This window comes from Arachis duranensis, chromosome 2 (assembly GCF_000817695.3).
Source record: "Arachis duranensis cultivar V14167 chromosome 2, aradu.V14167.gnm2.J7QH, whole genome shotgun sequence".
Lineage (NCBI taxonomy): Eukaryota > Viridiplantae > Streptophyta > Magnoliopsida > Fabales > Fabaceae > Arachis > Arachis duranensis.
In genome coordinates, this window is record NC_029773.3 from 55,522,109 (window position 1) to 55,593,438 (window position 71,330).

General features: G+C 36.1%; 1 protein-coding gene and 1 non-coding gene across 2 annotated transcripts; both read right to left on the reverse strand.

Moving 5' to 3' along the window:
• Nucleotides 1-4,816: 4,816 nt before the first annotated feature.
• LOC107474462 (protein BLISTER) lies at nt 4,817-15,928 on the reverse strand. Its single transcript, XM_021135390.2, has 12 exons — nt 15,177-15,928; nt 14,576-15,063; nt 13,444-13,563; nt 12,431-12,496; nt 11,418-11,528; nt 10,192-10,268; nt 9,191-9,258; nt 8,383-8,487; nt 7,792-7,955; nt 7,563-7,631; nt 5,948-6,103; nt 4,817-5,532 (listed from the first exon to the last, which is right to left on the reverse strand). The coding sequence occupies exons 2-12, from the start codon at nt 14,981-14,983 to the stop codon at nt 5,452-5,454; spliced, it is 1,425 nt and encodes a 474-aa protein (XP_020991049.1). The 5' UTR covers nt 14,984-15,063; nt 15,177-15,928; the 3' UTR covers nt 4,817-5,451.
• Nucleotides 15,929-24,945: 9,017 nt separating this feature from the next.
• Nucleotides 24,946-25,054, reverse strand: LOC127745279 (small nucleolar RNA R71). The gene has a single exon (XR_008006476.1). It is a non-coding gene; the product is annotated as a small nucleolar RNA R71 (small nucleolar RNA).
• Between the last annotated feature and the right edge of the window lie 46,276 nt (nt 25,055-71,330).

A 71,330-nucleotide genomic window follows, 5' to 3' on the forward strand; every position in this document is an offset into this window, starting at 1 on the left:
GATACCGATCTCCGTGGGTTAGTACTTTCTTTTCAATACCAATAATCTTATTTTCTTTATATGTTCATTGTTGCATCTGCATATTTGATTGCATATTTATTTGATGATTTTGTGCATTTAGTTACTACTTGGTTAAAATAATAAATTTCTTTTAAAATCCTATTTTTGAAAAATTTCACTAATTTAAATTAAAAATTTTTATGTTAAAAAAAAATTTGTTTGAAGTTGTAATTGGAACATGAGTTATAGCTAAAGAACACACAACCTGTGAGACTTTGAGCTTATTTACATGGTTACATTATTTAACCATAATTATTTTTGTGTGTTTCCTTCTCTAGAATTGCAATCTTTGCTTTGTTCCATTCTGTATGTCCATATTTAATATATCTACATGCTTGCATATGATTGAGGCCATTGTTTGATTCTAACTTACTTATCCCAAAATTAGCTTACCTTTTACATCACTCTTGTTAGCCCCCTTGAGCCTTTAATTCCCTCTTATTCTATAAATCACAACACTAGCCTTAAGCAGAAAAACAAATTTAAAATCCCAAGTTGAATCCTTGGTTAGCTTAAGATAGAAGTTGTGTAATTGTTTAAGTGTGGAAAACCTATTGGGAACATGGATGATAAAAACAAAGGGTAGGAAGTTGAAAAGAATGAAATAATTCAAAATAAAAGTTTTGGGAAGCATGCTCATGTGAAGTCAAAATAATTAAATTACCATGTGCATTGAAAAAAAAATATATTAAATAAGGGGATACAACAAAAAAAAAGTAATATTACCCCCAACGCAAAATAAAAAGGATCAATGCACATGGGACGAAATTCAAAATTAAATTTGATACATGAGCATGTAATACAAAAGTAGGAAAAATTATGGGAAGCTAAGTATAATTTTAAATTTTTTATATAGTATGTATATGTTAGGTGAGATCTTAGACTACTCAAGGATTCACTTCACTAGCTCACTTAGCCTTATATATATACCCTCACCCTTACCTTGGCCCCATTACAACCTTGAAAAGACCTCATGATGTTTATTTAGCATGTAGTTGCATTTCATACATTTCACCATTCCTCTTCATCTCTTTATAGTTTCTCTTGAGCTTAGCATGAGGACATGCTATTGTTTAAGTGTGGGGAGGTTGATAAACCACTATTTTATGGTTTATCTTGTGCTCAATTGAGTGGTTTTTATCAACTCTTTACTCACTTATTCATACAATTCGCATGTTTTACATTTTCATTCCTGATTTTATGCTATGATTGAAAACATGCTTCTTTGATCTTATATTTGCTTATTATTATTCCTCTCTTATTACCATTAGATGCCTTGATATGTGTGTTAAGTGTTTTCAGATATTATAAAGGCAGGAATGGCTCAGAGGATGGAAAGGAAGCATGCAAAAGTGAAAGGAATGCAAGAAGTTGGAGAAACTGCTAAGCTGTCCAGCCTGACCTCTTTGCACTCAAATGACTATAACTTTAGCTACAGAGGTCCAAACTATGCGGTTCCAGTTGCGTTGGAAAGCTAACGTCTGGGGCTTCGATTTGATATATAATTTACCATAGTTTCCTCGACGCTAGGCAACGCGAACGCGTGGGTCACGCGGACGCATGACCTGGCCAACACCCAATCCGCGCGGTCGCGTGAACGACGCGGCTGCGTCACTTTTTCGCGACCTGTACGAACCAGAAAACGCTGGAAGTGATTTCTGGGCTGTTTCTGACCCAATTTTTGACCCAGAGAACACAGATTAGAGGCTATAAAGTGGGGAAAATGCATCCATTCATAATCATGCCTCTCATAATTTACTTTTCATGTTTTAGATGTAGTTTTGGAGAGAGAGGTTCTCTCCTCTCTCTCTCTCTCTCTCTTAGGATTTAGGTAGTGTTTTTAGAAATTAGGATTTAGGACTTCTCTTAGCTTTCTAGAGTGACTCTCGATCCCAGGTTTAATATTCCTTTTTACTATTTAATTTCTCTTTTATATTTTGATTACTCTGAAGCCTTTCTTATGTTTGATTGATGTTGCCCAATTGGCTGTTGATGACATTTTTATTTAATGATAATTGAGGTATTTTCAGTTTATAATTATTCTCTTTGAATTAAATTTCCATTGCTTCCCATCTAAGGATATTTTTATTATTCCAGCAATTTTACTTTTTTTCCTTTTGGTTCTGATTAAGAATTTAGTAAACCAACAGTTATTAAACTCAACGTAATTAATAATCGTTATCTTGCTAATTGAGCTGAACCTGAATAATCCCAACCTTTTCTTAGGAAATAATTAGGATTCAAAGGTCAGTTTAATTAGTCCCTTGACTTTCCTTTGCCCTGGCAAAGGTTGACCAAGTGGAGTTTAGATTCAACTTTTATTATAGTTGAGAGAGATAACTAAGTTAGACCTCTAAATTCCCTTATCTTGCCAAAAGTTGATCTTGAGCCAAGATCAGTTGAAGAATGTCGACAAAGAAATGATTGGCCAAAATGGGAAGCAGTCATGAAGGCTGAGTTAGACTCACTTGCAAAACGTGAAGTCTTTGGACCTATAGTCCGTATACCAGAAGATGTAAAACCTGTTGGATATAAGTGAGTATTTGTGAGAAAACGAAATGAGAAAAATGAAGTTGTGCGCTATAAAGCCCGACTTGTGGCACAAGGTTTTTCACAAAGGCCCGGTATAGATTATGCAGAAACATATTCCCCTGTAGTGGATTCGATAACATTGCGTTATTTGGTCAGTTTATCTGCATATCATACACTGCATATGCATTTAATGGATGTGGTAACAGCCTACTTATACGGCTCATTAGATTGGGATATCTATATGAAAGTCCCTGAAGGACTAAAGATATCTAAACCATCCAATGAATATTCGCAAGGGTTATACTCAGTCAAATTGCAAAGATCTTTATATGGTCTAAAGCAATCTGGACGAATATGATATAATCGTCTTACTGAGTATCTGGCTAAAAATGGATTCAAGAATGACGATATATGTCCATGTGTTTTCATAAAGAAAATTGCATCTGGATTCATTATAATTGTTGTGTACGTTGATGATTTAAATATCATTGGAACTCCTGAGGAGATTCCAACAATTATAAAAACTCTAAAAGAAGAGTTTGAGATAAAGATCTTGGAAAGACTAAATTTTGTCTCGGCCTGCAGATCGAGCATACAAAAAATGGGATCTTTATTCATCAAACAACATACACAGAAAAGATCTTGAAGAGATTTTATATGGATAAGTCACATCCCTTAAGTACCCCAATGATCGTAAGATCTTTGGATGTGGAGGAGGATCAATTCCGTCCTAAAGAAGAAAATGAAGATATCCTTGGTCCAGAAGTACCATATCTTAGTGCCATTGAAGCGCTAATGTATCTTGCTAATAATACGCGACCTGACATATTATTCGCGGTGAATTTACTTGCAAGGTATAGTTCCTCTCCAACCAGAAGACATTGGAGTGAAATCAAGCAAATCTTTCGATATCTTCATGGAACGGTTGATATGGGATTGTTTTATCCCTATGGATCCAAGTCACAACTAGTTGGCTATGTAGATGCTGGCTACTTGTCTGATCCACATAAAGGAAAATCTCAAACAGGATACCTGTTTACATATGATGGTACAGCTATATCATGGAGGTCCATGAAACAAACGATTGCTGCAACATCCTCTAATTATGCCGAAATACTAGCGATTCATGAAACAACTCGCGAGTGTTTTTGGCTCCGGAGTTTGATCCAATATATTCTGTCATCATGTGGACTGATTGATCATAATATAGCTCTAACTGTCCTGTTTGAAGATAATACAGCATGCATTGCTCAACTTAAAGGCGGATACATCAAAGGTGATAGATCAAAGCATATTTCTCCCAAATTCTTCTTCACTCATGATCTTCAAAATCATGAGACAATTGATATCCAACAGATCCGCTCAAGTGACAATCTGGCATATTTATTTACAAAGTCACTCCCAAAATCCTCCTTTGAAAGATTGGTACATGAGATTGGGATGCGCCGATTTCGAGACATAAAATGATGTCGACAAGAGGGGGAACTGTACTCTTTTTTCCTTGGTCAGGTTTTTTCTCTTTGGATTTTTCTTGACAAGATTTTTAATTAGGCAGTCTTCATCACTAAAGGATTTTGTACTCTTTTTCCTTCACTAAGGTTTTTTTTCCATTGGGTTTTCCTTAGTAAGGTTTTAATAAGGCATAATCCTAAATAGTCATCCAAGGAGAAGTGTTGTGATAAGATTGCCTGAGGTGGATGCCCATTTTCCACAAGTCTCAAGTTTTCAAGGGGAATCAATGTTTAAAAATGATGCTCATGTGTATGCCTATAAATAAGAACTTATATGAAATAATACATACAGTTAAAAGTAATAAACAAGTCAATACTCTCTCTCTTTACGAATACTTCTTTCTTTTATATATATACTACAGCATATAATATTAATAATATATTAATCATTCTTATATTGAAATCATGGTAAATATTATTACTAAATTTATCTAATTATATTTCTTATTTTATATTACTTCTTCCTTATTTATTTTATATTTATTTTACAACACTTTTATTAGCGATTTAATTATTCGAGCATTTTTGTAGTTTACTCTTTATAAACTATAGTAAATCATTGTATTTTAACAGCAGTTCAAACAAGAAATAACGAATCGAAGAGTACAAAGACTTCGGGGGTGTCAATGTAACAGGTATCTGACAACCTTTTGATAGCAACGTGCATTTACTACTATGGAAAATAGATCACATACCCACTCATTAGCAAAATGTTCAAATGCTAAAGGTTTCATCAACTGGGGAATGCTGTTTTCACTGTATATACTAAGCTTCAGGGCATAATGTCCATAAGCGATATAATGTTAGTGCAAACTTAAAAGATATATCTGTGACTGAAAAATACAAACTTCCATTATATATCATGTTTTGCACTAGTACATTCAATACATTCGCATTACCACTTCTAAGTCTTTTTGTTGACCAGATGGTTCCACCATCCCCCACCAAGCTTCTGGTTGGGCAGTCTTTCATATCCAGATACTATTAGCACAAAAATTTGGAACTCAGTCAAGAGATTAAACCGCATAACAGATTTTATTGCCATCTTCCAAAATAATTGCAGCCGGATTTGACAATCAATAAGCAGCTCCGAAAAGCAGCTCATTTCTTTTTCAAGAATTTGCTGTGGTTCACTCAAAATATACAGATCACGGCCTCCAGTGTTGAGGAGGTGAAAAGCAACAAAAAAGCAAATTGGTATAAACTCTGTCGACACGTTACTTGTGGATCTGGGTTGAAATTTGATGTTCTTTTTCCTTGGTGGCATTACTGGGAAATGGTATAACAATCCATCCCGGTTGCTTTGTAGAGTTTGATCACAACAATTAAAAATTCAATGTATATCCAATCAACGAAGTTTGCTAGTTCTTCGCTTCGAAGGCCCACCAGGAAACAGCTGCATAATCCATCCTAACACTCTCTCCACCACCTAGTAAGAAAAAACAGAAATCAATTCCTATTTTCTTTTCTTTAGATTTCTAGTTTTCCAACTGTTGTTCTCAAGTCTTAATAACCACTAACGGTTACAGGTCAACTATCTTCACTCCTAATAATATAATCAAGGTTTCAATTTTCAACCAACACCCATGGAATCCTTACAAATCCAATAAAGATACATAAATTTGATAGTGGTACTGTGAAACACATATATTCTAGACAAAGGAGTGTTCGAAATACATTGATTTTTTAGTCACTATGCCGAAATTGACAGATATTTTGAGATGGGGATATTGTAAACAAGAGGCAAGGATTCAAAGAAGTATAAAGGATATGCTCTAGTCATAACTCAAGATAATATGAAGTTCATATAACCCAATAAAGCAAATTGAACACATAAAAGTTACCTCATCACCCTCATCTGCATATGGGGTGTTCTCGTACATAGAAGTAAATTCTGGTTGTTTTCCTGAAATATTCTCATTGACCATGCTTTGAGAAGTCAACAGCTCTAATCTTTGAGTCTGGAGCTCAAGTTTCCATGATAATTCCTTGTTTATCTCCTTCAAACAGGAAAGCAAACAGAAGAAATAGCACAGTTAAGACTAACAGTGAACTGGAATGGAACTATAGACCAGAATTATAAAACAGTTTATAAGATCTGACAGAATGCTTTTCTACAAATTGCATACCAACACATTAATTGGGCATTAGTTAGACATACTACAGTGTCTAGTTAATTTGGGTACAATATATTATTAGCTAAAGGAGAAAAGAAAAGATCAGAGATCAAAGCAATCTAATCTAAACATGTGGATGTTTGTATCAAGGATCAACTATGCTAAAAGCAAAATCGCCTAGATGAAGACGACTTGTGAATGGCTTCAATGTTTCCTAAACACACCATCTGATATAAGAGCTCTTTGCCTCTTTTATTAAGCTACGTATGGTACACTGTCAACCAAGAATACCTGGAAATATCCATTCACGGAATCGCTTCCCTATAGTAAGGACTACAAATATGCAACAAGTTATTTGTATTAACCCTATCTAGTATCATTGTCCAAAACAATATTGAACTTAGGCTGAGCTTTCCAATTCCAATTGAGTTGATCAAGGAGGAACCTAGATGGACTCGGAGAGTGAGTTGAAAAGTGATGAAATGGTTTATATGAAAACACACAAGAAAAATCTGTGGTCTGCATCCTCCAACTAAAATTAACAGATAAACGGGTACAATAATGATAAGAAAACAGATTGAATTTTGCTCCAAAACCAAAAGTGTTTCTTTCCCTTCTTAAAAGAAGCACCAATTGCTTCTCTTCAATAGCACTTTTTTTTTTGCTTCCAAAGTCACCTTATAAGAATTCAATACCTTGGACAAACACCATAAACAATCCAAACTTTTCTTTTGGTTTATATTTTGGGCAGTATTTGTTTTTCAGTGGCGCCTTCATCGGAGGTCTTTCATTTGAAAAAATAAATATCAGAAAACTGCACAAACTTCAACCAAAGCAAGGACTATTACAGGTGTAACAGTATAAGAAAATGTCTGATGAATGCAAACACCTAAATTCTTATCATTCGAATATTGGACAGTGAAATAACATTTAGGGAATGCAATGCGGAGAAAGTTATAGTAGCATTTATTAAGGGAAAAATGGTAGAGATGGAGAGTAGCCTAATAAATAGAGATAGAGGGAGACCCAACAATCTGCTTAACCATTCTTAAAAGATTCAGATTTCAATAGTTTAAATATTCACATAATTCATGACATAACACTGGCATTATATAATCCATGAAGTTAACTCAACTAAGTAGAACAAAGCTTGGCTGTTATTGTTTTGTCATAATTAATTCATCCCCTAATAGCAAACACATCAAACTTGCTTTCAATGAAGTGCTCTCTTCCATGGTAGAAACAATAGTAAGTTATGCCAAAATGATTAAGAACAAAAACAAAAATAAAAAAAAAGCTCCTCGTTCAAACATAAAAAAAAAAAAGGCCCTGACTGACTTACCCTCATCCTAGAACATTCAGATGACTCAAGTGTCAAGGCTTTCATCAAATCTTCTTTCTCCTGTGCCAACTACATAAGAAAGGTAGACACATGAATATGCCAAGCCTATTTAATTACAAGAATACTTGGAACAAACATATGGCGCAGGACAGGGAAAAAAAAAAACCAATAAATAAAAACAGTAATGAGCAATGAGAGGTGGCACTGAGTTTCCAATAGACCAAGCTACCTCAGAAATAAGCGCATTAATGTTCTCTATCACTCTCATCTGATCACGAGGAATATTCACAGGAGAAACTCCAGAAGTTGAGTGTGGAGTATCAGGAACTGTGGATAAACTAGATGCTTCAGCATCATGAGCACCCCTGTTTTCTGCATCACCATCTTCGCTTGCTGCACAGCATAATATAAAAAAATAAGCAGAGATATTAAACTAGTAAAAAACTTGGATTAAGAAAACAATGTATGATCATCTATTCATTTTTTTGTAGTATATGCAAGGAGAGACAAACTGAAATAGGATAAATGATGTTCTATCAAAAGAGAAAAAGGGCAAATGGAAAAAATTTTCTTTGCCAAAACAAGTCCTTCTCCCTCTCATTTTTGAATAATTGAATTCTCATTTTCATGTTAAGAATTTTTTTATTAAACCAATTACTTCTGTTATTCCTTAAAAAAAAAAACTACAGAACCATGAAAACAGGCTTAATTTGACTTGAAATTAGCATGAACACTTGCTTGATTGGACATCCACATATAAACCAACCATTATGGTTATTTAGAATATACAAAGTAACAACCACAACCGAGGCATACATACCTAAATCCTGGGTGGATGTAGAAATATCCTTTTTTAAAACATGACTCTCAATGGACTTTCCAATGCCTGACGCCTTTCGCAGCTTAGAAAGCAACACTTTCTTCTCTGTATCAATGAATGGAAGAGAATGAACATCAACTGAGTTCATATATGACTAAATTCACATAAAATTTGTCATCAAATTTGAAAGATCAGTACTTTTTTGTCATCTCAACATATATATATTCAAAAGTTAGTGGACAAAATTATCAGTTGGTTAGCATTTTTTTAAGCATGTCTTAACATTGTTCTTGTGAAGGCATAAATCCATTGATTTGCCTCCATCAATAGCTTAAACATTTGGAAGGTATGGTTCTTGACGTGGTTCAATGGTTTCCGTTCCAGTGACATTCTTATGAATACAAATGAAAGAATTTCAAAGGGTGTGCTAGAATATACATTCATTTATTAGCTTCTAACTAACACCTTAAACTATTGGGAATAATTAAAGGTTGTGTTCCAAGCCATTCCCCATCTATGCATACACCTATATGCATATTCATTCGCAAGGTAGCATTCCAAATAGGAATTAGTTTGAGAAATCACCAAAAAAGATACATTCAGATGAAAAATGACCCTAACGAATATACAGCTTGTTTTGCCAATTTTCGTTATAACCATTGCACATCAATATTCCTTCTTAATGCTTGTTCCTTCCTCTTATAAGCGTCAAATAAGTGAAAGCACCAGCCTTACAAAAGTATTACACAGATGCAAGCAAATAGAAAATTACATGAGTAGGGATAATTTACAGTTAAAATCTGTTTACCCTCTTGAAGTGCTTCAATGGTCGTCCGCATATCATGGCAGTCTTTGTCTAGGCTTGACATTTTCTTTCTGCAACATTTATTAAGAAAATCCTTATATAAACAAATTAAGCAAAATGAACAATGAAAAGAAACATGAAATAACCTTTCATCATTGGGGAGCTAAAGTATTAAATTTAAAAATTAAAAAGAAAAGACGGCAATAACATTTGGTGTAGATCTCATGATCTTTATAGAGGACTTTCCCTCTTAAACATGTTGAGACTTGAGAGATTGGAAAGCTATGCTTTCTTAGATAGATCTTTTGGTTGTTTTGCTCTTGTATAGAGGAACTCTTATCTTCTATCTTGTATTATTCTTATCTTCATCTTAATGAATTTCTTCTTTTATTAAAAAATAAAATAAAATTAAAATACCTTCTCTATATCAATCATGGAAGTTATTTGAATATTGTGAAAAATTAAGTGCCATTTATTCAAAAGCAGATTGAAGTTTGATAATTTTTTCTCAGACAATAATAAATACTTTCATTAGGGAAAATAAGGTATGTTCCACCAGAAGAAAATAAAGTTGGGGAGAGGAAAGCAGCCATCTACTTCCTTTTAGATTAAGGAGGAATTTTACTGAGGAAGTTAAGTACTTCAATTTAAACTCCTAATATAACAAACAAATGTATAGGACTAGTAGTGCATGAAAGATTCCCTATTTAATTTCGCTTTTTCTTTTCACTTTTTAGGTTAAAATGTCAAATCCAGGGATTTGCAGTGTTTGATGCTTTAGAATAGTATACAAAACAATATCCAAAGGAGAAATGATTTCAGTAAAGATAGAACTTTTATCAAATCCATCTACAATGTGAAATCGAGGCTAAAGCAGACATTTGAAAATGGATTATCTTCACAGGAACGCCAACAATTCAGGCAGCACTATCATCAAATATTTAACAAATTTCAATCATTGAATATGTGGTTCTTTTGCTTGAAATTTAAAACCTCAAGAATACCTGTATGAAGAAATCTCTGCTTCCGCATTTTCCAACTGCTTCTCAAGCTTCAGCTCATTAGATCTCAATCTGAGTGCCTAAAAAGGTTATTCAACACAAGAAATTAACTTTGGAATCTAATTGATATCCCAAATCCGTACACAATAGCTTAGAAAGTACCAAATGAAAGTGGGAAATCACAATTTAAAGGATAGCTATTAAAGGGGAAGAACCACTCTCCTTCGTAACATCAAGGACCCCAATGTGTCAGTTACATTGTCAAGTACGTAAGGGAAGTGGGGAACCACGCCTTAAAAGCTAGTTGATAAGGGGGGAAACCACTCACCTTAAATACAACATCAAACATCCAATACTACTCAATGTGGGACTTTGAACACCCCATAGTTACCCAAGTCACTAACAATTCACTTGTAAGAGAACAGCAGTAGCAGAATATATACAAGAAATAGGTGGAACAAGAGAATACAGTAGAGAAATAAAAGAGAAGAATGAATGTAGAAGCAGAAGAGCATAATGAAATCAGTATGATATCATTCTCTCCTTGTGAAGGTGTTATTGAATATAGAAAATGCAGAAACGAGCATAGAGGTGGCAGTCAAGAGGCCACCACTCTCCTAAGGGTCCTGTTCTATCCAAATCCTCAATAGATCTCCTCATTCCCCTGCTATCACTTATAAACACTTTCAATCCTCTCTTTCTTCTAACAGAATTCCTCACTTTGCATGAATCCTCCCTTCCCTTATGCCAGCTATCCTATTTGTTACACTGCTGATCCCACTTGATTCTCTCCCTTGGTTCTCTTTTTCTTATCTTTCCAGCTGTAGATAAAAGATAGTGGATGTCTTTTATCACCTTTCCCACTCCCTTCTTCAACGAACTTAACTCCTTTGGCCATTAGGCATCAAGAATGGAAATTCCCCAGGTCGACTTTACCTATAACAGCGCAGGTGATTTTTCTATTTCAACATTTTCTAAGAAAAGGATTGTAAGAGTTAATTATATCCTCTTTATTATCTTAAATTTTTCCGTTTATTTAAAATACTCACTGTAATTGTAACCTAATTGGAGAGAGATGTAGAGTAGTTACATGCTCAAAAACATGTTGTCATCTTGAATGACAGTTCAAAAGTAATTTCAGTTGAAAGACTTAACTAAAAAAACGGGAAAATATTTTTTATTCTTCAAAGTAAATAACAATCACACAACATATCAAGAAAGTTTAGTACCTTCTCCTCTAAGCCAATAACTTCAGATGCCAATAACTTTGCACGCTCATCAGCAGCATTACACTCCAGTTGTGCGTTTGCGTAGTCACTCTTGACAGACTCAAGCTCAACCTGTTGCATGAAGGGTCACACAGTGGCACCAATACCAGAAAGAAGAATGCAGCACCAGAAAGCATTTACAGAGATATGAAAAAATCAGTCCATTCCAATCAAGGAGAGAATTCAGAATCAAATATATAGAATGTCTAACTTATTCAAAAGTCATCTAATTACACCAATATTTTGAACTCAAAAACATGACCATGACAATCTAAGTTACCATTGGAAACATGAGAACTTGGGCAGGTTCCCAAATAGTAAACCACAATGATGATGGGATGATCACAAACAAAAAAAGATTATGTGGATTTCAAGAAAGATACAAGTTTTTTAGATTATCACAAACAAAATAACAAATTGCGTTGGTTTCACACCTTCCCTAAGAATTCTGGTAAGTATATAATGCCCTTAGTTATACATTTCAAATCAATGGTATCAAACATCAGTTGATTTAAAAGGCAATGACTAAATCAGATGTAAACTGTAAAACCACTTCCAGAATGCCAGAATAAGATATCTTGACAAAAAGATATTAAGATGCATCCCATGTATATAACCAAAATCTTTTTACATTCTACTTTGATGTTCAATGTAACAAGTTCAATAGGCTTGGCTACGTCAAGTTTGATACAAAATCCAATTATATAGTTGGAGGTCAGCTCAAACACCGTGCTATCAGATCAAAATTGTAATCCACCTTGATCAATCATTTAGGACATTTGCAACACAACAATGTTAAAATTTGTAAATTTGCAAATCTAAACGAAAATTTAAAATTAATTTTCATTATGAGATTAAGTATCATAAATGACATATGTGCGCATGAACATGCAAAACAAGACTATGAATGCATATAATAGAACACGAGCACAGCCAATACAATTACACATTTAGGTATGGAATCTTATACAAACCAGGTGCACTTTGATATCTTCTTGTAACTTCTCCATGTCCAATTTTAATTGATTGACAACACTTCGCTACAAAAACATGAATGAAATTCATTAAAACAAATTAGAAGATATTATTACTTATTCTCATGGACAACTATTCTACGTCTAAAGTAGAGGCAATATAGCAATTTTAGTTGAAATTCAGATTCTTAGTAATGACCCAAACAGTATGGAACAAAGTAGTGCTATCAAAAGCAATAACCCAGGAGTAAACTAATCTGCTACTTGAGACATTTGCACAATTGCTATCACTTTAAAACATGTTCAGGTCCTTTTCTACACCCACACAACAGAGTTCAACAATATTCTAAATGCAGATCTCTTGCCAAGGGAGCACAAGCAGACCCAAAATCAAGTGACATACATCAAACATACTAAAAAATAGGGGAAAACAAAGCGTCCAAAGCATCTCGTGTTACCCAAGTTTGGGGAAGGGTCACACTCTAACCTAATGCATGCATCAGTGGCTAATTCCATGGCTTCAACCTATGACCTTGAGGTCGCACAAAAGACAATTCAACTGTTGATAAAAGGCTGCCCTTCATATCACATAAGCTAAATATGCATTCTATTACAATGCAAAAACAACTGTGATATTGGTTCAGAATTCAACCACACAGAACACACACATCCTAAGAAATAACCATATGTGGCCTTCTAACCTGCAAAATGTTACTATTTTACAAAGTATTTGACCTTAGTGTCATAACAAGCGTTGATTTTACAATCACAGAAATGATAGTCTTCAAATTAACTATTGAAGATCTCAACATCAGCCAACATAACATGCTGAATGGAATTGGATACTGAATTCTGAAACACTTAAACATGTATTAAAAATATTTGGTAAGAACTATAATTAGGACATCTAGTTGACCACGAAACATTATATATAAGTGTGCAACTAAAATAAAAAACTACAACAGTTCCCAAGATTGATATCTGAAAATGACACTAATACTCCACAAGCTAACCTGCTGATTATAATTATCAGTCAAAGATGAATTTTCTGCAGCTAGTGATTCTGCTAACACTTGAGAAGCCTCAAGAGCACGTTGCAAAGAAAACTTTTCTTGTGTCAAATCTTCAATATGCTGCAGAGAAATAACAAGGAAACGGGGGGAAATGAAAATATAAATAATAACTTCTCATAGAAAATTTTATAGGCAGAGATTGAGAGAAAAGGAAATCAAAGGAGCATAATGCACAACACAGAGAAACCACAATGAACAACTAAATACTAAATACTAAGTGGATAAACCATTCAATAAAGCATGCCATTCAGATTATATGATAGATAAAGAAATACCAATAATAGATCATGAGCATACAAAAAAAGGGATGCCAAAACATGTATTAAAGATAAGGTGCATCGCTCATCACATCACAAGCGCACTGATAGTCCTCCCCGTCATTTTTATGGAAAAATAAAAAAATATAAATAATTAATAGAAGAAAATAAACTGCTACACCCACAAATTTAAAACCTTTTCAAGTTGAAAGTATAACTTAAATTGGGTATCATTTTCACTACTAAACATATGGGCAATATTTTTGGACTCCTGCAAATTCAGAGAAAGAATCTCCTTTGATAATTGACAAACGGAAGAAATGTATTATATACTAGAAAAAGATCAATATTTTTTGCCCTAAATAATAACATTACATTCTTTGTGCATAACATATGCTAATCTTCTGTGCCTAGAACTGGCAAAAGAATACCATGAACAATTTTCATTGGATTAAACTAAAACAAGCATAATAAAATGTATAATCAAGTTGAGATCATTCCATTCGATTGATCTTACTGTATAATAAATGCACAAAATGATGCTGTCAAAAAGGTCCCCATAACTACAAATACATCTCAGCATTAGCTTTATATTTGGTATATCATAGATTAGATACTCCCAATAATCAAATCAAATGCTTTCGTTAGTTATAAACCCTAATCTACCAAATAAGTCAAGCACAAGACAGTAGCATCAAATACATCATTTTCTGATGCCAATTCATCAAAAGAACAGGCAATAAAGCACTTTAACAACAGCCAACACTCATTAGGAGGGAAAAAGAAATGCCAAGATCAAGACCAGCATAAAACACCTGTTCTAAAGCAGCAAAGTCCTCATTTTTTGAAGGAGGTGCATAATAATCATGCTTCTTCTCCATACCATTTTCACTATCACTTATCATCAATGCATTTTGACTACTATTATCGAAACCTGCAGTTGTAAAATTTGGGAGAGGTGCCACAGTTTTGGTCTCTTCGGGTGGCTTGCCCAAATAGGTAGATCCTGACACATTATTGCTGGTTGATTCTAAATCATTGAACAATGAGGAATCTTGCTCGGGCTGCCGAAATGGAGAACCCAAAGAATTTCTATTGACATTAAGAGAATCAAGAAAAGATGGACGAGTCCTCCTAGAACTAGATTCCACTGAAACTGAATGTATTGGAGTATGGTTAAAGGAGTTGCTGCCAACATAACTTGTCGAATCGAATTTTGGCATTGATTCATGAAGACTGGACAAATTTTTATCAATGTTAGTATGGGTCTCTGGAAACTTAGAACTGAAAGAATCACCGAAGCCTGCATATTAAGAAAAAATTCAGCAAATAGTACTACATCGAGATGTATGAAAATGGAAGAAAAAGATATTATAAAAATCTCAGAGTACAGATGCGGAAAAAATAACACATTACCACCAGAAAATGAGCCATGGGAGTAATCACTGTTTAAATTGCTGGAATTTGTTGAGTTATTTTGCAGTAGTGTATTAACAGAGTTTTGAGGTGAGATTTTTGAAGAAAAATAAGAAGAGCCATGATCAGTGACCACATAATCCTTCGATGGACCATTACTCTTATTTGAATAGTTTTCGTTAATATCTTGAAGACTAGATTGAGTAATATTGCTATCAAAATCTTGACTTCCTTGCGAGTGTAGAAGAATGCTTTGGTTGTTTGTTGACCCATAAGGGAATCCAACAGGACCACTGGTATGAATTCCAAAGGTATCTTTCACCTTATCTGCCTCGTTGCATTGACTTACAGCAGCAGATGCAGTAATAGCAGAAGCATTGTATCTCTTAGCTTCAGCAATATCAGAATATGTCTCAACCAGGCTGGTGGACTTTGTATTGAGATCATTCCTCGCAAAACCTTTTATATCAGGCAGGGATTCTTGCTTACTACTAGTACTTTGGCTAATTAAACTTGTACTTTTATCATTACTTGTCCCTGAAGTTGATGGCTCAATGACATCTCTTCCAATACCATCAGATGTGGTAACTCCATCTGACTGATCAACTCGTACATTCTCAATTTCAGAAGCTCGGTTTTGTTTCAAGCTAGCATCAGAGCTCTGAGCATTGCTAGAGGATACAGCCTTCTTGGCTCGCTCTGCGGCTTTCTTTTTACGAAACTCCTCAAGCTGCAAACAAAAATAAAATTATTTTTAGTTTAACAAAAGCAAGGAAAAGACTAATGATTTGTACTTTGAAAAGAAGTGCAGCACATAATAGTGCAATACGTAAGATTGCATTGAAAATTTACGAAATCAATTTCTTATAAGCAGCCAATGTTTCATTGAAACAACTTACTAAATTATTGTCAGCACTATGATATTTTACACATGATGAATAACAAAAGCTCTGGATTGTGCAAAAAGCATACAGCCTTTAACTATAAAGAATGAGAAACACCATTCTTTTCTTATTTAAAAGAGACTCCCTCATCTCTGATGGTAATATAACTAAGAATTCTAAGAGGTGAAAGAGACATAACCGACACCCATCTGTCTTCTTGACTAACACTCTTCAAACCCATAATCCCCGTCATCAATAAATATGAAGGGGCATATGCTATAAAACCTGGCATGTCTAATCTATTCAGACAAAGTGACCAAAACTGGAAAACCAAATGAGGGTAACATATGCAAGAAGCATCTCATAGTCACAAAGGGAGTATAACTTCCAAATATTCAGCACTTGGTTCTGTACAAACATGCCTCATCACATATAATGGACTGAAATAAAGTAATTCATTGAATAATTTCGGTTGACATCAGAATTTCACAAATTTTGCAGTAATTGAAACAGATTTGTAAGGGCATGAAATTATGTTTTTCAGGCATTACTGAGTCTACTTTTAATCATCGTGTCTTAATTATGGGCTTAGTAGCAGTTTGATTCATATTTCTTATTGACATAGGAATTCAATGCTTGTGATATAAGCTGCAAATATTTGTTCAACAGGTTATTGTCTTCCTCAATCGTATGATGTAAGTCGCAAATGGTGTGCCAAATAGATAACGGGTAAGGGGACATAACAGGAAATTATCAGAGCAGCAAATGCATGTTGTTGGGTAATGAAATCCAACATAATGGCAACTAGAAAAACGATTTAGCAGAGACGAATGCTGAAATATATAGGTGGGAATAGAAAAAAAAAAGAGATTAAGAAGAATTGCATGGCATCCAGAAGAAAGTTGGAGACTTGGAGTAAAACTTATTTAGGGAATGATGATGAAAACAAAGCTTAAGCTATATAGTCATGTAAGAAGAAAACCAATTAAGCCTTTAATAAGAAATGTAAACCAAAGGAATCCATGTCTGATAAAACCATAGGGAATAACGTAAGAAAACTAACTGGTTTTATGATGCAGAAAACAAAATTAAAAAAAAAAAAAACTTTTACATAGATAAACATAAATGAGATTAACTAATTCATGCAACTAACCCGCCTTGGTGGATATAAAACTTGATTGCTTGTGCCTTCTCAGAATTTAGCACATCAGATACCAAGCTCATAAACATAAACAATCCATCAAAATTTAAACTTATACCAGACGTGTTCATTAGGAAATGAAGTGAACAAGGAAAACAACAGATAGATTTCTCTTTAAATAAAGAACCTGACCCTCATGCAAATACCAACTCAATGACCTAACTCCTTCCAACAACAGATAGATTTCTCTTGATTTCTTAGAAAGCAGAATCCCAATTTTACCCCCAGATCTTCAATCATAAATGATTAAACACAACTACGGGATGAAAATCTGCAAATTTTTTCTTCTAGAAAAATATGAAAATTGCAGAATTCTCTCCCTTCAAATTACCTTCCATTTACACTTTCCCATTTTCCTTTCAAGTTTACCCAACCCAAAATCCGAATCAATTCAAGGATAATAACATGGTAATGTTTTGAAAAAAAAAAAATAGCAAACACATATATACACAAAATTTAATCTCTATCCCATCACCATCACATTTTTCCGGGAAAACAATGAGCACATTAGCATCACAGTGACAAACGCACAGCAATAACATAACTTCCACAAAACCCAAAATCAATAGAAATAGAATAAAATAAAACAAGCTGAAGATAGTTTTAAAAAAAAAGGCAAAAGAAAAAACAATTTAAAAAAATACATATAAATAGCCGACGCAGATCACAGCAAATGGGTAGGAAAACGACACGATGCCGAATTCAAATTAGCAACAGGATCGAATTCTGAATATTTTTAAAAAATAGGGAATTTTGAACATTTGAGACGTTGGGAGGTACAAAGGGGTCGAATTCGGGAGTTTTTCAGACAGAGGGCGCCCGATCTGATCAGAGAGAGAGAGAGAGAGATTTGTTGGGGCAAATCAAATCAAATTATAAAAGGGCACTTCCTTTTCTCTCTCTCTTGCTGCTGTTATGTGTTCTCGGTTTTCTTTTTTAACAACAACGATATTATTATTATTATTATTATTATTATTATTATTATTATTATTATTATTATTGTGATAAGATCAAAATGGATGCCCATATTAATATCGGCAGTTGATTTCATAATTATCAAAATGGAACCGGCAATCAACTCGGTGAAATTATTGGGTTATTGGGTTAGTGATTCAACTGATAGGTCAATGATCAAACCGTTTAATCCATTAATAATTAAATAAATATATAAAATTATATACAACTTCAATTGACCATATATCGAGCTTCAGTACTTCGATTAGCGTGTCGTTAGTGGCTATACGAAACTCTCGCCGAACCTGTTACTCTCATTTAACTTTTGTAGGTAAGATTTTGAAATTTTTTCTCTTTCCTGTAGCCCTAAGAAATTCAAAATTTTAGGTGTTGGTTTTGAGTGAATTTTTGTGTTTTGATTGATTAGGTAGTCTCTAAGGTTGGGTTATTGGTGGTTTGTACCCCAAACATCATCGAAAAAGGTAAGAAAACTCTTTACCTTGTGAAATTGTGATTATGATGAACGCTAGGTTGATTGGTTATAAATTACGTGTATATATAACTTGAAGATTGTTGGCATTTATTTGGAGCTTAGGATTGATTGTTGGTGATTAGAGGCTTGAGTTGGACTCAATTTTGGGATTTTGGCATATTAGAAATCGGCTAAGATATGATTTCGATTTTTTCTATGTAATATATAATATTTTTGGATACTTAGGCTAGTGACCCACAAGATAGATTGGATTGAATTGATTGTTGGATTTGATAATGCATGATGATGTTGTTAAATTGATAGTGTGTGATGATGTTAATACTTGTGATGGTTTTGATGTGTTGAGATGAAGATTATGATGAGGTGTGATAAAGGAAGCTTATGAGTAGTGAGATTTGATGCGAGTTGTTAATATTGAACATTGATGTGCAAATTTTAGAATTTGTTGGGTTATAAAGGTGGAATTGATTTATATAGGTGTTGAAATAGTTGAAATGTGATGGAAAGGTAAAGTATAATATTTGGTAGTGTTTCATGATGAGATGTAATGGGCTTTTATTTGATTTGGTTGTGAACTTTAAGGTGTTGCGAACTTGTGAACTTTGGTGAAAACTAGCTTTTGGGTGAACTATGACGGATCATATCCTTTGCTATGGTTTTTGAAATTGAATGAATTTTATATCAAATTAAAGATAATTTAAAGAGCTTTAAAATGATATAGATTTTGCAGAAATATGAATTTTATAGAGGAAGATATGATGGTTGAAAATTGGTGTCAAAAATCTAATTTCTGTTATGGTTGCAGAAATTATGAGTTTTGATTTGTGTGCGCACGCCCACTACTGTGCGCGTGCTCGGAGTAGGGGCAATGTCATGACATGTGCGCACGCACACACAGGGACAAGTATTCTGTTGAGGGCGATCGCACACTCTGGTGTGCACACACCCTGCAAAATTTGCAAGCTGCGCGTACGTGATGGCGGGAAACGCATCCGCACAAACTATCGGCAAGTATATCGGGTCGCATCAAGTAGTAAAATTCACGAGAGTGAGGTGGATCCCAGAGGGATTGATGGATCAAGCAATTTTAGTTGGGTGATGAGTCTAGTAAAGCTAATATTTGGAAGAGTTTAGTGAAATTAAATGAGCAGAAAGTAAATTCACAATGAAAGTAAAGCAACAAAATGTAAAGTGCTGAAGTATAAATACTGGAAAGGAAAGGATAAAGACTTGAATGTAAAGTACTTAAACTTAAATGCTGAAAAGTAAAAGGGCAGAAGCTTAAAGTGCAAGAAATGTAAATGCGTTGAATCTTAAAATGCAAGAAAATAAAGGCACAAATGTAAATGGCAACAAAATTTAAATTGCATGAAACGTAAATTGGGATTTGGGTGTTGGGAATCAAGAAAGCAGTAAACAATTGCAATTAAAGTGAATTTAGGGAAATCTAAATTGAAGAAAATAAAAGAGAAAGATTCATTAGGGATTGGAGATATCATAATCCACTATGAATTAAATGGGCCTCAATTTCCTTCTCTATCATATGAGTAGATCTATGGCAGATTGTAATTGATTGGATCCCAATTCCTTGGCAATCCAATCTCTCTAATCACAATCATCACCTTAATTCCATTCGATGCCTTGATATATTTATTGAGTTATTTCAGGTTCATAAGGCAAGGATTGGATGGAAGAAGTGAAGAGAAAAGCATGGAAAGTGGAGAATTCATGAAGAAATGAGGATTTGCAGAATTCATGGCGACACATATATGTGGCACACGCGTGCGCGTGGAAAGAAAATCTGCCAGGCGACGCGTACGCGTCACCCACACATACGCGTGACAAGTGTCACGTGACCTCATTAAAGTGAATATGCTGGGGTGATTTCTAAGCCATAAAGGCCCAAGTCCAACTCATTTCTGATGCTATTAGAGGCCAAGATCAAGGAGAAAAAGGAGAGAGTGATGAGCAGATATTTTATACGCTTTTTGGCATTGTTTTCATATAGTTTTTAGTATGTCTTATTTAAGTTTTACTAAGTTTTCATAGGTTTTAGTGTTAAATTCACATTTTTTGTTTCTACTATGAGTTTGTGTATTTTTTATGCAATTTCAGGTATTTTCTGGCTGAAATTGAGGAGCTGGAGCAAAAGTCTGATCCAGAGGCAGAGGAAGCACTGCAGATGCTGTCCGGATCTGACCTCCTTACACTCGAAAGAGCTTTTTTGGAGCTATAGACAACCAAATGGAGCGTTCTCAACAGCTACAGAAAGCTAACATCCAGATCTTTCCAGAAAATATATAATAATTTATACTTTACTTCAGAAAAAAGGCCCAAAACTGGCGTTCAACGCCAGCCATCTACCCCAGTCCAGGCGTCCAACGCCCACCAAAGGGAGACCAGCATCCAAACATCCAAAGAGGTGCCCCTAGCCAGTGTTCAACGCCCTAGAGCCCTTCTATCTCGTGGATCTCATCAAAACTCAGCCCAAACACTTACCAAGTGGGCCCAAGAAGTGGATTTTAACACTAAAAGACTGTTTTACCCTTCTTATATAATCCTTAGTCATTAGTTTAGTATTTAAGGGATATTTTACATAATCTTCCAAGGACTTTTATAGCATTTTTTGTTTATCATTGTATTTCCTATCAGTATGAGTTCCTAAACCTCCTAGTTTGAGGGGAGGAGCCCTGCTGAGTTTTATGGATTAATAAAAGTTTTACTATTTCTCTTCAATCCGTGTTTGATTCAATTCTAAGATGTATCTTCGTTTTTCAACCTGATGAATGAGATGACCCGTGACAATAATCTTCATTTTTCAATCTAAGACCGCGTGCTTGACAACCACCCGTGTTCTTCTTGGGTTCGTGTGAATACGTGACTGAAAAGTAATGTGAAAGTGGGGTTGGATAGACCAAATGAAACAACATAATAATACAGTCGAAAATAGCGGCAAGAAAAGCATCCTCTACTTTTTATATTCATTTATTTTTTTATAAAAGAAAAAGAAAACACTCACATATTCCTCGTGCTTCAATTTTCCACCTCCAACACCAAATATATTTATTTTTTATTGGGCCAATGAAAATTTCTCATAATATTTTCTCATTTATATTATAATTTTTATAATTAAAATTTTAAATTATGATCTAATTAGATAGATTTAAATTTAAAAAATAAAAATAACTATTTCCAATTGTTAGATTGATGAAATAGTAGGGAGAGAATTGAAACGGTTATCTCTCATGTGGATAGTGGGAAATAACGTGAGAGATAACTATTTCCATTCTCTTACTAATATTCCATCCATCTCTTATAGGCAAACGGTTATTTTTATTTTTCAAATTGAAATTAATCCAATTGGATCATTATTTAAACTAAAATTTTGTATGTACTCTTTTTTAGTATTAATTGATCAAACATATCAATTTTAAAAAATTTTAAATTAAATTATGATCCAATTGGATTTATTTAAATTTGAAAAATAAAAATAATCGTTTGCCAATTGTTAGAAGAGATTGATGGGATAGTCAGTGGATAGTGGGAGATAACGTGAGAGATAACCGTTTCAATTCTCTTCTACTGTCCCATCAACCTTTTTTAATACTAATTGATCAAACATATTCATTTTAATCTCTTCTACCAACCTTTTTATGTACTAATTGCATGCTAAAAATTTGGATTATTGATAATATTAATATTTTTATTATTTTTATTTTTTTAAAAAAATACATGTATCTCGTTTACACTGTAAACGAGATATACGCAATTCACGTCCACCCGTATTATCTCGTTTACATATACGCAATTTGCGTCCACCCGTCTTATCTCGTTTACACTGTAAACGAGATACATGTAAAATTATCTCGTTTACAGTGTAAACGAGATAAGAGAGGGATATTTATTTCAGTAAATATTTTTTAAATTATTTATTTTGGTAATTATTATAATTATTTTATTTATTAAAATAAAAAATCCAATGAACTGCAGGAGCTTCACCCTCAATTAGAATGGATCCACACTAACCCTGGAGTTCAGATCTGGAGGAGCATTGGCGACTTCTCAACCGGTGTCAATCACATACAGCCTGCCATAGAAGAAATCATTCACAGTTGAAGAAGACAGTAAGACTGGATTAATCCAGAAGGATAAAGCATCTCCAAGCCTTAACCATCTTCTTATCATTGCAAACAGGTCAACCTAGTTTAGATCTCTTTATTCTTTTTATGCATTTAAACAAATCCAACTTCTCTTCTATCCGCCTGATTAAGATCTACAAGATAACCATATCTTGATTCAAACTACAATTTTTGTGGGATCAACCCTGACTCACTCAGGTATTACTTGGACGACCCAATGCACTTGCTGGTTCAGTTATACGAAGTGTGGAAATTCGTGCACTAAGTTTTTGGCACCGTTGCCGAGGATTGGTCGAGTTTGGACAACTGACGGATTATCTTGTTGCTTAGATTAGGTATTGTCTTTAATTTTATTTGAGTCTTTTTATTTTCTTTTTCTTTTTCAAAAAAATTCAAAATTTTTTCAAAAACCTTTTCTTTTCTTTATTTAATCTTTATTTTTGGTTTGAGTCTTTTGTTTTTATTCTTGTGTTTTTCTTTTAAAGTTTTTCGAAAATTGTCTCTTTGGTTTTCAAAAATTTTAAGTTTGGTGTCTTTTGCATGTTCTTGTTTTCTTTGAATTCTTTGAGTTTTGTTCTTGGTGTTCTTCTTGATCTTCAAAGTGTTCTTATTTTTCTTCTTGTTTTCATCTTAAAATGTTTATGTTTGGTGTCTCTTTGTGTTTTTCTTCTTAATTTTTGCACACTAGGTGTCTTAGATCTAAAATTTTTAAGTTTGGTGTCTTTTTGTTGTTTTTCTCTTTCTTCATTAAATTCAGAAATAAAAAAATAATATCTTTTCTATCTTTTCACTTCGATTTTTGAAATTCTCAACAAATTTTTCAAATTTCAATTTCAAAATCATATCTTATCTTTTCTTAGTTTTAAATTTTCAAAATTCAAATCTTTTCAAAATTAAACATTTTCAAAAATCATATCTTTTTCAAAGTATTATCTTATCTTGTTTTGAATTCAAATTTTAAAATTCAATTTCAAAATTTAAAATTTAAAATTTCAAAATTTAAATTTTAAAATCAAATCTTTTTCGAAAAATCAAATTTTAAATCTTATCTTTTTCAAATCTTTTCAAATTCTTATCTTATCTTTACTAATTTCAAATTTTACAATCAAATCTTTTTCAAATCTTTTTAGTTTCTTATCTTATCTTTTCTAATTTCAAATTTTAAATTCAAATCTTCTCTAATTTTCTATCTTATCTTAAATTCAAATCTTTCTTAATTAGTTAGTTATTTTCTCTTTTTTCTTTTTCAAAACTTCCTAACTAATTCCTCTCTCTTCTAATTTTCAAAAATCCTTCTTTTATTTCTCCCTCCTCTTTTTCGAAATTCATTAATTAATTTTCAAAACTTTTTAGTTAATTAACTTTAATTTTCAAATTTAATTAATAAATAAAAAAATATTTAATTCTTGTTTCTCTTTTTATTTCTAATATTCGAATTCTTCTTCTCCTTCTTCTATCTTCATTCTTCTTTCTCTTCTTTTTCACATCTCACTGGGAGTTCTCTGTCCTCTAGCATAGAAGCTTCCTTTCTTGTTGTATCTATGTCTTCTTGTTAATGAGCAAGAACAGAGATAAAGAGCCTCTCTTTAATCTTGATCCTAACCTTGAGAGGACTTTAAGGAAGAGCTTACAACAAGTTAAAGCACAACACTCCGGAAGAAATCTCTCAGAAAATTTTGAACAAGAAGCAGACAACATGGCAGCCAAACCTAATCATGAAGGAGAGGCAAAAAAGGTTCTTGGTGCTTACACCAAGCCTACCTCTGACTTCTATGGCAGAAGTATCTCTATACTTGCCATTGGAGTTAACAACTTTGAGCTGAAACCTCAACTGGTGATATTAGTTCAACAGAACTGCCAGTACTATGAACTTCCACAAAAAGATCCAAATAAATTCTTATCTGACTTCTTGCAGATATGTGACCCAGTTAAGACCAATGGAGTGAGTCTTGAGGTCTATAAACTTATGCTCTTTCCTTTTGCTGTAAGAGAGAGAGTTAGATTGTGGTTAGATTCTCAACCTAAAGTGAGTCTTGACACATGGGAGAAGGTGGTCAATGCATTCTTGACCAAATTTTTCCCACCTCAAAAGTTGAGCAGACTTAGGGTGGAAGTTTAAACTTTCAGACAAAAAGAAGGTGAATCCCTCTATGAAGCTTGGGAGAGATACAAGCAACTTATCAGAAGATGTCCTCCCAACATGATCTCAGACTGGACCACACTAGACATCTTCTATGATGGCCTTTCTGAGATATCCAAGATGTCACTGGATAACTCTGCTGGTGGATCACTCCACAGGAAGAAAACGCCTGAAGAGGCAAAAGAACTCATTGACATGGTTGCAAACAACCAATTTATGTACACTTCTGAAAGAAATCCTGTAAGTAATGGGGTACTTCAGAAGAAAGAAGTTCTTGAAGTTGATACTCTGAATGTCATTTTGGCTCAGAACAAGATCTTAACCCAACAGGTCAATATGATCTCTCAACATTTGACTGGAATGTAAACTACATCTGGCAGCACTCAAGAAGCTTTTTCTGAAGTAGAAGCTTATGATCCAGACCAATCCATCATGGAAGAGGTGAATGACACGGGAGAACCCTATGAAAACAGCTACAATCCCTCATGGAGGAATCATCCTAACCTTTCATGGAAGGATCAACAGAAGCCTCAACAAGGCTTCAACAACAATCAAGGTAGAAGAACCCATAATAGGTTCAACAACAGGCCACCATTCCCATCTTCCCAAGGGAAGATGGAAACTCCTAAGCAGAGCTTTTCTAACTTAGTCACTATAGTCTCCAAGGTCTCAAAGACCACTCATAGTTTCATAACTGAAACAAGGTCTTCCATCAGAAACTTGGAGTTACAAATTAGTCAGCTAAGCAAGAGGATCCCTGAGACTCCTCCTGACACTCTTCCTAGTAACACTGAGGTGAACCCAAGAGAATAGTGCAAGGCCATCACCACTGAGGCTGAGGCCAAATCTGGAGTGATTAGGAAGGCATTGAACGCCAGTGAGGAAGATATCACTGGGCGTTCAACGCCCAAATTGGATGATAGCTTGACGCTGAACACCAGTAAAGAAGCCCTCACTGGGAGTTCAATGCCCATCCTGGTGGCAGAGCTGGCGTTGAACGCCAGCCAGGGAATACTGGCTGGGCGTTCAACGCCCAAACAAGTAGGGACTCTGGCACTAAACGCCAGTAAGGAAGCCCTCACTAGGCGTTCAACGCCCAATTAGATAAGGAAGCTGGTGTTGAACGCCAGTAAGGATACCCCTGCTGAGCATTCAACGCCCAAAAGGATAAAGGAATTGGCATTTAACGCCAGTGAGGGGATGCATGATGGGCGTTCAACGCCTAAAGAACCACTAGAGCTGGTGTTGAATGCTAGTAATGGTACACCCTCTAAGTGCTGAATATCTACTCAAGAAATCCCTATCCAAGAAATAAAGGAAGCCAAGGCTCATATAGAGACCATAGAGGTTCTTTTGCATGCACTCCAGCAGTGCATGAGTTCTGATGAACACTTATCCTTTGATGAGGATGAAAACACTAGGAAAGAGCAAGTTGGTCGGTACCTAGGAGCTCTCATGAGGCTAAATGCCAAGCTATTTAGTACAAAATCTCTAGTGGAAGAACCTCCAGTGCTTACCAAAGAACTAATTGCTTTGGTTTAGCAGAGATTACCTCAGAAGCTTCGGGATCCCGGACGCTTCCTAATCCCTTGCACCATAAGCACCATGACCTTTGAAATGGCTCTGTGTGACCTAGGGTCAAGTATAAATCTCATGCCACTCTCTATAATGGAGAAGTTAGGAATCTTTGAGATACAAGCTGCAAACATCTCTCTGGAGATGGCAGACAAGTTAATGAAGAAGCCATATGGCATAGTAGAGGATGCATTGGTAAAGGTTGAAGAGCATTACATCCCTGCAAACTTCATAGTCTTGGATACTAGGGAAGATGAGGATGAATCCATCATTCTTGGAAGACCTTTCCTAACCACTGCCAATGCTATCATTGATGTAGCTAAAGGAGAACTGACTCTACAACTAGGGGAGGATCACATCTTGTTCAAGATTCCTCACCCCAACTCTCCCTGTGAGAAAAGAGAAATAACTGTACAATACTTAGTGTTCCAACCATCTCGTTCAGTGCAGAGCTTTACAAAACACCCAAACATCAATTCTATGTTTGGAGTTGGGCAGTTATTAACAAGCACTGAGAACAAAGGTACTAGAAAGAAAGTACCTAAAGGCTGGAGTGACAAGAAAGTCCCAACTGAAGGCCTCTCACCTGGCATGAGAGTTGTCTTCACTAAGAAACCAGTCATACCACATACAGTGAGTCGTGTACTGTCTCTAGAGCATGTGGAGCTCATTCATGAGAAGACGGGTAGAAAGTTCACTGTAAGGGGAAAATTCTGAGCCCAAACTCACTTCTGTAAGGAGCTAACCATCAAGCTAATGACGTTAAAGAAGCACTTGTTGGGAGGCAACCCAACCCTAATTAGTTATTTTTATTTCTTTTAATTTCTTTTTCTTTAAGTTATTTCTTTAGGTTCATTATCATGTGCAGCAGTCAAAACAGAGACAGAAATGTTCAACAGTGAAAATAGAACACTCTAGATGGAGTATTGCTCGCATTGAATGCCATCTAGGGAGTAGACTCTAGGCATTCAAATGCCAATGCAGAGGGCAGGAAATCTGAATTTCCTAACCTCTCAGGACCAGTGGGTCCCACAGCATCTCTACCTACCCTACTTCTTCTCTCTTCTTTTAACACTTTCCCATATACTCTTCCCTATAAACCCTAACCCAATCACATCCATATCACTTCCCCAAAACCATCATAACTCCCACCAACGTCCACCCACTTTAAAATCAAATTTCCCTCCCTTTTACCCCACCCATGACCGAACCTAACCCTAGTCCACTCCTATAAACACCCCTCATTCTAACCCTTCATACAGACACCTCTCATACCCTCTAAAGCCCCCTTGGCCGAATTGCCTTCTCCCACTTTCTCCTTCTAATTTCTTCTTATTCTACTATATTCTTCTCTTTTACTTATTTTTACTCGAGGACGAGCAAAGCTTTTAAGTTTGGTGTGGGAAAAGTATTGCTTTTTACTTTCCATTATGGCACCCAAGGTTGGAGAATCCTCTAAAAAGAGGAAAGGAAATGTCATATCTGATATCTCTGAATCTTGGGAGATGGAGAGATTCATCACCAAAGCCCACCAAGACCACTTCTATGAAGTAGTGGCTGAGAAGAAAGTGATTTCTGAGGTCCCTTTCAGGCTTAAGAAGAATGAGTATCCATAAATCTGAAGAAAGATCCGAAGAAGAGGTTGGGAAGTCCTAACCAATTCCATCCAAGAGGTTGGGATCTTAATGGTGCAAGAGTTATATGCTAATGCATGGGTTACTAAAAATCATAACATTAGTGTGAACCCAAATTCCAAGAATTGGAGCACCATGGTCTGAGAGAGAATCTTAGATTTTAGCGTGAAAAGTGTGAGGTTGGCATTCAACTTACCTTTGATGCAAGGAGATCTACATCCTTACACTAGGAGAGTTAACTTTTATCAAAGGCTAGATCAGGTGCTCTCAGACATCTGTGTGGAAGGAGCACAGTGAAAAAGGGATTTCCAAGGCAAGCCTGTCCAACTGAGAAGGCCTGACCTCAAGCCCATAGCTAGAGGGTGGTTGGAGTTTATTTAACGCTCTATCATCCCTACTAGCAACCGGTCCGAAATGACCATAGACTGAGCTATCATGATCCATTGCATCATGCTCGGAGAGGACGTGGAAGTACATGAGGTGATACCTCAAGAGTTGTACAAAATGGCAGACAAGCCCTCCACCAAATCAAGGTTAGCTTTCCCTCATCTTATATGTCATCTATACAATTTAGCTGGAATTGTAATAGAAGGTGACATTCCTATTAAGAGGACAAGTCCATCACTAAAGGTAGGATGCAGCACACTAGAGAGCCAGCACATGAACCACAATATGAGCATGTGGAGCCGCCTCAACATGAGATCCCTGAGGTACCTCAAGGAATGTATTTTCCTCCTCAAAGCTATTGGGATCAATGGCACACTTCTCTTGGAGAACTAAGCAATAACATAGATCAGTTGAGGATGGAACATCAAGATCATTCCAATACCCTCCATAAAATAAGAGAATATCAAAGAGCCATGAGGGAATAACAAAGAGTTATGAGGGAGGAACAACAGAGACAAGGGCGTGGCATTGAAGAGATCAAGTATTACATTGGATCCTCAAGGAGGAGTACTAGCCGCCACCATTAAGGTGGATTCGTTTTCTTAATTCCCTTTTCTCTTATGTTATTTTTCTGTTTTCTGTTATGTTTTATTGTCTGTTCTCTTGTTCTTGTTGCATGATCATCTATGCCTTAAGGCTATAAAATGTTCCATATATCTCTCACCTTACTTAAAAGAAAATTTTATTTAAAAAGAATTGAGAGATTCATGATTTTCGAGTTTAATAATAAGAATAGTCAATTATTTTGATGTGGTGGCATTACTTTTGTTTTCTGAATGTATGAATGAACAATGCATATTTGAAGTTAGAATTTATGAATTTTGGCTCTTGAAAGAATAATGATAAAAGTGAAGTATTATTGGTAATCTGAAAAATCCAAAAAAAATTGATTCTGGAAGCAAGAAAAAGCAGCAAAAAGAAAAAGAAAAAGCATATTGCAATAAAAAATTATATATATATATATATATATGCAAAAAACCAATAACACCTTTAAACCAAAAGGCAAGGGTAAAAGGATCCAAGGCTTTGAGAATCAATGGTTAGGAGGGCCTAAAGAAAACAAAATCCTGGCCTAAGTGGCTCATCTAAGCTGTCCCTAACCATGTGCTGTGTGATGTGAAGGTGTCAAGTGAAAAGCTTGAGACTGAGCAGTTGAAGTCGTGATCCAAAGCAAAAAGAGTGTGCTTAAGAACTCTGGACACCTCTATCTGGGGATTCTAGCAAAGCTGGATCAAAATTCGAAAGGGTTTACCCAGTTAAAGTGTCTGTGGCATTTATATATCCGGTGGTAATATTGGAAAACAAAGTGCTTAGGGCCACGACCAAGACTCTAAAAAGCTATGTTCAAGAATAAAAAAGAACTAAACGAGGAGATTCAATAATATCATCTGGATTCTAAGTTTCTAAAGATGCCAACACTTCTGAGTTTCAATGGATAGTGAGATGTCAAAACTATTCAGAAGCAAAAAGCTACTAAGTCCCGCTCATTTAATTGAAACTGAGCTTCATTGAAAACTCTGAGATTTATTGTATCTTACTATTCTTTTTACCTACTTTGTTTTCTGTTGTTTGGGGATAAGCAACAGTTTAAGTTTGTTGTTGTGATGAGTGGATATTTTATACGCTTTTTGGCATTGTTTTCATGTAGTTTTTATTTTTAGTATGTTTTATTTAAGTTTTACTATATTTTCATAGGTTTTAGTCTTAAATTTATATTTTTGGATTCTACTATGAGTTTGTGTGTTTTTATGCAATTTCAGGGATTTTCTGGCTAAAATTGAGGAGTTGGAGCAAAAGTCTGATTCAGAGGCAGAGAAAGCACTGCAGATGCTGTCCGGATTTGACCTCCTTGCAGTCGAAAGAGTTTTTCTGGAGATACAGACATCCAAATGGAGCGTTCTCAGCAGCTATGGAAAGCTAACATCCAGAGCTATCCAGAAATATATAATATTTTATACTTTGCTTCAGAATAAAAGGCCCAAAACTGGCATTCAATGCCGGCTATCTACCCTAATCCAGGCGTCCAATGCCCACCAAGGGGAGACCAGCATCCAAACGTCCAAAGAGTTTCCCCTAGCCAGTGTTCAACGCCCTAAAGCCCTCCTAGCTCGTGGATCTCATCAAAGATTAGCCCAAACACTCACCAAGTGGGCCCAAAAAGTTTATTTTAGCACTAAAAGACCGTTTTACCCTTCTTATGTAATCCTTAGTCATTAGTTTAGTATTTAAAGGATATTTTACATAATATTCCAAGGACTTTTACAGCATTTTCATTTATCATTGTATTTCCTATCAGTATGAGTTTCTAAACCTCCTAGGTTGAGGGGAGGAGCCCTGCTGAGTTTTATGGATTAATAAAAGTATTACTATTTCTCTTCAATCCGTGTTTGATTCAATTCTAAGATGTATCTTCATTCTTCAACCTGATGAATGGGATGACCCGTGACAATCATCTTCGTTCTTCAATCTAAGATCGCGTGCTTGATAACAACCCGTGTTCTTCTTGGGTTCAAGTGAATACGTGACTGGAAAGATTTGAACTACTAGCTTGATTATACATCTCTTAGATGGCTAATCCACGATTTCATTGGGGACTTCTCGAAACATCAAATCAGCCGAGGTATGGGGAGATTAGAGTCTTTGTGGTAGAGGTTAGAACCCAAAGGCGCATCATTCTCTGATTCGGAAGATTCGACCTTCTCTGTGGCATTTTGAGTAGGATCACTAAGGAGAATGAACTGTAGGAGCTTCACACTCAATCAGAATCGATCCACACTAACCCTGGGGTTCAGATCTAGAGGAGCATTAGCGACCTCTCAACCAGCATCAATCACATATAGCCTGACATAGAAGAAATCATTCACAGTTGAAGATGACAGTAAGACCGGATTAATCCAAAAGGATAAAGCATATCCATGCCTTAACCATCTTCTTATCATTGCAAACAGGTCAACCTAGTTTAGATCTCTTTATTCTTTTTATGCATTTAAACAAATCCAACAACTTTTCTATCCGCCTGACTAAGATCTACAAGATAACCATAGCTTGCTTCAAACCACAATCCTCGTGGGATCGACCCTGACTCGCTCAGGTATTACTTGGATGACCCAGTGCACTTGCTGGTTCAGTTGTACGAAGTGTGGGAATTCATGCACCAGGGAGAAATTAGTATAGCTTAGGACCATGTTTTAGGGTAGTTTTTTAGAGGGAGAAGCTCCTTCTTCTATCTAGAATTAGGGTAGATTTAGGTTAAACTCTCTTAGATTTAGGTTTTAATTCTTGTTTTCATCTAGTTTTCTTTGCAATTTCTTGTTCTTACATTTTTGTCCTCTTAGTTTCTTTTTGTTAATTTCTCTTTTATGCCATTTTTTAGTTTATGAACACTTTTGTTTATTTTCATTTCCTTTAATCCAATTGATGTCTTTTTATGTTTCTTTCTTGCTTGTTTGAGTTGCTGTTGTCATTTTCTTGCATTGGGTAGTTGTAGAATTTATTATTCTTTGCAATTTTACTATGCTTTTCATTTGTGCCTTCCAAGTGTTTGACAAAATACTTGGTTGGACTTTAGAGTAGATTTTGTGCATTCTTGGCTCGGAAAGAGAAATTAGGCAATCTTGAGTCATTAATACCCAATTTAGATTAGTGATCTAGAGTGATTAGTTAGTCTTGTATCCATTAACATTACCTATGGATTGGGATTAACTAGGATTATTTGACTTTCTTCCGATGTTAGAGATAACGAAATATGATTAGCTCTTGGTAATTATTATGATATGATTAATGACTAAGATAGAAAGCCTTGATTCTCAATCCTTGCCATGAATATCTCTTTTTAGTAGTTGTTATCTTTAGTTGTTTTCATTTTCTTGCCATTTAATTTCTTGCCTTTTTATCAACCCAACCCCATGAAACTCATAACCAATAATTGAGCATTCAATTGTAATTCCTAGGGAGAACGACCTGGGACTAATACTCTTGGTTATTTTTATTGGGTTGAACTTATGACAACCAAAATTAAACTTTGATGGAGGATCCATTGTTGGTCTAGACTATACTTGCAACGAAGTGATTCAATTTATTGAGGAACTCTAGATCGATGAAAATTTATACATCAAAAGCTCCAAATAGATGAGGTAAAACCCACTCGTATTTCTTTTTAACTTGCTGAACATTTAATTAAATTCCCTCTTTGAGTTGTTGAAAATTTACTGGTGAAAGTAGAACCTTTTATTTTTCCTGCTAATTTTGTTATACCAGATATGAAAGAGGACAAGAATGCCTCTATTATTTTAGGAAGACCCTTTTTAGCTATAGGAAGAGCCCTTATTGATGTGCTTAATGTGCTTGAGACCTTGCAACATCCTAGTGATTTTGAGGGATGTATGAGAGTTGATCTTATTGAGCCATTAATTCAAGAGCCCTTTGAAGCGGAAGAGCTTGATGGTGCTTTGGAACCCCCTTTGGAGGTTTGCTAGAAATTGATGATTCACCACCACCAAAAGGGGAGCCAAACACGCTTAGTAAGGAGAAAGGTCCACCAAAGCTTGAGTTGAAGCCCTAACTTCCCTCTTTAAAGTATGAATTTCTAGGCAGCATGATTCTTATCCAGTGATTATTAGCTCCTCTTTAAGTCATGATGAAGAGGATGCTTTGATAAAGGTGCTTAGAAGCCACAAAACAGCTCTTGGGTGGACCATTAGTGATTTGAAAGGGATTAGTCCGACTAAGTGTATGCACAAGATCTTACTTGAGGAAGATGCTAAACTGGTAGTGCAACCATAAAGGCGGCTCAATCCAACTATGAAAGAGGTGCTCTAAAAAGAAGTTATGAAGCTTTAGGAAGTCGAGATAATTTACCCAATTTCTGACAGTCCACGGGTGAGTCCGGTGCAAGTGGTTCCCAAGAAAAGAGGAGTGACAGTGGTCAAGAATGAAAATAATGAGCTTATTCCTACAAGAACTATCATGGGTTTGTGTATGTGCATTGATTACAGGAGGCTCAACACTGTAACAAGGAAGGATCACTTCCCCTTGTCTTTTTTTGATCAGATGCTTGAAAGGTTAGCTGGACATGCATATTATTATGTTTTGGATAGTTATTCTGGCTATAATCAGATTGTAGTGGACCCTGAAGACTAAGAGAAGACGGCATTCACATGCTCCTTTAGTGTTTTGCTTACCGGAGGATGCCGTCTGGACTATGTAATGCCCCAGCGACTTTTCAGAGATACATGCTTTCCATATTTTCCGACATGGTTGAAAAGTTTATTAAGGTATTTATGGATGATTTTTCTGTATTAGGTAATCCTTTTGATTCTTGCCTGAGACATCTTTTCTTGGTCTTTAAATGGTGCCAAGAAACAAACCTTGTTTTGAATTGGAAAAAGTGCCATTTTATGGCAACTGAAGGTATTGTTCTTGGACACCGGATTTAAAGTAAAGAATAGAGGTTGACAAGGCTAAGGTAGAGGTAATTGAAAAATTACCACCACCTACTAATGCAAAGGCAATCCGGAGTTTCTTAGGACATACAGGCTTTTATAGTAGATTTATAAAGGATTTTTCTAAGATTGCGAAGCCTTTGAACAACCTCTTGGTTGCAGACATTCCTTTTTATTTTGATGATGATTGTTTGCATGCTTCTGAGACTCTGAAAGTTAAGCTTGTCTCTACTCCCATCATAGCTCCTCCTAACTGGGATTTACCATTTGAATTGATGTGTGATGCCAGTGATCATGCTATAGGAGCTATCTGAGGACAGAGACAAGACAAGCTTGTGCATGTCATTTACTATGCTAGCCGTGTGCTAAATGATGCGCAAAATAATTACACAACTACAGAAAATGAGTTATTAGCTGTAGTTTTTGCTTTTGATAAGTTTAGGTCCTATTTGATTGGTTCTAAGGTTATTATTTTTACTGACCATGCTGCTCTTATGTACTTTCTTATCAAACAGGATGCTAGGCCAAGGTTGATTAGGTACGTGATCTTTCTTCAGAAGTTTGATATTGAGATTAGAGACAGGAAAGGATCAGGGAACCATGTGGCTGACCATCTTTCCAGGATTGAGCCTGAAGAGAGAATGCGACAACCCACTCTTGTGACCGAGACTTTTCTAGATGAGCAGCTCTTTGTTATTCAGAGGGCTCTATGGTTTGCAGACATTGCAAACTACAAGGCCATGAGGTTCATCCCCAAGGAGTACACAAAACAGCAAGTTAAGAAGCTTTTCGTTGATGCCAAGTACTTCTTGTGGGAGGAACTAATGGAGAAAAATTGTCGGCTCAAAATTTTTACAAAATAATTACGTTGCAAGTATAGTTCCAAACCAACAGATAACTCTTAATCAAAGTTTAATTTGTTTGTCACTTAAGTCAAACCAATAAAAATACCGAGAGTATTAGATCTCGGATCGTCTCTCAAAGAAATTGTAGGGAAACAACTAAGATAATATAAATGCTAAAAGACACTCTTGGCAAGGGTTAAGAGTTAAGGTTTTCTATTTAGATCATTGACCACAACATGGCAATTAGAAGAGTCAATTCCACTTAGCTTTTCTCTAACATCGGAGGAAGAAATGAAATGGTTATAGATGATCCAAAAACTGACTAACGACCCAAAATTACCAATTACATTGGACATCAATGACATTAAGGCACCTAAGTCCTCAATACCAAACCAAAAGTGCTAAAAATCTACCATAAAACCGAGAGAGACATTTTATCAAACACTTGATATGCATAAAATAAGAGCATGGTAAATTACAACAATAATAAAATCGAAGACTACCAATTGCAAGAAATCAATAACAACAACTAAATTAAACCACAAGAAAACATAAAACATTAAATTGCTTTAAAAAAGGGAATTAACAATATTGTTCATAAAACTAAAATTGACAAAATAAAGAGATTAACAAGTAAAACTAAGATAATTAAGACAATAGAGCAAGGAAATATAAATAGAGTTGAACTAAAGCAAGAATTAAAACTTAGATCTAAGAAAATTTGACCTAAACTATCCTAAATTCTAGAGAGAAGTTAGAGCTTCTCTCTCTAAAAATCTAACCTAAAACATGGCTAAAACTATATTATGAATACTTGGTTCATCCCCCTTCAATCCTGGGTTCAATAGCATCATAAATGAATTGGATTGGGCCCCAAAGCCCTCAGAAATCGCCCCTTACATGCTCTCATTAATGAGGCACATTCTGATTGACTTGCGTACGCAGCTAAATGCTCGCGTACGTGAGCTTGCAAAATCCACGGTCGCGTACGCGGACACACTCTCGTGTACGCAGGACCTGCAAAGTTCCAAACTCCATTTCTTCATGAATTCTGCACTTTTGCATGATTTTTCCTCACTTCTTCAATCCATATTTGCCTTCTAAACCCGAAGTCACTTCAACGAACGCATCAATATATCGAATGGAATTAAATTGGATTAAAATTAGTAATTTAAGCGTCTAAAAAAACTATTTTTACTCTTAAGCACAATTTGGAGAAATTCATAAAACCATGCTATTTCAGTTAATAAATGCAAGAGAAGTTAATAAAATCCACCCATTAAAGCAAATTAATACTATAAAATGTGAATTTATCATATCCCCACACTTAAACAATAGTATGTCCTCATGCTATACATCAAGAAAGACAAGATCAAGGGCATCAACATTTATTGAAAGCAAACTATCTATATGCAATCTATCTACATGCATGTAACTACTCTACCTAATACTATATACATCTACTTGGTCAAAATAAATCAATTTCCAAGAATACATATATGAACATAAGGGCTAAAGCAAGCACAACCAAGTCAAATTGACAATTGAATTGAGTTATTGAAAAGAATTTACAACTTTCAAGATAAGAAATAATCATAGGTGGAAACATAGAATCGAGAAATCAAACCCCTCACTGGATATGTATACGCTCTAGTCACGCAAGTGTTTAGGGTCGATTCACTCAATTCTCCTATAATCATGCTTTTTAAGATTTCTCTTTCATCAAACAATTAACAATTATTCAATGCATGCATGCAATTATCATGAGGACTTTTTCAAGCTTGTAATGGGGCTAGGGTAAAGGTAAGGATGTATATGGTCAAGTGAGCTTAAAATTTGAATCTTTGATTAACTTAAACTCTCTCTCCTAACACATATAACAACCTATACAATTCAAATGCAAATCTAACTACCCATTATTTACTTTTTCACACACTCATGCATTCTCTTTTTAATCACAATACATATGCATTGTTATAATTACTTTACTTGGAGGCATTTTGTCCCTTTTTTATTGCTTTCTTTTTCTCTTTTTCTTTTTCTTTTTTTTCTTTTCCTTCTTTTTCTTTTTCTTTTTTTTCTTATTTTCTTTTTTCTTCTTTTTTTCTTTTTTTATAATAACATAATATATACAAAAGAGACTAATGCATATGGTTTAAGTATTAAATACATGAAATGTACCTAATTCCCAAGATTTTCAATAAAAATCCAAAATACACTTTTACCTCAACCAATGTTTCCAAACTTCCCCACACTTAGATGATACTCACTCTCACTAGTCTAAGCTAATCAAAGATCCAAATTAAGGACATTTATGATTTTTTACTTAGGGGTAGTGATGTGCTAAAATAAAGAACAAATGAGATTAAAATAGGCTCAAAATTGGCTAACAATGGTGGATAAAAGGGTAAGGCCATTTGATGAGTGAGCTAATTAAAATGAAGGCCTCAATCATATAAATGCATATATACATGGAATAATGGACATAAAGAATCAAACAAATCAAAGATTACAATCATAGAAAGAGAATAACACACAAGGATGAAAATAGTGGTTATATGATGCTACCACACAATTAGGCTCAAAAATCACAAGGTTGCGTGTTTTTAGCTCAAAAACCATGTTCCACAATATAGTTCAAGCTAGTTTAATGAAAAATATTTTAAATCAAATCAATTCTGGAATTCCCTATAAAGGAATGGTCTTGGAAATTTCATTATTTTGACTAAGCTTATTATATAGATGTATATATATGAAAAGACATGCAATAAACTAAGAAAAATGCAAATATAGCTCTAAAATATATACAAACCAAGAAAAATACAACTAAGAATTCTAAAAGACCAAGTAATAGAAGAAGAAAAAAATAAAATCTGAAAGTGTTTGGGATTAAAAATTTTCACCCAAGATTGGCCGATTGGTCGGACGACCTCCCCACGGTCCTCCGTGCATTCAAAGATGATCAAGGGGGTACGGCAACTTCACGGATTGCCATCTTCAGCTGGTGAGTCATCCGACTGCTGCTTGTTTTTTCTTCTGCTTCTCTTTTTTGCTTATGGTGAATCATCCTGAAAGATAGAAAACAGGATAGTAAGACGATTAAATGCAAAATCAAGGTAGCATAGATTGTTGGAATGAGGTAAGAATCACTAAAATGAAGTGAGTTAATTAGTTTGTGACATTAAGGAAAATAATGCATGAATTCTAAGTTGCGCGTAGGATAGAATTCACACACTAGCATTGAAAGCTATATCACAATTACACAAAAGAAGTATGCACTTCACTCATTCTAGTGTGTTTGAGATACTTTAAAGGAAACTTGTAGGTTAAGATAAACAAACAAGTAATAAAGAAGCACAAAAGCATTCAAGAAATAATCAAGCAATTATGAAATGGATAATGAATGGACATTGGTTGATGTTCAAGAGAATTTAATAGGCCAAGAAACATATGAAACTTACACATCAATCGATGACACACTTTTAGTTTTTGTTCGCATCACCTAATTGACATAAAGTGGGAGACATGGGTGCTATACAACTTAGGAAAATAGAGATTAAAGGTGAGATCAATCACATAGCAAGCATAGTTCACAAAACTTAAAAAGCTCAAAAAGATGTAACTAGGTAAGCTTACAATCTAATTTCACAATTACACAATCTCAATGCATGAACTAGGTGACGTAAATAAAGATTAATCATAAAAAAGCATCACCTAACAAAAAATGCATCAATTATACACAATTGCCTAATAATAGATAGTGAATTCAAATTACATGGTGGCTAGCTACAACATGCAATTGAGAAATTCAAAAATATTCTTGAAAGCAATGTCATGAGCACTTGGTATATACAAATATCCAACATTCAAAATTCAATACCAAGCAACAAAATATAACCGCAATCTCAATCCAATAGTGAATATCAACAGCAAGAAACAGCAAATCAGAATAATAATCCAACACTCTTCACCTAATCTAACCTATACTAACAACCTAATCTACCAAAAGAAAAAATAAAACTAACTAACTAACTAATGGAGATGGTGGTGGGTGGTAAATTGGTGATTGAAGGAGGGAAAGAACAGAAGAGATAAGAAAGGGAAGAGCAGTGTGCAAATAAGGGTTTGCACAAATGGGGCAATTTTTTTTTTTTACTTTTGTGTACGCATGCATGCAACGTGGAGGGTGTTCTCTCCCTTGGCTGGCTGTGTACGCGGAAGGGTGCCACGTACGCGAAGATGGGCCCCTTTTTTTGCTCACGTATGCGTGCATATGCACGCGACGCGGAGGATGGCTACTGTTTCATGGTGGTGCGTATGCGGAAAGGTGCCACGTACACGAGATGGGCCAAGAGCATTATACAATTGAATGTGGCTTCGGGAAGATCAGCTCCAAACGCCGCATCACTGGCGTTTGGCGCCAGGTTCGTAAAAAAGGGTTATTAACTTTAAAAGTTGAATTTTGAACGAGAATCACTCGTGATTCTCTCCACTTTTTTCTAGCCCCTATACCCCCTGACACCCCTTTTCTCCATATCTTCCTTCACATCCATATCCCTTCCCCAAATCTCTCCTATCACTTACCACCATCAATTCTTGTCCCTTCCCCATAACCCTTTGACCGAACCCCAACCATCTTTTCCCCTTTCCTTTCTTTTCCCTTTCACCAACCCCCTAAACCCAATGTAACCCCCTCCCCCTCTATATATACACATCCTCCCCCATTCCATTAACCACATCAATACCACCACATTCATCCCCCTCCCACACAAACCAACCCCTCTTCTGCCCGTGATCCCATTCATCCCCTCCCTTTCCTTTTGATTTTTTTATTTCATTATTTTTCCAAAATCCTTATATCCATCACCTTGCCCAATACTGCTTTCTCCTTCTCCATCCTTCTCCTCCCCTTTGTTCTTTTTTATTTTGCTCGGGAACAAACAATCATAAAGTTTGGTGTTATCACTTTGCTCATTTTTCTGTTTTTATTTCAATGGCACCAAAGAGCACTAAGACTTTAAAGAAGAGAAAGGGTAAGGAACCGGCCACCGGCTCCTTTGACTCAAGGTAATTCTGCTCCAAGTTACATGAGGAACACTTCTTTGAGGTTACTTCTAAAAGAGCCATGATTCCAGAGGTAAAATTTGCATTGAAACGGGATGAGTATCTAGAAATCTTATTCCAAATTGAGAGGCAGAGTTGGCAGTTTTTCTATGACTTGCACACTGAAGTCGGGCAATTGATAGTTCAAGAGTTCTATGGCAACACTTGAATCACCTATAAGGATGTCCAAGGAGTGAATAAGAAAAACCATCAAAGCTTTGTGAGAGGGAAGGTCCTTGACTTTACCCCAAGGAGCGTCCGACAAGCCTTCCAACTGCCACTTGTTGAGCACACTATGGATAGTTACAGTGAGAAGGCAAACCAAAACCAGAAGTTAGACCAGGTGCTTGTTGATATTTGCCTCTTGGGAGCCCAGTGGAGGTTGGGTTTGGATGGTAGGTTGAACCAACAGAAGAGCAGCGACCTCATTCCTTTGACTAGGGGATGGTTGGACTTTATCCCAAGGTCCATCCTTTCTACTAGCAACCGATCAGAGTGCACTGTCGACCGAGCCATGTTGATACATTGTATCATGAAAAAAGATTATGTGGATGTACCAAGCATGATTGCACATCAGATATATAGTATTGCTTCCAACCCCTCTTCATATGCCAAGCTAGGATTTCCACATCTCATTTACTGCCTCTGTGACGCTGATAGGGTAAAAGTAGAGAATGATTTTTCCATTTTGATTGAGAGACCAATCACCAAGAAGACCATAGAGTATGTGAGGGAGTACCAGAGAGTCTAGAGAGGATACCAGGCCAAGGAGAAGGCTCAATAAGACTAGCCTTCCATACCTCAGGGGCACTACTTCCCACCTCAGGAATATTGGCAGCAGCTAACATCCTCCCTTAAGCAGATGAAGATGACTCAGGATAGTCACAACGTTCTTCTCCATCAAATCATGGTTGAGCAAGAGACTCAGGCCATGAGCTTCTTCAGATGAGACAGGATATGGGGCGACTGAAAGGACCATACGGAGCACAGCCTGAGGAGAGAGACACTCACCGTGATGACCGAGGTGGTTCAGTTCCTTTTATACTTTCTATTTTTCTTCCTCTATTATTATGTTATGTTCCTATTTTCTGTAGCTTTTCTTTATCTGTTGTATGATCTGCAGTATTTTCAGTTTCTTAGGTGTTTTAGTTTGATTCAGTTGTTTTTAATTTGAAAAGATGTCTCATATACCACTCATTGAGTTTGAATAAAAAAATAAGAAAAAGAAAAGAAGTGATGTAATGCATGAGAAATTGAGTTTATATTTAAGATTAGTCTTATTTACTTAGATGTTGTGGTGTTTATCTGTGACTTTGAATGTATGATAAGAACAGTGCATATTTAAATTTGGATCAAAGGATGTTGATGCATAAAAAATAGGAATTTAGAGAACTATTGTAAATTATCTAAATTAAACAAGAAATTAATCCTTGAAGTAAAAGAAAACACAAAAAGAAAAAGAAAATAAAAGGTAAGGCCTAAGGCTCTGAGCATCAATGGCTAGAAAGGTTAAAATTGATCAAAAGCTCAAAGAGTTGTTTTTCTAGCTATGTGCTTGTGGTGTGGCTGTGTCAAGGAATTTCTAAGATAGAACACTTAGAGTCAAAGCCAAATGCAATAAAGAGTATACCAAAGGCTCTAAGCACCCTTGACTGGAAAAGTTGAATAAGAAAAGATCTAAACTCAAAGAGTTCCCCATTTAAGTGCTTATAGTGTTTCTGTTTCAAGCAAAGCTTGAGACAAAATATTTAGAGTCATTGCTAAGCTCAAGGTGTAAAGCACCAAGGAAAAGGAAAGAAAATACTGTGTTCAAGGATTAATCTGAAGTTAAAAAGCAAGAGAATTCATAATACTATCTGGATTCTGATTCTGAATGACATTAGCATTCCTAAGCTTCAAAGGATAATAAGATGCCGAAACTATTCGTGGTCACAGTGTGTTTAACCCCACTCAGAAGATATACAGGAGCTTAATTGAAAACTTAACTCTCATGCAAATTCACGTCTCAGGTTGATATTATTTTTAGTTGATTAAGGACAAGCAATAAATCAAGTTTGGTGTTGTGATGTGTGAGCATCTTTCGTATCTTTTTTTAGTGAATTTGCATGTGAAATTATTGAATTAAATCAAGATTTAGGCATTTTAAGCCACCACGAATACTACATTGAGTCACTTTTCAATTTGATTTATTACAGGTAGCATTCGAGCAAATTTGGTAGAGTTCAAAAGAAGAAAATGAGTCAATTCCAAACTGACAATGTGGCGCCAAACGCCACCTCACCGGCGTTTGGCACTGGAACACACAAAACTCCACTTTCGTCACTGCCATAGTGGCACCAAATGCCACATCTCCGCAATTGGCACCAAAATCCTTGGAATGCGTGCGTGCTTGATACGAACGTGGCACCAAACGCCACCCAACTCAAGTTTGGCTCCAGTATGCTGAAAAAGAAGGGCTTCCATGTGAATCTGCACCAAATCTTAATGATTTAATTTGATTTTTAATTTAGTTTTGAATTAAGAAAAGATATTTTTAGGTTTTAAAAATTATATTTTATATTAATTAAGGTTAGATATAAAAGGAGAAGATAACTTGGCCTAGGGTTTCTTCTCCTCTTCTTTCACACTTTCACATTTTTTCTCTGCTAGGATTTTTTCTGCACCATGAGCAACTAAGCTTCTATTGTCAATGTTAGGAGCTCTGTTTATTTGGATGGATTAATACTATGATTTTCTACTTTTGATTAATGCATTGATTTACTAAAGGTTTTGTTGTGAAAAATCTTTGCAAACTTCAAAATATATAAACAAGATTGGTTTTCCTGATAGCATAAACATCTCCAAAATCTTTGACTCTCAATATCATTGTCTTCTCTCAATTCATCAATCAAGCTTACTATCCATGGCATTCAAGCATTCAGTATTCAAGATTCCCAAGGTTCCCAACAAGATACTCTCTTGCCTTTTTCGATCATCAATCAGGTTTTATTAATCTAATTAGGCTTTTTAGTAAAAAAATTGCTTGTTCAATCTTTTAATCTTTGTGAAAATGATATCCACTCACCGTGGTATTACTTGTGCCATTCGGTGCACTTACCGGTATCCATGATCTTTAATTTTCGCTCATCAACTATGCTGGCACATAAAGAAGTAGCAAGAATTGCAACTTTTAACTAACCCTATAATAGAAAAGCTAACTAACTAAACTATGTTAGTTACTGATTTTTTTCCTTGACTCCAACTCACTCTTATCCCTTATAAATTAGAATATATTAGTTAAAAATATTAATAAAAATAAGTTGATTCTTCAAACTCATTTATATTATTGAAGCAAACTAATGAAAATTTTTAAAATTACATGAGACCAAATTTTTGAGAAAAAGCTAGAATGCCCTTTCATACCTAATACACCTTATATACCACTAGAAAAACAAATGTTCCCAACCAGCAAGGATAAAAATATCCAGAATGAGAGCTAAGTTCAAATTATTAATTCTTTCATGAAAATTAAAAGTCCAAAATAGACTAACTCACTCACAACAAGTTTAGTTCGCAAATCATAATAACAGTACCAAATTGCACAAATAAAAAATATTTCATATTAGAACAACAACACAGGCAAGAAATTGATTGAAACAAATTGCACAAATAAAAATTTAAGTTTACCAACATTAATAAAAAGAGTAACACAATAACTTAATACAACTCTCAATTTTCCATTAAAGTTAAAGTTTTAGTGTATCATAAGTCTAGAAAAAACCCAAAAAAAGGGGTGGCAAGATGAGCACGAAAGATGAAGTGACAAACTTACCATAATTAACGATGATGGAGAGCCATAACTATTGTTGTAAAGATCAGAAGAACAAGGGAAAAAGTGACAAATAGTGCAGCTCTTGCGACAACAAGAAGACAAAAATTACAAAGGGAATGATGAGAACAACACAGCCTGTAATTATAGGAACTTTGCCTATGAAAAAGTTTACACGACCCGTGGAGAAGTTGTGCACGGTCTGTGAAAAACCTAATACTCATTGCCGGTGGGCTCTTTCTCTTCCTCCAATTGCCGATGAATGGGGAGTGATTTAAAGACTCTTCGAGAGAGGCAGAATCTGTGGAGAATGCATGAAGGGGAGAAAGGGTGTGAAATGACAACGAATGAGTGAAAACCGAAAAATGAGAGAATGATGGAGAATAGATATTGGTGGACAGGGAGGTGAAATAGAGTGAAAATCGGATATGAGAGTGTAATTGAAATCAAAGAGAAAAATAACACTGAACATTTTTAATTTTGCGTTGAAGAAAAAAAGAAGGGAAAACTAAGAGAGAAAAAATGTACATGGGTGGTTAAAAAAAAACCTGTGTAATTTTAGTTCGCACTCCAAACTCCAAAGGACACTTGAGCGATTAAAGTAAGAGAGAGACAATGTGCGTTGGTTTTAATCAAAGGACAGAAATAAATCCTCTCAATTTTTTTCTCAATTGTTGGGTAAAGTGTGATCTCTCACCTTATATTTTTTACATGGGATTAAGAAAAAATATATGTGAAAATATATTGAATGGTGAAAAATCATATTTTAATAAATAATTAAAAAAAGGATCCACTTTTATTGAAGGACATAAACACCTGTTATTTCCTGCACTATAAAAAATTGGGGAGTTCTATGGTGTGGATGGCATTAAACATCCACACCTGTGGATAGTATGTGGATACCTTCTTCGATGAACACGTTTTGGTTGCCCATGCTCACAGGTTCAGCTGATGGGACAGCATGTCAGGGAGTAGCAGTGGTTTTGCTAATGTACTGCACAATGTAGGAAAATTAATAAGTGTAATGAGATGCTAATTATTTTTGGAAAGTTGGGGCCAATGGGCAAGTTGTATTTTTTTTTTGTGTATGTGGCCATGACTGGGTTTTGGGCCTGGGTCACCGTTTTTTATGCAACTGTGCAGAAACAAGTTTTCTTGTGGATAAAAACAAGTCACAGATAGCATTAAAAAGGAAATGGGCTAATGTGTTTTTGGATTTGTTTGAGTAATCTTGTTTTTTAATTTCCAGGGAATGTGGCTAAGCTTCTCAACGTTCTAAAAATCCTTCCACGCCGGTCCATTGTGGAAAACCGTCCACTTGAAAACCCCTTATGAACAGCTGAAGTGAACCGGCCTGTCATACCGGATCTGAACCCGGCTGGTTTACGACGTCGTTTCCTTCCTTGAAAGGGGAAAATGGATTGTACGTGTCATCCCCCCTTCTCTGACTCCTTCCGGCAGCCAAGAGCAACTTGCCATACTGAAGAAAGCAAACTCTAGCCTCCACCAATACTTGTCACCGTCTGTGGGAGTGGGAGACTGCAGCTGCTGTCCCTAGCACCCAAGGAATTCTGTCGTTGTGCTCTTAGGCCTATTGCTGGTTCCTCGGCATCCTGTGCTCGCCTCTCAAATTTCTCTATGCTAGGTTGCTCGCGCCTCCCTTCGCCAGTGAGTGCTCGAGCTCTGCATGCTGGTTGCTGCTCGTCGTCTGTGGTTGTATGTTGTCGATTCTGCCTCCCAATCTCAGTCGAGTCGAGTCTCAGTCACTGGCTACTCTTGGTTTGTCTGTCTCGTCGCTTGCGGGAGAAGGAACTCGTGGGGACTCTTGCTTCGTCGCCTTCCGCGGGATGGTCACTGAATTGCAGTCTGCCATTGGTGAGTCTCTGCACCATCGCTTCCCTGTTTCCTATTTTTCAGATTTTCCTTCTCCTTGTATATTTGCATGTTGCTGAATTTCTATTCAAAAAATTTGGCATGTTGATGATCTAAATGTTACTGTAAATTGGGACTTTAGTAGGGTTTGTTAAATTTGTTGCTTCATAATTACAGAATCAGAACATAATGCTGAGTCAGTGCTTGGTTGATTGGCTTTGCTCACTGATTGTATTTGATTATGAATTCTAAGTTGATAACCTTTAAATTTTAAATTTGCACTGCCTGTGTAACTGATTCACTGTTTGTTCAGTATTTTTTGTTGTTGTTAATCATTGTAATGAGTTTAGTTAAAATTGGGGTGAAAACTGTTGAATGTTTCTTTATTTTTCATTGTTCTTAACTTCTGTTCTTATTAAAAATTTGCAATTGGTGATCTTTTGATTTATTATATGCTTCATGTTTTTAATTTCACTCTGCTTATAGGCTTTGAAATCAGTTTATGATAACTGTGATGCAATTATCTGGTTGGATAACTGATGTAATTATTAAGTTCAAGAGATTGAATTTTTCTATTCTTATTATTAGTAAGACGTGTATAGTTTTTTCACTACTTTGGCACACTTATTTCTGAGTTTGCTGTGAGATTCGGTGCTGTGTGGCAATTAGCACTGGTCACTTTTGTTGGAGTTCCTTTGATAGCTGTCGTTGGAGGCATTCACATAACCACTTTGGTCAAGGCCATGCAAATTTGTTGAAAGTAGTTAAGCATTACTTGCCTAGTCCAGCATGTATGCTCTCTGGTTCCCTAGAGTAAATGTTTTGTGAATTCATGAATATTATAATGTTTCTTGGAGACAAATCCACAGGGGAGCATTGTATAATGTCATGTTAACAAAGGATACAAAAATTTACCTCACCACACTATATTATCATGCATCTAAGCTCATTAATCATGCTGAGTAGGTAGAGTTTGATGTTGTTAATTGTATAAGTTAGCCAGGGTCTGTTTTTGTTTTGAGTTAACAGGGATCTGTGTTTGTTGAGTTAATAGAGTTAATTCCCCTTTGCAGATTAATTGATGCTCGCTTTGTTTCGGCATGGTTTAAGGTTAAGGTAATTTATGTCTGTAATAAAAAATAATTTAGTTAATGAAAACCAATAGGAAAAAATTATTAGTGAAGAAAGTTTATGTTTATAATCTGAGCCATTTAATAAACGATGAAATACGATATTCATGTAATTATTAAAGTGTTGGATGCAGAACGCGAATCATGATGTATTTCAGGGTATCGTTGCATGATTTTAAGATAACAAAATGGTATATTGTGGTGGGTTCATAGAGTAAACAACATAATATTTTATTTAGGGGCAACAAGATTTGTGTGATTGGTTTTGTGCAATAATGTTGAATTTTTTTCGTTTAAGCTTAATTTGCAGGCCTGATTTAAGAATTTGGCATTACATTGTGAATATTGTGATGGACGTCCCCTAGGTTGTTGACGTTAATACAATGTGTGACGATGGGGTTGGTGTGACGGGCGCAGTCGATTTTGGAGATGTTGCCGATATAAAGGAAAATGATATTTTGAGGAAGGTGTTTCGTAGCGAAGACGATGCATACGAGTTTTATAAGAAATTAGGAAAATTATACGGGTTTGGTATTAGAAGGGGAGACATGTTCAAGGATGAGAAGGGTAATTTAGTTCGGAGAAGATTTTTTTGCAATAGAGAGGGACAGAGAGATAAGAAACATTATAATAGGATTGATAGGAAGAGGCCTTACAAGCCGGAGACAAGGACAAATTGTGAAGTAAGAATGTGTATATATTTAGATAAGGAAAGCTTGCTGTGGAGGGTCAAGAAAATCATTTTGAACCACAACCACGACATGACTCATCCTGGAATGGTTCATCTAATTTCAAATTTTTGTTCCATGACAGATGCTGCGAAAGCCCAAATAGATGGGTTTCAAGGATGTGGCATCTCAACGGCAAAGACAATGCGGTATATGGCTGGAGTATCTAGAGGGTATTCATTGGTAGGTTTTTTGAAGAAAGATGCTTACAACTATGTGGATAAGAGGCGTCGTGCAAAGATAGTTGACAGAGACGCGAATGCATCTATAGTGTACTTGGAGGGTAAAGTTGATGCAAACCCAACTTTAATGGCAAGGTATAATGTGATGGATGACGAGATGCTAGCAAATTTACTCTGGGCCGACCGTGGCAACAGGATAGATTACCAATACTTTAGAGACGTACTTGTATTCGACTCAACCTACAAGAAGGACAAATACAAGAGGCCACTAGTGATTTTCTCAGGATGTAATAACCATAAGCAAACATATATTTTTGGGTTTGGTTTGGTGTTAGATGAGAGTATTGCATCATATACATGGCTGTTGGAGAATTTCTTGGAGGTCATGTGTAGCAAGCAGCTGTCTGTTGTTGTCACAGATGGTGATGATTCAATTTGAGAAGCCATCCGAGCAGTTTTTCCTAATGTGATGCATAGGTTATGTGCTTGGCACTTTGAGAAGAATGTCACGTCAAACGTGAAGGATGACAATTTATGTCGGCTTTTTAGTCGTTGGATTTATTCTGATATGACGGTTGAAGACTTTGAGGCGGAGTAGGCCCAGGCCGCAACCGATTATGGCTTGCAGGATGTACTGTGGTGGAACCAAGTGTATGGGAAAAAGGAGATGTGGGCAAACGCTTTCCTGTGCGAGAAATTTTGTACTGGGGATCGAACAACATCACGGTGCGAAGGGATAAATTCAGTGTGCAAGAATTTTCTTGAATCAAAACACAGTATCTTGGAGCTTGTTCAGAATCTAGAACTTCTTGTGTGGGAGTATATGAACAATGAATTGCTAGCACAGTTCAGGTCTATTTATAGTGAACCGGTGCTGACAACCTCGTTAGACTCCCTTGAGCGTCATGCAGCTTCTCTTTACACAAGAGCGGTATTTGGAGATGTTAAAAGGGAGATTGAGATTGTATCTTCAGTTAATTTTGTTGGGGTGAGGAGGTCGTTGACCACGAAGGTGTACATAGTTGATGAGTACGGTCATCCAGCCCGTCATATTATAGTTTTATGTGATAAGAATATGGGTAAATTAGAATGTCGTTGTAATTTTTGGAAAATTTAGGGGTTTCATGCAAACATATATTTTTTGTGATGAAGCATGAACTCTTGTTGACAATACCTAGTAGTTTAGTGTTGAAGCGTTGGACCAATGAAGCAAAATCATTAAAGGCATACGTCGAGAAAACAGATGACAGAGGTGATAGAGGGTTTTTGCTTTGCCATGGAGCACTTTATTTGGCATTACGATGGTTGTTCTTTTTAGGTGCCCAGCAGGTTAGGTTATTCGCTGTTGCTTTGGAGAGGTTTCGCTGACTATGTGCAACCTTGGAGTCAGAGTTGGCCAAAGGTGTCCATCCTATGAACTCTAAGGCATGCGGTGAAATTTGAGATCCTATTGTTGTGTGAACAAAAGGAGCACCAAGGCGTCATAAGAAGAAGGTGTCTAAGAGAAAGTGTGCTAAGTGCAACAAGCTGGGGCATACTAAGAGGACTTGCACAGATGGAAGGCCTCGAAGGGGCAAAGGGGCCCGACTGGATAGATTGGATTCGGATGAAGATGATGGACAAAGTGAGGAGGTAATATAGATTGTTTTATAAATTTCTTTGTTGGTAAAGCGTGAACGTGTTTAATTTGCTTAGATACTTGGCAGCAACAACTTCTTACTTAAGGTTTTTGATGTGAAGAACCTTTTAGTGATATGAGAATTGGTAACAATTGTGAGTTATTTAAGTTGCTGAACTGGACATGACTGGATCCAAAGATCAAATGATCGGGGTAAAAGAAGTGTTCGGAGGTGGGTCTCTTTGCATGTCCCAGGTAGAATCCATGAAGCCGGTTCCATTTCGCAGATACCGTGGACAAAAGTCATTCGAAACCAGTGACGGTGTTGGTCCAAATCAATAGGTTTGTAACTGAACGCATAAACAATTAGTATGTTAGACTAATAGGGTTTGGCATCCTGATAACAAGTTTGATGAATGACACTTTTTTAGGTTCTGGAACTATTCCACAACTTGTCTAAACTGGTGTAGATGCGTGAAGCTTTCATTCGAGGGTTCCACCCAACCGCATGTTGGTTAGTATGGACTACTTATGTGTGATTATGATGTTGCCACCATCTGTAGCCCTTTAATGTGATTTTCATGTTAAACTAATCCATGTATACTTGCATGGGGACCACTATGTTTGACCTTCTCTTGTTTGTCCTCTTGAGTGGTTTGTCGTTGCATGAAAAGTATTCAGTATTTGGCATAAGTTTATGTGTAATGTTGTTAATTACTATAGCGAGAAGCTATGTTGCATGTTTAGTCATACTTATATGTTCAAGTTTTTCATAAGTTTTATTAAAGAATTTAAATAAACACTTAATGTAAATACAAAAATAGGTGCACAAATAAACAATTGTGTAGAAAAAAAAAACGAAAAACTGGATACATGACTGATAGGATATGAAGAGATTTCTTGGGTTGGGAAAGGTTTGCTCCAAGGGGCTAAGTAATGGTTACACCATAAATGATTTATTTTTTACAATATGCAAATGACCGAGAAGAAGTTTTATTTGATTGAGTAGTATCACTGCGATATTTGGTGAGTAATATTAGATATTTACTTGATAACTTATGAATGTAACTGCAAAATAAGAACTAGATAATGTAACATCGTCAACTGAAATGTTACTACAAATAAGGGACACTTGTAATTGAGGTAAGTTACTAGGATATTTTTAATTAAGTTTCGCACAACTGACCTCATTGTTAACCGCCTTAATATACAATTTAACTGGTAATGTGCTGTTAAACAAAGGTCATAGAATGAAAAACTTTGTGGAATTCAAATTTGGTATAAGCATTACCCACCGTTAAGAAACTAAAGTGCATATTGTGTGGATAATTTGTTAGCTTCTGTCAAAAATCTATTAGAAAAGCCCACGTAATACCTATGACCTTTAACGAGATTCATGTGTGTATTAATAGCTTAGAAGATGGAGCATACTTCACATTCAGCTTAGGCATTTGACAAACTTGTTACAAGAACGTTGTGATAGCCCAAAAAATCAAACCATACTTCCTCTTGTTAAAAGTGGACCCAGATACAACAATTAACCCACTGAATTCCAAGGGACCAAAAGACGGACACAACAAAAGGGCCTGTTTATATAAACCCATCAGCCAAACAAAAAGACAAACCAACAGGGCCTCTTTACATGTTGGTTGGAACTAAAGGGGCTTTTTACATCAGCAGCTCGTGTTATAATGTTTAAACATTCCACCATTACATGACCCAAAAAAACAAAAACAAAAATCCCATAATTGGCCACCAAAAGGGGTACATTTTGGCTGAGTACATTTTATATGGTAGGACTTGTAGTAACATCCACTTGGCCAGTCATCTTCTTAGTCTTTCTGGCTGATTTCTTACATCTTTTGTCCGAATATTATACAGCTATCCGACCGATTTCAACTCGATAGGGGTTGTGTCTCCCCAATACAATATCAACTGCTGACCTCATTCTTGTATGTTCGTTAACGATCTACAAAATGGCAAACGTTACAACAAAAATAGTATTATGAATGGTGATTTTGCTAACTAATTGACGGCACATCAATAGGTCGTAGTTACTCCACAGATGGGACTGGATCATCCACTGGGCGACCCACACTTCGCAGTCGTTACTGAAGTTAACAGCATTAGGCAACATGGGTGCACGATACATCAGTCCAATAAGGAAAAATGATTTGTAGTGTTATACCGGTACAAGAAAACAACTAAGGATGGGGTATGTGAATTTTTTTAAAGAATGTACATAATGTGATGGTTAATATGGTTCTGTCCACCACTTGACCTTTGATCTATTAAATTAACAACGCAATAAATTTTTATAACATGAAATTTACAAGTCAAACAAAATTTACTTATCACATAGAGAACCTGAGGCACCAACGTATATTATAACAGGTGCTTATATGCTTGGAAAAAATGTACTCCGTTCTGAGTAGAGAACTTGTTATTGGCCACGTAGGGGGAAAGAATTGAAAAAAAAATAAACCAATTACTTACGATCCAACAGCTTATTGTCCGATCTCAGGCTCCACTATTTCACAAGTGGAAGGCTTGTGCATTTCATTTGGAGTTCCTTCGTAGAAAACGTCATCACACAACAAGTTCTCTAAGAAAAATTCCTGTTTCATCCACAAGCCAACATGCATTATTTTAATTTAACAAAATGCATTTTTCCATTATTTCACACAAAAGTAAGTTGAGTAAAAAAAATTTTTCATCAATCGCGCTTACCACATACAACATCTGATCCTTATGGGACTTTGTAAGCTTGAAATCTTTCAGCGAGTCAAGATACACTAACTTCCAGTTGAAGAAATCAATGATCATCAGATACCAATGATCCTCTGTGTGTAGAGGAATGTAAACTTGAGGATGTTGAATGAAATAGTGTGTTTGCCATGTATAGAGACATTTAACATACAATGAAAAATGGAGAAAGTTACCTTAACTAGTTGGTCTGCCTTTCCCATGAACTTGCGCTTGATGTACTCCAGCATGCTTGGACAATAATTTGTGGGATTAATCGCGATTTGCTGAAATTCTAAGAGTCACACATAGCAATTTCGTAACACTTAGAAGGACATGTGCTATACATTCGTTACCTGGAAAGTGGTGGGAAGCCACCACCTCTTGAGAACAGAATCTGACATAGTGCCTTCGGTGCACATGACAGCAACCAGACTGATCACCTATCAAATGGGAGGACAAAAAATGATTTATTCACAATTACGATAAGGGTCAACCAATGGCTTTCTTGAGTATGTATGGAAAAAATCAAACGGCATCAACGTTGTATATCGTTCGTACGTCGTCCATCACCCGTTTGCTAGGACAGAGGGTGTGCAGGGCACGCTTGTCCGAGACCGTGCTCAGTTGGGACGAGAACCTCGCTGTTAAGTAACAAGAAAAGTATTATGTCGACATAGCAACTATAGAAAACATCCGAGGCAAACAGGAGAATCGAAATCGTTCAATATAGATAGCTAAACCTCTTCGGCAAATCCTTTCCAAAAACATAGGTGGCAACTGCAAGTTCCATTCCAACTAACTCCATTCCCTCAGGCAGTGGGAATAGTATTTCCATACACTGTTTATCAAATCATACTTAGTTAGGACAAACTCCAATAGGCAAAGAATATATGATGTTTATATATATATTCATCAATAGGATGATAATGGTCATACCTTAGGTGTCTCAGCACCATCTATATAGGCATTAGAATGAGTGTAATAGGTGAATGGAGTTCTATGACCCTGCTGCTGTACCTCCAACATGACATCAGTGCTAGACTCTTCTTCCTCAAAGTATAGCTTCCGCTAAGAAAGATGACCATAAATGAAAAACACATGGTATAAACACATGAGGCTCCATGGAGACCAAAGTACGTAACAAAGAAATGTAGCTAGTCACACATGACAATCATTTCAACCCAATCTGACCTTCAAGGAACTATCCACAATCTTCGACTTTGCCGATTTCAACTCTGGTGTCCTCCTTGCTACCACCCCATCCCTGTCTTCTTGGTGGCATCGCTGGTCTTTCTAGGTCGGCCGCGTCTCTCTTTTGCTGGAGCGTTCTTTCCTTCATTCTTCTTGGCCGGCACAAGATCTTCTTTGGTTGACACATTCTTGATCAAAGCTCCGAGTATGTGGCTGTGACCTTCAACCACTTCTGTCGGCTTCTTAATTTGGTCTCCATGAGACTGCAGAAGGGCCTTCATTGTTTCCTCATCTTTATCCAGATGCTGCAAGTACAACGGACAAGTATCAAGTCAGCACATGAGTAACCACATCAAACGGACCATAGTAGAACCCTCGTGACATCTACATCTCAACAAATAAACTTGACCAAATAAGAACTCATACCTCTCTAATGCTACCAAGGAGACGCAACACATGTTGGTCCTGCGTTGTCCCATTCTCACTGGCATCAGTTCGTCCTTCCCTACGGAAAAAACAACCCGCCGTATAGAGGCATAATTTTACACGACTTAGTGTATTTATGCTCAAACTAATAATCTATACCTTTCAAGTTCAGATTGGGATGTTGGGGTATCTTCGGAAAACTTCAACACGTCTTTTTCCTTGCTAAAGGGTGAGACACTGTTTTTCTCCATCAGTGTTAGTTACCAGGAAGTGTCCTTGCTGTGTTGGAAAAAAAAGTTGTTGTATAAGTAGTGTTAAGCTCTCCACGCGTACATGCATTCCTTTTTCAAGACAACGATGCAACCATAGTTAATGGGCTTGGGCCTTGTGCATCTTGGACCGGTGAAGTCAGGGAGGCCCAACACAGAGTCTTGCTTACATTGAGGGACATTTCCTATAGTGTATCATTCCTAACTTGTATATGTCATAGCAATTATTTTTTTAAAAAATATTTGCATCGTTTTATTAACCCTCAGCATACTCACTCTCCAAGGAAGGTTAAGTGTGAGAGAAACCCTGCTTTCACATGTATTGTCACATCATAAGACACTCATCATCCCTTTCTGATGCACCTCCATCAATCAATCATAGCATCTTATCCTTTCTTCACAAGAAAAAATCTAGAAGATTCACTCACCCTATCACCAAAAGCGCGGTTAACAAAATAATTAACATTCGCGCCAACTAAGAACATGAGTTCTTCCTAATCACTCTGAACCATTGCTAAATTAAATTAATGTTTTTAGATTAAGTGATAAGAATCTGGTTCCCTTTAAAACTTGGTATGCCTTCTTTAATTTTATTTAATTTTTCCGCCATACGTAACTTACCAGCAAAATTCAATTATAATAAGATTTTATCATCCACAATAATAATAAAAATATAACTCATACAAAATTAGAACCTACAACAATAATAATAACAACATTGTTGAGAGTACATAAAAAGTATATTAAAGTATGTTATTTTATACGTTATTATTATTTTAACAAGTACATATTAGTTTTATTATCAAAGAATACTTAAAAAATTGTCTATTTTTGTATGTTATTTTTAACATAATAAATGAAAATTATTTTTCATTATGAAAGTAAAAATTCATAACATACTCAATTTGGGTATTGTAAAAACAACTATATAAAAAATATAATGAACGAAGTACAAAAAACGAATTAAATATACTTAACAAAATAATATCATAAATTAATATTATATTTTTTGAGTTATTAATAAATAATCAATTTACAAGTGATGTAAGCATGTTTTTAAGCAAATGATTTGCTAATAAAAATATGAATAAATAAATATCCAATTAAATATTTTTAAAAACACATATCTAACTTTGTTGTCAATGTTTTTTATTTTTCTGTTTTCTTTTAATTTTCATTACCGTAAATTTCATAATTTGTTGATGATAAGTAAAAGTCATCATGACAGGATTGGTTCTTTAATCGATAATTCTGAAGTTTGCTCAAAATCATCTTTTTTTTTAGTTTGTGATTCTTTATTTTAATTATTATTCATACCATACGCATTTTTTTACATGTTTTATAACCAACAAGTATATGAAGGGAAATATGTGACATTCTTGATCACAAATACAAGCACATAATACAATTAAAAAAGAATAACAACACAGAAGCAGGATGCATATAACGGTAGTATACTTTTTGTGTGACTAGTATTCTTGATCATTTTTTTTGTATTTAATTTTAACTAAAACGTATTATTTCTAACAGTATAAAGTTACTTGTATAATATTATCTTACTAATTAGGAAATCTTTACCCAATTACTTTCTCTAATGAAAATCACTTAGAACGTGATTAAACCTGCCTCAAACCCATATGTAAATTGTGTCCCATCATGATCCACATTAAGCTTGTTTCAACCATAAAGCCCAACCAAAACACCTGATACTCCGTTACAATCGGAAGAATGCAAGTCTTCCATCTACTCAAAACAAAAAGAAGAGATTAATACTAGAACCAAATACACAAACACAATCACATGCAGCCTATTCGTCCAATATTTCTCCAAACATTTCAACTTGTCCCCTAAGATCTTCATTTTCAACTTCCAGTAAATGAATTCATTCATTCAACCGGTCAACTTCCTCCTTCTCGGCATGATTCAACTGTTCTGTTACACGGCCAAGAATGCGATAATTGTAATCACTAATAGTATATCCCGTAACAGAAAGAATCTTCTCAACCATTGTGAATGACACTTCTTGACGAGCAAAACGTACCTCATAGCAGAAGGGACCATGAGCCACAAGATCTAGACCTCTGTCATTCTATGGACGAACAACTGTAAACCCAAAAAGGACATCACCATCCCTTGAGTTGATTTCCTGAGGAACGAAAATCGGGGGACCAATCTGGAAGAAAGAGCACGCTCGCTGATAAACCACTATTTTATGATTTATATTATGCTCAATTGAGTGGTTTCTATCAAGTCTTTGCTCACTTATTCATATAAATTGTATGGTTTTTCAATTCCGTCCTTATTCCTTAATATATGTGAAAATATGTTTCCTAGACCATAAAATTATTGATTTTAATTATCCTTTATTACCATTCGATACCGTGATCCGTGTGTTGAGTATTTTTAGACTTTATAGGGCATGAATGGCTTAGAGAATAGGAAGGAAACATGCAAAAGTGGAAGAAACGCACGAAAATGAAGTTTTGAAGGAAATGACAGCGACGCGCACGCATGGACGACGCGGACGCGTGACTTGTGCAGAACCCAAGGGACGCGCACGCGTGGACGACGCGGACGTATGCCTTGTGCAAAGCACGAGCGACGCATACACGTGACTGACGCGTACGCGTGACTGACGCGTACGCGTGACTGACGCGTACGCGTGACAAGGAAAACTTCCAAATGACGCGCATGCGTGACCCACGTGAACGCATGACGAACGCCACGTGCAGAAAGTTGCAGAATTCACCCTTAGCAATTTCTGGACCCTTTTTTCGGCCCAAATCCAAGCTCAGAAAACACAGATTAGAGGCTATAGAGTGGGGGAATGCATCCATTCATTGGGGAACAACTTTCATATTCACAATTTTTAGGTTTTAGATGTAGTTTTTAGAGAGAGAGGCTCTCTCCTTTCTCTTAGGATTTAGGATTTAGGATTTCTCTTAATTTTAGGATTGCTTCTTCTTAATTCCAGGTTCAGTGTTCCTTTAATTTGATTTCTCTTCTAATTTAATTTGTTTCTTCTCAATTTTATTATTTATTTAATTGCTTTCGATTTTATTTCCATTATCATGTCTCTTTTCTATTCCAAACTCCCAACAACAAAAATGGTATGCATGATTACAGTGTAGACTCCCAACTTGACTTGGGGGTTGATTAAAAAGAGACACTTGAGTTGGAATGCTCAAGTGATTAGTTAAATTGGAAGTTGTTGGCTAATTCTGTATTTACTAATGCTAGGCCTTCCCAAGGGAGAGGACTAGGATTTGTGAATAAGAGTTAGCTCAATCACTTGACTTTCCTTTATTTAGTAAGGGTTAACTAAGTGAAAATAACAACCTTTTGATACTACACTTGAGAAAATTCCAACAAGGATAGAACTTCTAATTAATCATACCCCCGGTCAAGGCTTTTTAATTTAATTATATAAAACCTCTTGTTAATTTTTATTACTTTAATTTATAATTATTTTTGTGCCCATTGCCCAAACTCCAAATTTTCCACAAAACTCATAACCAATAATAAATACACCTCCCTGCAACTCCTTAAGAGACGATCCGAGGTTTGAATACTTTGGTTATAAATTTTATTGGGTTTGCTTTAGTGAGAAACAAGTTTTTGTACGAAAGGATTCTCTGTTGGTTTAGAAACTATACTTACAACGTGATTATTTTTGTGAAATTCTTTACCGGCAAAAGTCCTCTCGTCAAAATGACGTCGTTGCCGGGAAATTGCAAACGTGTGCCTTATTATTGGTTATTGTAAATATTTGTTTTTGCTTATTTATTTGTTTTTGTTTTTAATTTTTGTTAGCTACTATGAATTCTCAGCCCTCTGGCTTAAAGTTTGGTTCCAATGTTGTTGTAAGGAATGGAAGCTATAATTAGAATAGGCATCAAGGTTGGAAGAATCAAAGATGGGAGGTGCCATGCGGACTACCTCCACCTGGACAGAAAGACCCTATGAAGCTTCACTGTTCCCTGGGATTGGCTTTGGGCTTTTCCTGCGCAGCTTAGGTGGAGGGCGAAGAAGGCCTCCTTAATTTGATCAACCCTCTTAGCAACAACCCCCTCCGATGCGCTATAGCCAACAACCACTTCATGATGCATACCAAGATAATAGTTCTGGTGGACCTCTTCGTTACAACCAACCTCCACCAAATTACTATGGTCAAGAGCCATTCTGAGGTGCATACCAAGATGATGGATACGGTGGACCCCTTTGTGGTTATCAACAAGCCCCACCATATGCTTATGAACCACCTCTTCAACATAACTTTGAACCACCATACTCACAAGCGCCTTTTCACCATTCACCTCCATATGACCATAATTCTTATCCACCATACCAACCACCATATGAGCCATACTTAGAACCACCACCTCAATATACACCATCTCCATATCCTTACCAAGAGGAACTACCTCCGTGTTATGAGCCCTTTGTCCAAAATAATGAACCCTCCTATCCACTCCAACCTCCATTGGATGACAACACCCTTGGTGCTATTCACCAAGAGCAAACAGAGCTTCATACCACACTTGCCTCTATCACTAATCTCACCTATACTCTTCAAGCTCTTACATCCCGCATGGACCAATCCTCTACCTCGAATACTCAACCCTCAAGCTCTTGTGCACTTCCTTTTCAACCACATAATGATCTCTCCATCCCATCACCACCTTCCATGGAAGAGCACCCATATCCATCAATCTAAGAGAAAGATGATCCCAATTATACTATGGACATGGAACAAGAGTGGAGGGATCGTCTTAGGGATGCAATCGCGATGGATTGGTTACACGCGGCCTTATTTTCAGAGGAGCAAGAGGAGGATCAAAAGGTAGAGGTAGGAGAGACCCTTGAAGATGAAGGAGTAGTTAAAGGGAGTTGTCATGGAAAGGAAATCATCAAGGATGAGTACGATCTTATACTTAAACAACTGGACAAAGCAGCAATTATTGAAAAGGAAGAAGTGATTACAGACTTAGAAGATGCTGAACCTCCATTGGAAAGTCCAATCATAGAGCCTCCTTCCAAGGTGTTTGATGTTGATGCTGAGGAGGGTATACAATCTCTAAGGCATATCATGGTTGAAGACTCTGCAGAGATTGATCAAGAGATGTAGACTAAAGAAGAAGAAGCACAGCCTCCCATGTTCTTGATAGGCAATGCAGAAGAGATTGAATTGGAAGAAAGCTACCAAGAGAAAGTGGTTGAAGTTGAAGAGGCTTGCAAAGAGGTGGAAGTTGTCAAGGAAGAGCACAAGGGAATGGAGCTTGAAATCACCTTGCCAAAGTTGTTGGAGACCTCTCACCCAAAGCCATTACCATCCAATACAACATTCAAGTGGGTAAAATTCATATCCTTAACTTTTACTTTCCCACTTGAATATGGGCTACCTGAGATAGATGGTCAGCTTAGAGCTCTTTGTGGCTTTAAGAATAAGAGGGAGATGGTTAGTGGTTGGCAACACCATCCTAGGTTCGTTATGGTTGGATGTTCAAAATCTAAATGCAAGGGTTGGTGTAGAGCTCAAATGAATGGGTCTAGGAAGCTGTTTGGATGCCTTAGTGAGGATTCGGATTGCTTAGCACCCGGATGGAATCATGATGATCAACTGGAAGACGGGTGTAGAATCAAGATTTGGGATCCGGGAATATATGAGGATCAAATTTGGGAGCTCAAAGCTTGTGAATAACTCCATCAAAGCTTGAGAAATTTACTAGGTATTGATAGAGCTTATTGGAAGTCCAAGCATTGGTGGAAGTTTCAAGACGAGTTCAAGCACAAGTCACCATGACAAAGAGCTCACCAAATGTCCAACTTAAGGACTTTAACTAAAAGTTCTAGGTGGGAGACAACCCACCATGGTATGATCGTTCTTTTTCAGTCTCAGTTTTATTTTGTTTTATTCTTAGTTTTATTTTTCTTCTATTTTTCTTCGTATTCATTCATAATGTTTGCATCAGCATCTGCATTTTGCATTCTGCATTAAAAAAACGAAGAGAGAGAAAAGCGCATCCCACGCGTGCGCGTGAACCACACACATGCGTCACATGCGACGCTAAACCGTACAGAAAGTTACACGGGAGCTATGTAGGAAGGGTGCCTTGCGCACGAGCCAACCCACGCGTACGCACGGGTGACGCGTGCGTGTCACCCGTATTTTAGTCACCCCACGTGTAAGCGTCAGCGACGCGTACGTGTGGATCGCCAGATCGGCATCAATGGGTGATTTGCCCGAGAGTTGTGCTGCCTTGGTGCTGGTATTGGGCGTTTAGAACAACCAGTGGTCACGCGTACGCGTGACTAACGCTTACGCGTCACTAGGTTTCTTGCTCACCCACGCGTAAGCGTGGACGACGCTTATGCATTACCTCTTCTTTTGCACACCCACGCGTACGCGTGGGCGACGCTTACACGTCACTTCGCAGATTCCATTCTTCTCATTTTCTCTCTCCTTTCTCATTCTTTCTTCCCCTTTTCTTACTTTCTTCTTCTTCACTCCTTAAACTTCTCATCCTTATTCTTTGCCATTCTATTTTTCTTAATTTATTTGCATACTTTCATTCATTACATTTTAATTTTGTGCATATTTTTATTTTTTTTCTAAATTTATTATTTTTCCATTGGTGTTACATGTTCTTATTCAATTGTTGTATCTTTTCTAGTATTATTTTGGTGCTTAGTAACTTGTTTTACACTGTTGGATAATATTATTTAAGTCAATGCTAATCCTTTATAATGCTTGTAATCCTTTTGCATTGACATACACCAATATTGTCTTTCATTACCCACACTCTCTCCCCCATTATTGCACTTTTTACACTATTGATATGCCATTTGCTTCTACTATTTTCTCACTTGTATATTGTAGCTACCATATATTTGAGACCCTCATTATTCGGCATAAACCCACCCATATTTTATTTGGTTTTATCTTTACTTCTGGGTTACTTTTCCTCCTTTTTCTCTTTTTTCAGAGTGGTGACGTTAGGATTTTTGTCAGTAAAGAATGTCATAAAAATAGTCGTGTTGTAGATATAGTCTCTAAATCGACAAAAATCCCTTCGTACAAACGTTTTGGGTGTCACAAGTAACAAACCCCTTTAAAAATTTTTAACCGAGTATTCAAACCTCGGGTCGTCTTCTCAAGGAACTGCAAAGAAGTATGTTCTTATTATTGGCTATAAAGGTTGTGAATTCAGGGTTTAGAAGGTGAGAAGCAAGTGATTTAAATGACAAGTAAAGTAAATGGCAATTAAAAATAAATAAATAACTGTAAAACAACTTTTGGCAAGATAAGGGAATTTAGAGGTCTAACTTAGTCATCTCTCTCAACTATAATAAAAGTTGAATCTAAACCCCACTTGGTCAACCTTTACCAGGGCAAAGGGAAGTCAAGCGACTAATTAAATTGACCTATGAATCCTAATTATTTCCTAAGAAAAGGTTGGGATTATTTAGGTTCAGCTCAATTAGCAAGATAACGATTATTAATTATGTTGAGTTCAATAACTGTTGAGTTACTAAATTCTTAATCAGAACCAAAAGGGGAAAAAGTAAAATTGCTGGAATAATAAAAATATCCTTAGATGGGAAGCAATGGCAATTCAAAGAGAATAATTATAAACTGAAAATACCTCAATTATCATTAAATAAAAATGTCATCAACAGCCAATTGGGCAACATCAATCAAACATAATAAAGGCTTCAGAGTAATCAAAATATAAAAGAGAAATTAAATAGTAAAAAGGAATATTAAACCTGGGATCGAGAGTCACTCTAGAAAGCTAAGAGAAGTCCTAAATCCTAATTTCTAAAAACACTACCTAAATCCTAAAAGGAGAGAGAGAACCTCTCTCCAAACTAGATTATGAATGGATGCATTTTCCCCACTTTATAGCCTCTAATCTGTGTTCTCTGGGCCAAAAACTGGGTCAGAAATAGCCCAGAAATCACTTCCAGTGCTTTCTGGTCCGTACAGGTCGCGGAAAAGTGACGCGGCCGCGTCGTCCACGTGACCGCGCGGATTGGGTGTTGGCTAGGTCACGCGTCCGCGTGACCCACACGTTCGCGTCGTCTGGCGTCGAGGCAACTATAGTAAATTATATATCAAATCGAAGCCCTAGACGTTAGCTTTCCAACGCAACTGGAACCGCGTCATTTGGACCTCTGTAGCTAAAGTTATATCCGTTTGAGTGCGAAGAGGTCAGACTGGACAGCTTAGCAGTTTTTCCAACTTCTTGCATTCCTTCCACTTTTGCATGCTCTCTTTCCATCCTCCAAGCCATTCTTGCCCTGTAATCTCTGAAATCACTTAACACACATATCAAGGCATCTAATGGTGATAAGAGAGGATTAATAATAAGCAAATATAAGTCCAGAGAAGCATGTTTTTAATCAAAGCACATAATCAGGAAGGAAATATAAAACCATGCAAATAGTATGAATAAGTGGGTAAAGAGTAGATAAAAACCACTCAATTGAGCACAAGATAAACCATAAAATAGTGGTTTATCAAGTGGCCACCGAGAAGGGAAAGGAAAAGCTTTTCAATGGGGCAATAAACAAGTCCATCTGCACATTCTTTAGAGAAAGAGCAGCAGTTGTAACTCACAACCCCCGTCTACTTGCACGTCTCAGCATGCACCAAGGACGGTGTAACCTTTAAGTGTGGGGAGGTCGATACCGACTTCCGCGGGTTAGTACTTCCTGACTCAACGCCAGCATTTAACTTTTTGACGTTTTGTTAAATTAGTTATTGCATTTACATGTTTGCTTGATTTTGTGCATATTTTACCACTTGGTTGAAGTAATGTTTCTTTTTCAAGAAAATTTTTATAGCATTTCACTAATTTGAATTAAAATTTTTGAAAAACTTGTTTGAAGAAATATTATATTGGAACATGGTTTAAAGCTCGAACACACAAAACCAGTGAGATTTTGAGCCTATTTGATTGGTTGCATTTTATCAACCAATATATTTTATTTTTAGTGTGTGTTATTCTCTCTAAAATTTTAATCTTTGTCTTGCTTAATTCTATATTTCCATTATTTGATGTATGCATACACTTACATGATTGAGGCCTTGTTTCACTTAGCTTACATACCCATATGGCCTTACCCTTTCATTATCCTTTGCAAACCAATGTTGAGCCTATTTTACCCCTTTGTTCTTTACATTAGCTCATCACTAACTCTACGCGAAAAATAATAATGTCCTTAATTTGAATCCTTGATTAGTTTAGACTAGTGAAAGTGCTCATGAATTAAGTGTTGGAAAAGTGGGTTTGGAAACGTTTGGTTTGGGAATTGAGTATGTTAGACTTTGTGTGAAAATGTGAAAAATGTTAAGAACATGTTTATGCATTCAATACCTTAATCATATGCATTGAAAAAGGAAAGAAAAAAAATAGATTAAGAAAAGAAAAATAGAAAAAGAAAAAAAAAAGAGAAAAAGAAAAGAAAAAGAGCAAACAAAAATAAAAGGGCACAAAATGCCCCATAGTAAATAGTGATAGCAATGCATATGTATTGTACTCAAAAATTAGAATGTATGAATATGTAGTAAACACAGTTAATAGGTAGTTATTGATTTTATATTATGATTATATAGATTGTCCTAAGTTAAGTGGGAAGTTTAGGTTAATTAAGGATTCAAATTTAGTCCACTTGACCAAATACAATCCTACCTTTTCCTTAACCCCATTACAACCCTCAAAAGACCTCTTGATTTGTGTATTTGTGCATTAAATTTATGTTGATTGGTAGAAGAAGAACAAGTCTTAGAAAGCAAGATTAGTAGAGAACCGAGAGATCGAACCTCAAACACTTGAGTGATTAGAGTGTATACACTTCCAGTGAGGGTTCGATGCTCGATTCCTTGTTCCCGGCTTTCATGAGCTATTTTCTTTTGCAAGTTTACTTGTACCTTATTTTATGATTTGAAATAGTGAGATCTAGTTCATATTTCTTCTTGAATGATTTGTTCACTTTTAACCAAGTAGGTAAAAGCATTTTGCATGTAGTTGCATTCATATAAATAGGTTGCATTTCATACATCCTACCACGTGCAGAAAGTTGCAGAATTCTCCCCTACCGATTTCTGGACCCTTTTTTAGCCCAAATTCAAGCCCAGAAAACACAGATTAGAGGCTATAGAGTGGGAGAATGCATCCATTCATCGGGGGACAACTTTCATATTCACAATTTTTAGGTTTTAGATGTAGTTTTTAGAGAGAGAAAGGCTCTCTCTTCTCTCTTAGGATTTAGGATTTAGAATTTCTCTTAATTTTAGTATTGCTTCTTCTTAATTCTAGGTTCAATGTTCCTTTAATTTAATTTCTCTTCTAATTTAATTTGTTTCTTTTCAATTTTATTATTTATTTAATTGTTTTCGATTTTATTTCCATTATCATGTCTCTTTTCTATTCTAAACTCCCAACAACAAAAATGGTATGCATGATTACAAAGTAGACTCCCAACTTGACTTGGGGGTTGATTAAAAGGAGACACTTGAGTTGGAATGCTCAAGTGATTAGTTAAATTAGAAGTTGTTGGCTAATTCTGTATTACTAACGCTAGACCTTCCCAAGGGAGAGGACTAGGATTTGCGAATAAGAGTTAGCTCAATCACTTGACTTTCCTTTATTTAGTAAGGGTTAACTAAGTGAAAATAACAACCTTTTGATGCTACACTTGAGAAAAATCCAACAAGGATAGAACTTCCAATTAATCATACTCCCGGTCAAGGCTTTTTAATTTAATTACATAAAACCTCTTGTTAATTTTTATTACTTTAATTTATAATTATTTTTGTTCCCATTGCCCAAACTCTAAATTTCCCACAAAACTCATAACCAATAATAAATACACCTCCCTGCAATTCCTTGAGAGACGACCCGATGTTTGAATACTTCGGTTATAAATTTTATTGGGTTTGCTTTAGTGACAAACAAGTTTTTGTACGAAAGGATTTTCTGTTGGTTTAGAAACTATGCTTAGAACGTGATTATTTTTGTGAAATTCTTTACCAGCAAAAGTCCTCTCGTCACTCGCATCAACATGAGCTCCATGTGTTCGACATGCATGAACATACTCTCTATCACAGTCACCTCCACTCCACGACCCATATCTGCATGGTCTAACACTTACGTATATCAATAACATGACTCTCCCTTCGACATTAAACGTTTCATAAATGAAAATGTTGGGTAAGGCTTAAAAAAATATTTTAACATCTCACCTTCCTCTCCACCAGAGTTGCTGCCACTAGGGGTGTAAGTTACCAAACTGAACCAAAAATTATGGCAAAACTGAACCGAATTTTACAACAACCGATTGAAGAATTGAAAAACCGTTTTTTTTTTGTTTTTTTCGAATTAAACAGAACGGTTCGTTTCGATTTTCGGTTGACTTTGCTGAAACCGAACTAAAACCAAACCGAACCGTAGAGTGAGTGTTCGAAGGTGCTTATTTTACTAAGTTGCCCTAGGAATAAAAGAGTCCATCAGCCAAATCCTTAACTTTCTTCTTCCCTTTTTACGCGACACACCCACAACTCACTTCCATCTCCCATTCTTCCACCTCTGAGTCTCTGACCTCCATGCCAGAGAGAAAGAGAGCTTGAGGGAGCTAGAGTGTGTCGTCCGCCATCAAGGAACTGTCCATCGTTGCTCGAAGTCATCCGTTCATCTCCGTCGCAGGGTCGCCGCTGCAACAAACCCTAAGCCAAGCAGCAGTCTATCGCAGAGTGTAACAACCTTGATTTTCGAGTACGCGAGATCTTTCTGAAGGCACGGATTTCTCCGGAAGATCAGTAAAGGGAACACCTCTGCTATATCATCAAGCATTTTAACCCTCATTGTCATTATGTCATCCTTAAGCTAGAACTTCTTTTGAGACAAGCTTGATAACGCAATCATGAAGAACCTAGTTTTTGAACTGTATCGGTTAGGAGTTTTGATTTCTAGTTTTCGTAAATAGTCTCAGTTTGACGAACCGGACTCGATTCATGAGGGAAGAGAGATAATAGGAAAATATTATCATTATATTAGTATTAGAAGCTTCTTGAATGATATTATAAGGTTACCTAGTTAGTTTTAGTCAAAAACCGAAAATCGATTTAACCGGGTTCACAGTTTATTGGTGCAGCTTAGCACCAGCACTCTCTGATGACTTTAGCAATGCTAAGGCCTCATTATACATATTTTATTCTCATAATAAATATGTTACTAGTGTCATTTATGCTAGTAGCTCAGAAAATAATTTTTAGAGATGTTTTTACAAGTGTTCCGATACACCTTGTTTTAGTAGTTATACACCAGAGATATTTTAATATTATTTTAACCCACCTCCAAGCCAACCAATCACAACTCACCCTACATCCCCAAGACCTCCAAGGCTGTCTCATTTCATCGTTTTGCCCGAAAATAATAAGAGAGAAAAGAGAGAAACTTTCATGAACACTTAATCTTCAAAGCTTGATTTCTTTTGAACTAAAACTCAAATCAAAACTCCGATTTCATCAAAATGATCCTCTCTTCTTTCTCTACATAACCATATAACATATCAAGGCTGGAAATAAGGTGAGATGGCTATCTCCCTCCCTCTTCAATTCGGTTTTCAAGGAAACATGTTTAAACATGTGTTTTCTTGATGTTCTTCCTTAGGAATGATGCTAAACTTGACTTGAGGGCCAAGAAACGTTAATTTCCAGCAAGTCTAAGGTGAGATATCTGACGTTCAGATTTCTTATCGGTAAAGAAATTTAAAAATATAATCGCATTGCAAGTATAGCTTATAAACCCACAGAGAATCCTTTCGTACAAAAGTTTTGTTTGTCACTTAAGCAAACCCAATAAAAATAAATAACCGAAGTATTCAAACCTCGGGCCGTCTTCTCAAGGAATTGCAGGGAAGTATGATTTATTATTGATTATGGAAAAAGATATATTTTATTTTGGGTTTTTGAAATAGAGAACAAGTAATTTAAATAGCAAGGAAAATAAATTAATAATTGTAAAATCTCTTGGCAAGGTATGAAAATTAGAAGTCCTATCCTAGTTATCCTTATCAATGGTGATGAGAATTATATTTTTGCTCCCACTAAGTCAACCTCTAACTATGAAGGTAAGTCAAGTGGTTAAATCAATTTAACACCTAAAGTCCTAGTCAACTCCTAAGAAAAGACTAGAGTTATAGGAGTCTAAATCAATCAGCAAAGATATCAATTATCAATCACGATGAGTTTGACAACTCAAGAGTCACCAATTAATCAACCAGAACCAAGAATATAGAAAGCTAAATAAAAATCATATATATGAAATACCTCAAATTGCATTAATAAAAGAAATCAAATCTAACATGGAAAAGTTCATAAATTAAATTGGAAAAATAAATAAAAGGAAAATTAAACCTGGAAATTGAGAAGTAGAAATCCTAAATCCTTTAAGAGGAATCCTAATCCTAAATCCTAAGAGAGAGGAGAGAACCTTTCTCTCTGAAAACTACATCTAAATCCTAAAACTAGGTATGAATGTATGTTGTATGTTGTTCCCTTATGAATGGATGCATTCTCCCACTTTATAGCCTCTAATATGTGTTTTTTGGACCGAGAACTGGGTCAAAAATAGCACAGAATTCGCTGGTTATGAAATCTGCCACGCTGATTTTCGTCACTGCGATACGTCCGCGTAGAGAACGCGTTCGCATCGCCTAGCTGTAAGGCCACTACGGCAAATTATATACCAAATCGAAGCCCCAGACGTTAGCTTTCCAACGCAACTAGAAGAGTATCATTTGGACCTCTGTAGCTCAAGTTATGATCGTTTTAGTGCGTAGAGGTCAGGCTGACAACTTTAGCAATTTCTTCTATTTCTTGTATTCCTTCTACTTTTGCATGCTTCCTTTCCAACCTCTAAGCCATTCCTGCCCTGTAATCTCTGAAATTACTTAACACACATATCAAGGCATCGAATGGTAATAAGAGAGATTTAAACATAGCAAATTTAAAGTCCAAAGAAGCATGTTTTCAATCATAGCACAAAATCCAGAAGGAAAAAACCATGCAAATAGTATGAATAAGTGTATGAAAGTTTGATAAAAACCACTCAATTGAGCACAAGATAAACCATGAAGTAGGGGTTTATCAATCTCCCCACACTTAAACATTAGCATGTCCTCATGCTAAGCTCAAGAGAAGCTATAAAGGAGTGAAGAGGAATGATAGAGAGTATGCAATGCAACCTATCTATGTGAATACAACTACATGCAAAATGTTTCTACCTACTTGGTTAAAAGTAAATAAGTTCTCCAAGACAAATATGAATCAACTTCCACTAATTTGAATCACACAATAAAAGACGAGTAAACTTGTAAGAAGATAGCTCATAAAAGCAGGGAACATAGAATCAAGCATTGAACCCTTACTGGTAGTGTATATCACTCTAACTCTCAAGTGTCTAGGGTCAATCACTCTACTCTTCTCTAGTAATGCTTTCTAAACTTTGTTCTTCATCTAACCAATCAACAAATATTTAATGTACCAATGCAAACATCATGAGGTCTTTTCAAGGTTGTAATGGGGCTGAGGTAAAGGTAAGGATGTATATATAAGGCTAAGTGAGCTAACAAAGTGAATCCTTGATTAGTCTAAGATCTCACCTAACATATGCATACTTTATATAATTTAAAATGCTTTACCTAGCTACCTAAATTTTTTCCACTTTTGTATTACATGCTATAATATTTTTATTTTTTATTTTTTATATTTTTTATTTTTTTGTATCCCCTTATTTAATTGCTTAATAAATTTTTTATCTGAAATAAACATAACTTAACAGTGCACATGGATTTTCTATTATTTAATTATTTTGGTTTTTCATGAGTAGGTTCCCAAATTTCTAATATTCAAAATTAGAAACATGATACATTCCCTTATTAACCCATGTTCCCACAGTTTTTCCACACTTAGTTGATGCACAACCTCTATCTTAAGCTAACCAAAGATTTAATTAGGATATTTAATTTGTTTTTCTACTTAAGGCTAGTGATGTGGTTATAGAACAGAAGGGGATTAAAAAGCTCAAAGTGGCTAACAAGGGTGACATAAAAGGGTAGGCTTATTTGGGATAAGTGAGCTAATAATCAAATGATGGTCTCAATCATATGCAAGCATGTAAATACACTAAATAATGGACATATAGAATGGAACAAAGCAAAGATTGCAATTATAGAGAAGAAAACACACAAGAATAAAAATTTATGGTTAAATAATGTAACCATGTAAATAAGCTCAAAATCTCATAGGTTGTGTGTTCTTTGGCTCAAAAACCATGTTCCAAATACAACGTCAAACAAATTTAACACATAGAAAATTTTAATTTTTAATTTAAATTAGTGAAATTTTTTTCAAAAATAGGGTCCTATAAAGAAACTTATTATTTTTCAACCAAGTAGTATTTAAATGCAAACAATCAACTACACATGCAATCTATTATGCAATGACACAATGAACTAATAAAGAAGATAAGACATTGGTGTTGAGAAGAAGGTAACTAACCCATGAAGATCGGTATCGACCTCCCCACACTTAAAGATTGCACCGTCCTCGGTGCATGCTAAGATGTACAAGTGGACGGGCTGCTCCAACTGATGCCTTTCTCTATAGATTGTGTAGATTGACTTGCCTGTCTCCCCATATAGAAGTTCTTCCTTTTCCCTTCTTCGGTGGCCATCCTGAAAGAAGATGAAAAGGAAGAAAAGTAACCCAGAAATAAATATAAGAAAATAAATAAAATATGGGTTGGTTAATGCCAAATAATAAAGGTCTCAATTACATGGTAGCTACAACATGCAGTGAGAAAACAGTAGAAGCATACGGCATATCAATAATGCAAGAATTGTAACAATGGGAAAGAGGGTGTAGGTAATGCAAAATAGTGTAAGTGCATATCAATGCAAAAGGAATATCAGTATTATAAAAATTAGCATTGACTTATGAATAATAATACCCAATTAGAATAAAACAAGTCATGAAGCACCAGAATAATTCAAGAAAAGATGCAATAGTTGAAGAAGAGAATTTGAACACCAATGGAAAAAGAAAGAGAAAGTAAGAAAGGAGGAAGAAAGAAGAAAAAATAGAAGAAATTAGGATTAGAAAAGAAAAGATAAGATAATTGGCACTGATCTGAATAAGTTGTGCGTCGCATGTGACGCGGACGCGTGGTGCACGCGATCGCGTGGTGTGTGATAAATTCAAGTGACGCGGACGCGTGGGGCACGCAGACGCATGACTCGATTTGTGCTAGTGGCGCGAGAGCAGCCTCGCGTACGCACAACTCTCTGTTTAAATGCATTTTTGCCAAAAATCTGGGGTGACGCGTTCGCGTGAGTGACGCGATCACGTGACGAGTGGGGCACGCGGTCGCGTGGTAGGGCTTGGGTTTCCAGCATGGTTCCAGCCCCATTCCATCATAACTTTCTGCTATACTCCTTTTTACGTCGATTTTGCAGGGCCACGTGGTCGCGTGGGTGATGCGATCGCGTAGGAGGCTCTTGTTCAGAACGACGCGATCGCGTGGTTGACGCGATCACTGACAAACCCCATTTGTAGGGTTTATCTTGTGCTTGATTTAAGGGATTTTATGACCTTTTACCCACATTTATCCAATGAAATAGCATGGTTTTGTATATTCTCCTTTAATTGTGCTTAAGAGTGAAAACATGTTTTTTAGGACTTAAAATAGCTAAATCTAATTCTCCTTGATTCCATTAGATACCTTGATATGTTTGTTAAGTGATTTAAGGTTTAGGAGGCAAAGATTGGATCAAGGGAATGAAGAAAGAAGCATGAAAAGTTGGAGAACTCATGAAGAAATGAAAGAACCGGAAAGCTGTCAAGCCGACCTCTTCGCACTTAAACGACCATAACTTGAGCTACAGAGGTCCAAATGATGTGGTTCCAGTTGGGTTAGAAAGCTAACATCCGGGGCTTCGAAACGATATAAGAATTGCCATAGTTGCTATACGTATGGTGGCGCGCACGCGCAAAGTACGCGCACGCGCCGTTGGTGCACGTGATCACTTCATGCAAACTCGTGGCTAGCGAATTTACAAGCCTTGTGGGCCCAATCCAACTCATTTCTAATGCTATTTAAGCCAAGGATTGAAGGGGAAATGAACATACTCTCATGCTTTAGAAGTTAGCTACCATTAGTCATAGTTTTAGTAGTTAGAGTTAGTTTCTAGAGAGAGAAGCTCTCACCTCTCTCTAGGATTAGGATTAGGATTAGGTTTAGTTCTTAGATCTAGATTT

Coding starts and splice junctions, on each gene's coding strand:
- LOC107474462 (XM_021135390.2), bottom strand. CDS start 14,983: ATGCCAAAATTCGATTCGACAAGTTATGTTGGCAGCAACTCCTTTAAC. Junction 7,632..7,791: donor TTAATGCGCTTATTTCTGAG/GTAGCTTGGTCT, acceptor TTTCTTATGTAG/TTGGCACAGGAGAAAGAAGA. Junction 5,533..5,947: donor ATGCAGATGAGGGTGATGAG/GTAACTTTTATG, acceptor TTTTCTTACTAG/GTGGTGGAGAGAGTGTTAGG.